This window comes from Bubalus kerabau, chromosome 9, assembly GCF_029407905.1.
Source record: "Bubalus kerabau isolate K-KA32 ecotype Philippines breed swamp buffalo chromosome 9, PCC_UOA_SB_1v2, whole genome shotgun sequence".
Classification (NCBI taxonomy): Eukaryota; Metazoa; Chordata; class Mammalia; order Artiodactyla; family Bovidae; genus Bubalus; species Bubalus kerabau.
The window spans coordinates 63989059-64061147 of NC_073632.1; the positions used below are offsets into that span (position 1 = coordinate 63989059).

Genomic DNA, 72089 nt, shown 5'->3' on the forward strand with positions numbered 1-72089 from the left:
TATACAGCCCAAGTCTGAGGGACAGTGGGTCACTAATTCTTACAGTACCTAACATATTATTATATGTAGTTTGAAATACTAAAAAATACATATTTAATTGAATAAAACAAATTGATGCATGCTTTAGTGGACCGTGTTCCTATCCATCCATCATACTCAACACACTGCAAGTGCATGCTCATACACACACACAAAGTTTTGAATGACGTTAACCATAAATGGGATCGAGAAGCTATGACAGAAATATAGCAATGGTATCTGGGAATGTAGCCAAGCAATTCGGGATAAAAAGGGTCCCAGAGATACTAAATGCTGTTTGGCCTACTTTACAAATGTTCCCAGAGTCATTTATACTGTGGTATTCATATATGGAATATTATAATAGAATCTGCCTATACATTACCAAGTGATAGCAAGAAGTATATGTGCGAAGTATATAAACTTTCTATTTATTATTCACTGAACAGGTATTATGTTCATGCTATTTATGAGACACTGAAGAAACAAAAATTAATAATATGTGTTCCCCTGCCTCAAAATATTTTAATTCCTATGGGATATATAGAAAAGTACACAGACATTTGCAATGCAGACTTAATCCAGTCTTGAAGGATTATTTTTTTCAAATGTATCTACATATAGCCTTATATTTTTGTCTAATGTGCTTCTAATCACTTTTAATTGAGCTTTGAGCTTTCAGGTGTCAATTTAAATGATGAATGTTGCCACAGTAGAGAGTATCTATCAGGGGGGAAATTATCCTGAAAAAATTTTGCTGTTTTGTTATGGACATTTTATGGTAACTCTGAAGTCTCATGTATCACTGATAATATGGTGTCACAGAATAAAACAATAGATTCTTATATCTGGGAGAAAATTCAGAGATTAATTCATTAAATTCACTTGTTCCACAGAAGAGAGAACAAATTCAGAGATTACCTTTGCTGGCCAGCATCACGGAATTTCTTAATTGCAAAGCTGAAAGTAGCGTGTCATTCTTCACACACACACTTGAATATAATTTTTATCTCACAATAATTTCTGAAATACTGAATATTTCTAATGAAATAGATATAAAATGAAGGAATTCACTGAATTGAATGTTATTGTATCATAGTCTATTTATAGAAGTTATTCCGATTTTTATTGAATACACAACATCAATACTGTTCTTTGAGTTTATAGGTTCATCAAACAAGAAACAATGAAGTGGGCTAAAATACATCCAGTTCAGTTCAGTTCAGTTCAGTCGCTCAGTCATGTCCGACTTTTTGTGACCCCATGAATCGTAGCACGCCAGGCCTCCCTGCCCATCACCAACTCCCAGAGTTCACTCAAACTCATGTCCATTGAGTCAGTGATGCCATCCAGCCATCTCATCCTCTGTCGTCCCCTTCTCCTCCTGCCCCCAATCCTTCCCCGCATCAGAGTCTTTTCCAATGAGTCAACTCTTCGCATGAGGTAGCCAAAGTAATGGAGTTTCAGCTTTAGCATCAGTCCTTCCAAAGAACACCCAGGACTGATGTCCTTTAGAATGGACTGGTTGGACCTCCTTGCAGTCCAAGGGACTCTCAAGAGTCTTCTCCAACACCACAGTTCAAAAGCATCAATTCTTCGGCACTCAGCTCTCTTCACAGTCCAACTCTCTATAAAAGATTAATTCTGAACATATTGATATTTTCTCTTGTAAATATTACATTTCTGGTAACATCAGCTTACAATAAGATAAAGAGATATTGATCACTAATGATGACTCAATGACCCTGTAAAAATTAACATGTTACATAGATAATACATTAGATCAATAAATCACCTGAAAGTTGATATGACTACATTTTATCTATTAGCAGCATGTAGTGTTTGTTAGGGGGCAGATATGGTACTATTTTTAAATATTGTATCATTAAACCTACAATAAAATTGAAACCCAATCTGGGTTTAAAAATATTAAAGGAAACTCTGCAAATATAATCAATATGTATCTTAGACAACAATATTACTGTGACTAAAAAGATAAGTAGGAAATAGAAGGATAAATAGAAGGGAAGGTAAAGCGGTTAAAACCTATGGAAAACTTGACCCTCCTTTCTCCACCCACAAAACAAATATGTTGCTCTCTCTGTGTCCTACTGAGTTCACAGACAATGCTGATTCCACACTCTACAGAAAGAATTTTGTATATAATTCCTTTAAAATATTTTTTGGCTATTGACTCACCAGGAATTTTGTCAGATATCAATGACACAGAAATGAAAGGTCACAGATATATTATCCCTATACATGAGCAAGCTTACATTATAGAAGAGGTAGACATAACAGACAAACAAATAAATAATTACATGAGTTGATCTTTGTAAGAGAATTTTGTCTAGATGGTAGTTTGGCACATAGGAGAAACTCCAAAGTCAAGGAATCATTTTCCTTTAAGCTAGTATTTGAGCTGAGGCTGGAAGAATTAAAGTTTGTCAGGAGAACACTTAAGAGATGGTAGTCCAGTTTGTGAGAAGGAATGAATGCCTGAGTTAGCAGAAACTACAAATATTTGAGTTTTCCCAGAGAATCATTTATGATTTAATAAGAATGTTAGGTCCTGAGTAACTCATTACATTTGGCTGCAGCAACCAAATCATGTTTCTGAACTTAAAAGCAATCATTCAGTCCCTAAACCATCATGGCCACCAGCAGAACAATATCCTGTGAAGCCTTGCTTGGGCATCAGCTGGTAACTATAGATAAATCTCCTTTGGGTTTCTTGCCAAATGCTACAAACACCCAAATTATAAAATTACTGATAAAGAAGTAGGGACTCTCTCTTAAAAATTACATTCTTCTATTAAAATTGTTTGCTGAAAAAAAAGACAGAAAAAATAAAAATCGATTTTTGTATTTTTTCTAGGAAAGGAAGACAATAAAATTATCAGATTTTTATTCAACACACCCCTCTTGTCTTTATATCTCTCTCTCTTCCCTCTCTGTTGCATATATATATACATATGCTCATGCACACACACACACACTTTATCACTTTACAGGTTATGTAGATACTTCCCAGGGTACAGAGGTGGTGCTTTGTTTATTCATGAAAATTGAAATGACTATGAGCAAGGCTATGTAGTGGTGAAGGGAGGCACCAAGAAGAAAATATTAGCCCTGTTTATTGGCACTGATTCCAAGACACTTGGCTGGAATTAATACAGATGTGATTTCACCTTATACCCCAGTGAATCTAAGACAGATCCAGGTAGTACACTGGATAATGAATTATGAATGTTAGCTTGTCCTTTTTTTTTTTCTTGTATTACACCATGAAATATTGACATAAAACTTCATAATATAAATTTAAAATTAATTTTGCCAGTGTAAAATAAACAAACTTCCCTGGTTGCTCAGAGATTAAAGAATCCACCTACAATGCAGGAGATTTGAGGTTCTATTGCCTGGTTTGAGAAGAACCCCTGGAGGAGGGTATGGCAACCCATGGACAGCCTAGGAGGCTACAGTCCATGGGGAAACAAAGAGTCGGACACAATTGAGTGACTAAGCACAGCACAACTCAGAAAATAAACATCACTATGATAAGAAGCAACAGTCAGAACTGGACATGGAACAGACTGGTTACAAATCGGGAACGTAGTACATCAAGGCTGTATATTGTCACCCTCCTTATTTAACTTCTATGCAGAGTACATCATGTGAAATGCCAGGCTGGATGAAGCACAAGCTGAAATCAAGATTGCCGGGAGAAATATCAATAACCTCAGATATGCAGATGACACCACCCTTATGTCAGAAAGCGAAGAAGAACTAAAGAGTCTTCTGATGAAAGTGAAAGAGGAGAGTGAAAAAGTTGGCTTAAAGCTCAACATTCAGAAAACTAAGATCATGACATCTGGTCCCACCACTTCATGGCAAATAGGTGGGGAAACAATGGAAACAGTGAGAGATTTTATTTTTGGGGGCTCCAAAATCACTGCAGATGGTGACTGCATCCATGAAACTAAAAGATGGTTGTTCCATGGAAGAAAAGCTATGACCAATCTAGACAGCATATTAAAAAGTAGAGACATTACCTTACCAACAAAGGTCTGTCTAGTCAAAACTGTGGTTTTCCCAGTAGACATGTATGGATGTGATAATTGGACTGTAAAGATGGCTTAAGTGCTGAAGAAATGACTGTTTTGAACTGTGGTGTTAGAGAAGACACTCAACCAGTCCATCCTAAAAGAAATAAGTCCTGAATATTCATTGGAAGGAGTAATGTTGAAGCTGAAACTCCAATACTTTGGCCACCTGATTCAAGAACTGACTCATTGGAAAGGATCCTGATGCAGGGAAAGATTGAAGGCAGGAGGAGAAGGGGACGACAGAGGATGAAATGGTTGGATGGCATCACTGACGTGATGGACATGAATTTGAGTAGGCTCTGGGAGTTGGTGATGGACAGGGAAGCCTGGCACGCTGCGATTCATGGGGTCGCAAAGAGTCAGACATGACTGAGTGACTGAACTGAATTGAAAAGATAAACCTTTACCTATATATATATACATTTTACATGGGCTTCCCTCGTGGCTCAGTGGTAAAGAATCAGCCTGCAATGTAGGAGCCACAGGAGACACAGGCTCGATCCATGGGTTTGAAGATCCCCTGGAGGAGGGCATGGCAACTCACTGCAGTCTTCTTGCCTGGAGAATGCCATGGACAGAAGAGGCTGGTGGACTATAGTTCATAGGGTCACAAAAAGTTGGACAGGACTGAAGCAACTTAGCATGCACAGATACACTTTACATATTCTTTTTCTTTCTTTACCCCCATCCTATTCATTTACTCTGTAAGAAAAGGTGTGGTAAAAGAAAAAAAAATGAATTTATTTTTTTTCACTTATGAAGGCAGATGTATAGAGAAATTACAAAAAATCTTTAGGAATCCTGTCAAAGGGATGAGAACAACAGTTAATCAGCTTAAGTAAGAACGGATTCCAGATTTTGCCTTTATGATTTTTTTCTTATATCTTAATTATCAGGTTGATAGCAAACACAGGTTTTCTAGAAAAAAAAAAACTTTGATAAAATTTACAGTGAGGAGAAAAAAGCATACTATCAGATTTATAAGAAAGTATTTCCATAATGGCATGATAAGATTGTACTTGCCTCTTTTTTCTTTTTCCTTTATACCTAATAAGTTTTGATGGCAAACAAGTGTCTTAGAAAAAAATTTTAGATCCATTTAGTTTGTCAGAAGAGGTTAAGTTACATTTTAATTCTTTGGAGAAATTAAAAAAGCAGTTGAATATCTATATATTTCTTAAGGGACAGAGAATCAACTAAATCATCTTTATGCTGTTTTTACATAGTAAGTCTTCAGCAAGTCTCAAGTACTGTGCACTATGGAAATATTCTTTTATGTTTTTAATTGGAAGATAATTGCTTTACAATATTGTGTTGATTTCTGCTGTACAACAATATAAATAAGCTATTAGTATACATATATATCTCCTCCCTTTTAAGCCTCCCTCCCACACAGATACCCCATCTCACTCTCCTAGGTCATCACAGAGCACAAGGCTGAGCTCCCTGTGCTATATAGCAACTTCCTACTAACTATCTATTTTTTTTTTAATTATATATAAACTCTAATATAAAATTAAAAAACAGTATGGTCACATTATGAACTTGTCTAGTCATAAGTACACAATTACAGAGTTTCCCAAGCCATTGGCAAAGTTTGTGGCTCTATACTTATAATAAATTGTGCAATACACAAGAGGGACCAAAAATATACAGGAACATTCTTTTGAAAGAAAAAGAGTTGATGTTATGGCTTTTACATTTTTTTTCTTTTTTTTTTTTTTTCTTTTTTTTTAAAATTTTATTTTATTTTTAAACTTAACATAACTGTATTAGATTTGCCAAATATCAAAATGAATCCGCCACAGGTATACATGTGTTCCCCATCCTGAACCCTCCTCCCTCCTCCCTCCCCATTCCATCCCTCTGGGTCGTCCCAGTGCACCAGCCCCCAGCATCCAGTATCGTGCATCGAACCTGGACTGGCAACTCATTTCATACATGATATTTTACATGTTTCAATGCCATTCTCCCAAATCTTCCCACCCTCTCCCTCTCCCACAGAGTCCATAAGACTGTTCTATACATCGGTGTCTCTTTTGCTGTCTCGTACACAGGGTTATTGTTACCATCTTTCTAAATTCCATATATATGCGTTAGTATACTGTATTGGTGTTTTTCTTTCTGGCTTACTTCACTCTGGATAATAGGCTCCAGTTTCATCCACCTCATTAGAACTGATTCAAATGTATTCTTTTTAATGGCTGAATAATACTCCATTGTGTATATGTACCACAGCTTGCTTATCCATTCATCTGCTGATGGACATCTAGGTTGCTTCCATGTCCTGGCTATTATAAACAGTGCTGCGATGAACATTGGGGTACTCGTGTCTCTTTCCCTTCTGGTTTTCTCAGTGTGTATGCCCAGCAGTGGGATTGCTGGATCATAAGGCATGTCTATTTCCAGTTTTTTAAGGAATCTCCACACTGTTCTCCATAGTGGCTGTATTAGTTTGCATTCCCACCAACAGTGTAAGAGGGTTCCCTTTTCTCCACACCCTCTCCAGCATTTATTACTTGTAGACTTTTGGATCGCAGCCATTCTGACTGGTGTGAAATGGTATCTCATAGTGGTTTTGATTTGCATTTCTCTGATAATGAGTGATGTTGAGCATCTTTTCATGTGTTTGTTAGCCATCTGTATGTCTTCTTTGGAGAAATGTCTATTTAGTTCTTTGGCCCATTTTTTGATTGGGTCATTTATTTTTCTGGAGTTGAGCTGGAGGAGTTGCTTGTATATTCTCGAGATTAGTTGTTTGTCAGTTGCTTCATTTGCTATTATCTTCTCCCATTCTGAAGGCTGTCTTTTCACCTTGCTAATAGTTTCCTTTGATGTGCAGAAGCTTTTAAGGTTAATTAGGTCCCATTTGTTTATTTTTGCTTTTATTTCCAATATTCTGGGAGGTGGGTCATAGAGGATCCTGCTGTGATGTATGTCAGAGAGTGTTTTGCCTATGTTCTCCTCTAGGAGTTTTATAGTTTCTGGTCTTACATTTAGATCTTTAATCCATTTTGAGTTTATTTTTGTGTATGGTGTTAGAAAGTGTTCTAGTTTCATTCTTTTACAAGTGGTTGACCAGAGTTCCCAGCACCACTTGTTAAAGAGATTGTCTTTAATCCATTGTATATTCTTGCCTCCTTTGTCGAAGATAAGGTGTCCATATGTGCGTGGATTTATCTCTGGGCTTTCTATTTTGTTCCATTGATCTATATTTCTGTCTTTGTGCCAGTACCATACTGTCTTGATAACTGTGGCTTTGTAGTAGAGCCTGAAGTCAGGTAGGTTGATTCCTCCAGTTCCATTCTTCTTTCTCAAGATCGCTTTGGCTATTCGAGGTTTTTTGTTTTTCCATACAAATTGTGAAATTATTTGTTCTAGCTCTGTGAAGAATGCTGTTGGTAGCTTGATAGGGATTGCATTGAATCTATAGATTGCTTTGGGTAGTATACTCATTTTCACTACATTGATTCTTCCAATCCATGAACATGGTATATTTCTCCATCTGTTAGTGTCCTCTTTGATTTCTTTCACCAGTGTTTTATAGTTTTCTATATATAGGTCTTTAGATTCTTTAGGTAGATATATTCCTAAGTATTTTATTCTTTCCATTGCAATGGTGAATGGAATTGTTTCCTTAATTTCTCTTTCTGTTTTCTCATTATTAGTGTATAGGAATGCAAGGGATTTCTGTGTGTTGATTTTATATCCTGCAACTTTACTATAGTCATTGATTAGTTCTAGTAATTTTCTGGTGGAGTCTTTAGGGTTTTCTATGTAGAGGATCATGTCATCTGCAAACAGTGAGAGCTTTACTTCTTCTTTTTAAGATATTTTAAGATCTATCTATTTTAAGATATTTCTGTGTGTAAAATAGATAGCTAGTAGGAAGTTGCTATATAGCACAGGGAGCTTAGCCGGTGTGCTAAGTGCAGGCAGCTGCCACCGGCGCGCTAAGCGCAGGCAGCTGCGACCGGCGCCATAAGCGTGGCCAAGAGGAACCATCCCACGTCCGAGGTCAAGGGCAGAAGCCGGGAGGAACCCATGCCCGAAGGGCAGCGGCCAAGAGGAGTTACCCCACATCGGAGGTCAGGGGCAACAGCCGAGAGTACCAGACTGCGACAGCGCAGTAACGGCCAAGAGGAGCTACCCTGCGTCCGATGTCAGGGGGTGCAGCTGAGAGGAGATACTCAGTGTCCGAGGTCAGGGGTGGCGGCCAGGAGGAGCTACCCCATGCCCCTAAGCCCGATGCCAGGGGTGGCAGCCTGGAGGAGCAACCCACGCCCAAGGCCAGGGGCGGTGGCTGGGACGACCAACCCCACGTTCAAGGAGCAGTGCAGGAAGGCCTAGAGGAGCTATCCCACATTGAAGGTCAGGAAGGGCAGCGGTGAGGAGGTACCCCTCATCCAAGGTAAGGAGCAATGGCTGCACTTTGCTGGAGCAGCCGTGAAGAGATACCCCACGCCCAAGGTAAGAGAAACCAAAGTAAGACGGTAGGTGCTGCAAGAGGGCATCAGAGGGCAAACACACTGAAACCATACTCACAGAAAACTAGTCAATCTAATCACACTAGGACCACAGCCTTGTCTAACGCAATGAAACTAAGCCATGCCCGTGGGGCAACCCAAGATGGGTGGGTCATGGTGGAGAGATCTGACAGAATGTGGTCCACTGGAGAAGGGAATGGCAAACCACTTCAGTATTCTTGCCTTGAGAACCCCATGAACAGTATGAAAAGGCAAAATGATAGGATACTGAAAGAGGCACTCCCCAGGTCAGTAGGGGCCCAATATGCTACAGGAGATCAGTGGAGAAATAACTCCAGAAAGAATGAAGGGATGGAGCCAAAGCAAAAACAAACCCAGCTGTGGACGTGACTGGTGAAAGAAGCAAGGTCCGATGCTGTAAAGAGCAATATTGCACAGGAACCTGGAATGTCCCATCCATGAATCAAGGCAAATTGGAAGTGGTCAAACAAGAGATGGCAAGAGTGAATATCGACATTCTAGGAATCAGTGAACTGAAATGGACTAGAATGGGTGAATTTGACTCAGATGACCATTATATCTACTACTGCGGGCAGGAATCCCTCAGAAGAAATGGAGTAGCCATCATGGTCAACAAAAGAGTCTGAAATGCAGTACTTGGATGCAATCTCAAAAACGACAGAATGATCTCTGTTCATTTCCAAGGAAAACCATTCAATATCACAGTAATCCAAATCTATGCCCCAACCAGTAATGCTGAAGAAGCTGAAGTTGAACGGTTCTATGAAGACCTACAACACCTTTTAGAACTAACACCCAAAAAAGATGTCCTTTTCATTATAGGGGACTGGAATGCAAAAGTAGGAAGTCAAGAAACACCTGGAGTAACTGGCAAATTTGGCCTTGGAATACGGAATGAAGCAGAGCAAACTAATAGAGTTTTGCCAAGAAACTGCACTGGTCATAGCAAACACCCTCTTCCAACAACACAAGAGAAGACTCTATACATGGACATCACCAGATGGTCAACACTGAAACCAGATTGATTATATTCATTGCAGCCAAAGATGGACAAGCTCTATACAGTCAGCAAAAACAAGACCAGGAGCTGACTGTGGCTCAGACCATGAACTCCTTATTGCCAAATTCAGACTTAAATTGAAGAAACTAGGGAAAACCACTAGACCATTCAGGTTTGACCTAAATCAAATCCCTTATGATTATACAGTGGAAGTGAAAAATAGATTTAAGGGCCTAGATTTGATAGATAGAGTGCCTGATGAACTATGGAATGAGGTTCGTGACATTGTACAGGAGACAGGGATCAAGACAATCCCCATGGAAAAGAAATGCAAAAAAGCAAAATGGCTTTCTGGGGAGGCCTTACGAATAGCTGTGAAAAGAAGAGAAGTGAAAAGCAAAGGAGAAAAGGAAAGATATAAGCATCTGAATGCAAAGTTTCAAAGAATAGCAAGAAGAGATAAGAAAGCCTTTTTCAGCTATCAATGCAAAGAAATAGAGGAAAACAAGAGAATGGGAAAGACTAGAGATCTCTTCAAGAAAATCAGAGATACCAAAGGAACATTTCATGCAAAGATGGGCTCAATAAAGGACAGAAATGGTATGGACCTAATAGAAGCAGAAGATATTAAGAAGAGGTGGCAAGAATACACAGAAGAACTGTACAAAAAAGATCTTCACGACCCAGATAATCACGATGGTGTGATCATTGACCTAGAGCCAGACATCCTGGAATGTGAAGTCAAGTGGGCCTTAGAAAGCATCACTATGAACAAAGGTAGTGGAGGTGATGGAATTCCAGTTGAGCTATTCCAAATCCTGAAAGATGATGTTGTGAAAGTGCTGCACTCAGTATGCCAGCAAATTTGGAAAACTCAGCAGTGGCCACAGGACTGGAAAAGGTCAGTTTTCATTCCAATCCCAAAGAAAGGCAATGCCAAAGAAGGCTCAAACTACCGCACAATTGCACTCATCTCACATGCTAGTAAAGTAATGCTCAAAATTCTCCAAGCCAGGCTTCAGCAATATATGAACTGTGAACTTCCTGATGTTCAAGCTGGTTTTAGAAAAGGCAGAGGAACCAGAGATCAAATTGCCAACATCTGCTGGATCATGGAAAAAGCAAGAGAGTTCCAGAAATGCATCTATTTCTGTTTTATTGACTATGCCAAAGCCTTTGACTGTGTGGATCACAATAAACTGTGGAAAATTCTGAAAGAGTTGGGAATACCAGACCACCTGATCTGCCTCTTGAGGAATTTGTATGCAGGTCAGGAAGCAACAGTTTGAATTGGACATGGAACAACAGACTGGTTCCAAATAGGAAAAGGAGTACGTCAAGGCTATATATTGTCACCCTGTTTATTTAACTTATATGCAGAGTACATCATGAGAAACGCTGGACTGGAAGAAACACAAGCTGGAATCAAGATTGCCAGGAGAAATATCAATAACCTCAGATATGCAGATGACACCACCCTTATGGCAGAAAGGGAAGAGGAACTCAAAAGCCTCTTGATGAAAGTGAAAGAGGAGAGTGAAAAAGTTGGCTTAAAGCTCAACATTCAGAAAATGAAGATCATGGCATCCAGTCCCATCACTTCATGGGAAATAGATGAGGAAACAATGGAAACAGTGTAGACTTTATTTTTCTAGGCTCCAACATCACTGCAGATGGTGACTGCAGCCATGAAATTAAAAGACGCTTACTCCTTGGAAGGAAAGTTATGACCAACCTAGATAGCATATTCAAAAGCAGAGACATTGCCAACAAAGGTTCATCTAATCAAGGCTATGGTTTTTCCAGTGGTCATGTATGGATGTGAGAGTTGGACTGTGAGGAAGGCTGAGTGCCGAAGAATTGATGCTTTTGAACTGTGGTGTTGGAGAAGACTCTTGAGAGTCCCTTGGACTGCAAGGAGATCCAACCAGTCCATTCTGAAGGAGATCAGCCCTGGGATTTCTTTGGAAGGAATGATGCTAAAGCTGAAACTCCAATACTTTGGCCACCTCATGTGAAGAGTTGATTCATTGGAAAAGACTCTGATGCTGGGAGGGATTGGGGGCAAGAGGAGGAGGGGACGACAGAGGATGAAATGGCTGGATGGCATCACTGACTCAATAGACGTGAGTCTGAGTGAACTCCGGGAGTTGGTGATGGACAGGGAGGCCTGGCATGCTGCCATTCATGGGGTTGCAAACAGTCGGACATGACTGAGCAACTGATCTGATCTGATCTGTCCCATAAAGAATCATATTTTAAATGAATTTTATCCATATTGACTTCAAAAGTCTAGTGAAATTTAATGTGATAATGTAATGATAAAAATCATGTGAATGCTAACAATTGTTATCATTTTTGGCATTGTGTTAAGCAATTAAATACATTATTATTTTCTCTTTACTATTCTATGAGGACAGTATTATTATTTCCATTTAACAGATGAGGAAATTGTAGTTTGAATCATTCAAATCACTTAGAGTCAGAATTGGGAATTTATATCTATCATAAGACCTCAAATCTATGGAGTGAGAGAAGTTGCTCAGTCGTATCTGACTCTTTGTGACCCCATGGACTGTAGCCTATCAGGCTTCACCATCTATGGGATTTTTCAGGCAAGAGTACTGGAGTGAGTTGCCATTTCCTTCTCCAGGGGATCTTCCTGACCCAGGGATTGAACCCAGGTCTCCCGCATTGTAGGCAGATGCTTTACCCTCAGAGCCACCAGGGAAATTATACTATATTATGCTACACAATTACATTAAAAAGTTATAAAAATAAATTTGCATTACTTATTTCAACAACAGGAAAGCTAGCGCTAGAAGCATTACCTATTGCTAATCTAATGTAAGTGTGAGGGGCATAGTTTACACTAGGTTAAGCATGACATGTTTAATAGACTGCACTAAAAAAACAGGGACCCACTGGAGGGTTCAGTTGAGTGATTGAGATATTTCTGGGAAGAATAAGGAAAGAAAATAAAGATAAGAAATTATTCAAGGTGACAAATTAAAAAGAGACAGTGAAACTGATCAGAAGTCTGAAGAAAGAATACTTGTGGAAGAAGCAAAAACAAGAAAAAATAAAAACAAAACTTCAAAGTGTGTGTTTTTGGTGGTGCAGGATTTGGAAAAGGAGACCCACAGGAATCCTGGGTAAATAAAATTATAATGACGACTCTCATGGACACCATGGGAAAAGTTAAAAAAAAAAAAAAAAAAAAGGACTTCTGGGAGTGGGTATGGATACATTACATACACATACCTTAGGAATAGACAACATGAAAAATAGGGGAACAAAATAAGTGTGAAGAAAGCCTATACTTATTGGAGAAGTATGTGCTACTCTTACCAGATATCCCCAATGGCAATTCCAAAAATGACTGTAATTCAGGATTCTTAGGCTGAAAGTTAACCATGCTCCCATTGCTATGCTCCTACATTTCATTAAAAGGACTCTGATTGTTTCACAGGATGACTTAAAGCTATATGCTTGGTCTTTAACATAGTATTGATATGAGGTGGATGCATGGTATCTAGATAATGTTGTTCAGTGACTAAGTTGTGTCTGACTCTTTTCAGCCCCATGGACTGCAGCACACCAGGTTTTCCTGTCCTTAACTATCTCCAGGAGTTTGTTCACAGATCAGATCAGTCCCTCAGTCGTGTCCGACTCTTTGTGACCCCATGAATCGCAGCACGCCAGGCCTCCCTGTCCATCACCAACTCCCGGAGTTCACTCAGACTCACGTCCATCGAGTCGGTGATGCCATCCAGCCATCTCATCCTCTGTCGTCCCCTTCTCCTCTTGCCCCCAATCCCTCCCAGCAGCAGAGTCTTTTCCAATGAGTCAACTCTTCGCATGAGGTGGCCAAAGTACTGGAGTTTCAGCTTTAGCATCATTCCTTCCAAAGAAATCCCAAGGCTGATCTCCTTGCAGTGCAAGGGACTCGCAAGAGTCTTCTCCAACACCACAGTTCAAAAGCATCAATTCTTCGGCGCTCAGCCTTCTTCACAGTCCAACTCTCACATCCATACATAAGCACAGGAAAAACCATAGCCTTGACTAGACGAACCTTTGTTGGCAAAGTAATGTCTTTGCTTTTGAATATGCTCTCTAGGTTGGTCATAACTTTCCTTCCAAGGAGTAAGCGTCTTTTAATTTCATGGCTGCAGTCACCATCTGCAGTGATTTTGGAGCCCAGAAAAATAAAGTCTGACACTGTTTCCATTGTTTCCCCATCTATTTCCCATGAAGTGTTGGGACCGGGTGCCATGATCTTCGTTTTCTGAATGTTGAGCTTTAAGCCAACTTTTTCACTCTCCTCTTTCACTTTCATCAAGAGGCTTTTGAATTCCTCTTCACTTTCTGCCATAAGGGTGGTGTCATCTGCATATCTGAGGTTATTGATATTTCTCCTGGCAATCCTGATTCCAGCTTGTGTTTCTTCCAGTCCAGCATTTGTCATGATATACTCTGCATATAAGTTAAATAAACAGGGTGACAATATACAGCCTTGACGTACTCCTTTTCCTATTTGGAACCAGTCTGTTGTTTCCTGTCCAGTTCTAACTCCTGCTTCCTGACCTGCATACAGGTTTCTCAAGAGGCAGGTCAGGTGGTCTGGTATTCCTATCTCTTTCATTTTCCACAGTTGATTGTGATCCACACAGTCAAAGGCTTTGGCATAGTCAATAAAGCAGAAATAGATGTTTTCTGGAACTCTCTTGCTTTTTCCATGATAGAGCAGATGTTGGCAATTTGATCTGTGGTTCCTCTGCCTTTTCTAAAACCAGCTTGAACATCAAGAAGTTCACAGTTCACATATTGCTGAAGCCTGGCTTGGAGAATTTTGAGCATTACTTTACTAGCGTGTGAGATGAGTGCAATTGTGCAGTAGTTTGAGCCTTCTTTGGCATTGCCTTTCTTTGGGATTGGAATGAAAACTGACCTTTTCCAGTCCTGTGGCCACTGCTGAGTTTTCCAAATGTGCTGCCATATTGAGTGCAGCAGTTTGTTCACAGTCATGTCCAATTGAGTTGGTGATGTCACCCAACTGTCTCATCCTCTACTACCCTCTTCTCCTTTTGCCTTCAATCATTCCAATTGAAGGGCCTTATCAGGGTCTTATCCAATGAGTTGGCTCTTTGCATTAGTTGGCCAAAGTATCAGAGTATTCAGATTCAGCATCAGACCTTCCAATGAATATTCAGGGTTGATTTCTTTTAAGATTGACTGGTTTGATCTCCTTTCTGTCTAAGGGACTCTCAAGAGGCTTCTCTAGCACCACAAATTGAAGGCATCAGTTCTTTGGTGCTCAGCCTCCTTAATGGCCCAACTCTCACATCCATACATGACTACTGAAAAAACTATAGCTTTGACTTGATGGACTTTTCTCGGCAAGATAATATCTCTGCTTTTTAATATGCTGTCTAGGTTTGTCATAGGTGTCCTTCCAAGAAGCAAGTGTCTTTTAATTTCATGTCTTCAGCTACTGTCTGCAGTGATTTTGAATCCCAAGAAAATATAATCTCTCACTGCTTCCACTTTTTGCCCATCTATTTCCCAGGAAGTAATGGGATTGGATGTCATGATATTTATTTTTTGATTACTGAGCTTTAAGCCAGCTTTTTCACTCTCCTCTTTCACCCTCATCAAGAGACTCTTCAGTTTCTCTTTCTGCCAATAGAGAAGTATCATCTGCATATCTGAGGTTGTTGATATTTCTCTGGGCAATCTTTATTACAGCATGTGATTCATCCAGCCCAGCATTTCACATGATGTACTCTGCATATGGTCTTCCATGGTGATAAAGAATCTGCCTGCAATGTAGGAGACGTGGGTTCAATCCCTGGGTGGGGAATATCCTCTGGAAGAGGGCATGGCAACCCATTCTAGTATTCCTGCCTGGAGAATGCCAGGGACCTAGGAGCCTGGAAGGCTACAGTCCATAGTGTCACAAAGAGCTGGACATGACTGAAGCAACTAGGCAAGCGTGCACACACACACACTGCACATAAGTTAAATACACAGGGTGACAATATACCGCCTTGTACTCCTTTCCCAATTTTTAACCAGTCTAATGTTTCATGTAAAATTCTAACTGTTGCTTCTAGACTGGCATACAGGTTTCTCAGGAGACAGGTAATTCTCATCTCTCTAAGTATCTTCCACAGTTTTTGTGATCCACACAGTCAAAGGCTTTAGTGTAGTAGGTGTTTTTCTGGAATTCTCTTGCTTTCTCTATGATCAAATGAATATTGGCAATTCAATCTCTGGTTCCTCTCTACCTATTATAAATCCAGTTTGGACATCTGAAAGTTCTCAGTTCATGTACTGCTGAAGTCTAACTTGAAGGATTTTGAGCATAACCTTACTAGCATGTAAAATGAGTGCAATTATATGATAATTGTACATTCTTTGGAATTGGAATGAAAACTGACCTTTGCCCCTTCTGTGGCCACTGCTGAGCTTTCCAAATTTGCTGACATATTGAGTGTAGCACTTTAACAATATAATCTTTTAGGATTTTAAATCTCTCAGCTAGAATTCCATCACCTCTGCTAACCTTGTTTGCAGAAATGCTTCGTAAGGCACACTTGACTTCTGACTCTATGATGTCAGGCTCTAGGTGAGTGAACACACCATTTTAGTTATTTGGGTCATTAATAACTTTTGTATAGTTCTGTTTATTCTTGCCACCTCTTTTTAATCTCTTCTGCTTCTGTTAGATCCTTGCCATTTCTGTCCCTCATCATGCCCATCATTCCATGAAATGTTCCCTTCAGTTCAGTTGTCACTCAGTCATGTCTGGCTCTTTGCAGCCCCATGGACTGCAGCACACCAGGCTTCCCTGTCCATCACCAACTCCCAGAGCTTGCTCAAACTCATGTCTATCGAGGACAGTAGGTCATGCTACCCAACCATCTCATCCTCTGTCATCCCCATCTCCTCCTGGCTTCAGTCTTTCCCAGCATCAGGATTTTTGCCAATGAGTCAGTTCTTCACATCAGGTGGCCAAAGTATTGGAGTTTCAGCTTCAGCATCCATCCTTCCAATGAATATTCAGGATTGATTTCCTTTAGGATGGACTGGTTGGATCTCCCTGCAGTCCAAGGGACTCCAAAGAGTCTTCTCCAAAACCACAGTTCAAAAGCATCACTTTTTCGGTGCTCAGCTTTCTTTATAGTCCAACTCTTACATCCATACATGACTACTGGAAGAACCATAGCTTTGTCTATATGGACCTTTGTTGACAAAGTAATGTCTCTGCTTTTTAATATGCTATCTAGGTTGGTCATAGCTTTCTTTCAAGCAGCTAGCATATTTTAAATTCATGGCTTCAGTCACCATCTGCAGTGATTTTGGAGCCCAAAAAATAAAGTCTGTCACTGTTTCCAATGTTTTCCCATCTATGTGCCAGGTTATTGGATCAGATGCCATGATCTTAGTTTTTGAATGTTGAGTTTTAAGCCAACTTTTTCACTTTCCTCTTTCACTTTGATCAAGAGGCTCTTTAGTTCTACTTCACTTTCTGCCATGAAGGTGGTGTTATCTGCATATCTGATATTTTTGACATTTCTCCTGGCAATCTTGACTCCAGCTTGTGCTTATCCAGCCCAGTATTTCACATGATGTACTCTGCATAGAAGTTAAATAAGCAGGGTTCAATATACAGCCTTGACATACTCCTTTTCCAATTTGGAAACAGTCTGTTGTTCCCTTGTTATCTCCAATTTTCTTAAAGAGATCTCTAATCTTTACCATTTTTTTCCCTCTAATTTTTTTTTTTTTCACTCTTCCTGCAAGAAAGCCTTCTCATCTGTGCTTGCTATTCTTTGGAGCTCTGCCTTCAGTTTAATATATCTTTCCTTTTCTCCCTTGCTTTTTGATTCTGTTCTTTTGTCAGCTATGTGTAAAGCCTCCTCAGACAATCACTTGGCCTTCTTTCATTTCTTTTTCTTGAGAATGGTTTTGGTCACCACCTTCTGTACAACGCTATGAATCTCTGTCCAGTTCTTCAGGCAGTCTGTCTACCAGATCTAATCCCTTGAATCTATTTGTCACTCCCACTGTATAAACATGAGGGATTTGATTTTGGTCATACCTGAATGACCTACTGATTCTTCCTGCTTTCTTGAATTTAAGCCTGATTTTACAATAAGGAGCTCATGATCTGAGCTACAGCCAGCTCCAGGTCTTATTTTGCTGATTGTATAGAGCTTCTCGATCTTTGGCTGCAAAGAATATAATTAGTCTGCTTTAATTATTAACATCTGGAGATGTTCATGTGTAGAGACATCTCTTGTGTTGTTTGAAAATGGTATTTGCTATGACCAGTGTGTTCTCTTGATGAAACTCTGTTAGTCTTTGTCCTGATTCATTTTGTACTCCAAGGCCAAACTTGACTGTTACTCCATGTATTTCTTGATTTCCTACTTTTACATTCCAATCCCATAAGATGAAATGGACATCGTTTTTGGTGTTAATTCTACAAGGTCTTGTAGGCCTTCACAGAACTGTTCAACTTCACCTTCTTCAGCATCAGTGGTTGGGACATAGACTTGGATTACTGTGATGTTGAATGGTTTGCCTTGGAAATGAACTGAGATCCTTCTGTCTTTTTTAAGATCGCACCCTAGTACTGCATTTCATCCTCTTTTGTTGAGGTCTGTTCCATTTCTTTTAAGGGATTCTTTACCACAGTAGATAAAATGGTCCTCTGAATTAAATTTGCCCATTCCTGTCCATTTTAGTTCACTGATTCCTAAGATATCGATGTTCACTCTTGCCATCGCCTGTCTGACCATATCCAATTTACCTTGATTCATGGGCCTAACATTCTAGGTAGCTATGCAAATTCTTCTTTACAGCATAGGAGTTGACTTTCACTACCAGACACATCCACAACTGAGCATCATTTCTGCTTTGTCCCAGCCACTTCATTCCTTTTGGAGCTATCAGTAATCACCCTCTGTTCTTCCCTGGTAGTATACTGGGCACCTTCACACCTGTGGAGCTCATCTTCCAGTATCATATCTTTTTGCTTCATCATACTGTTCATAGGGTTCTTACAGCAAGTATGCTGTAGTGGCTTGCCATTCCCTCCTCCAGTTTTGTCAAAACTCTCCACTATGATTTGGCTGTCTTGGGTGGCCCTACACGGCATGGCTCATAACTTAATTGAGATACACAAGCCCCCCACGATAAGGCTGTGATCGATGAAGGGGGAGTTATAGAATGTATTACCCATAATCTGATAATATTTATCCAGATTCTCTAATTGAAATGAGAGACAATTGAAAATAGATTAACATCCCTAGGACCAGGGGTGGGAAGATGAGAGGATAGTGAGTGATTGTGGTTTGGTAAAAAGGTTTCTTTTTTTTTTTTTTTTTTTTTTAAATTTTATTTTATTTTTAAACTTTACATAACTGTATTAGATTTAAATCTTCTAAGAATATAGTGATGATCCACACACACACAAACAAACTTAGTAGAAACCAAAAACCAATGAAAGGTAACTTTAATTGAGTAAACTCTATGACATGTAAATTATATCTCAATAAAACTGCTTTAAAAAATCAATTCTAAATGTTTCAGGTCTAATGGTAATGAATTGAAAACTTAAATCACTCCCCTATTGATGAATGAATCTGCCTTTTGAAAAAGCTTCTAAGCTCATGACTCTAAGGAGAACATAATTAATGTTAATGGAGAAAAATTTTTAAAAATACAACTTTAATTTTTCATAAAGTTCTTTGGTACTTCTTCTATGGTCTCAAATGATCTTGAAATAATTGTCTCAAGAATGACTATAATCTACTTTCATGTAATTTCCTCTTACCATAGCAGAAAAGTGAAGAACAGAAAACTCAACAAGGAAATTTTCCAGTATGATTACAGTTGACCTAGTATTCTGGATTTGGGTTTTCTGATTGGCTTTTCACCCAATTAATTGTTTTATAAATTTGCACAAAGAAATTTTTAAAACCTATTCCCTTCATTCAATATCTACTAGGCTGTCAGCCTGCGTATAAAATAAGAGGTCTATTACTGTCAACCATGGAGTTTTTTAAGTAAAAAAGGAGGCATAGAGAAGCTACATATTTAAGCAACTTTATGATTAAACACAGAATTTTATATCAAAATATAATCTGCAAACATATATAATTTCACCTCCCAGTTTTACCTTGTTGTTGTTAAGTCACTAAGTCATGTCCAACTCTTCAAGACTCCATGGACTGCAGCATGCCAGGCTCCTTGTCCTTCACCATCTGCCAGAGTTTACTCAAAGTCGTCTGTTGAGTCATTGATGCCATCCACCATCTCATCCTCTATTGTCCTCTTATCCTTTTGCCTTCAATCTTTCCCAGCATCAAGGTGTTTTCTAATGAGATGGCTCTTCCCATCAGGTGGCCAAAGCACTGGAACATCAGCTTCAGCATCAGTCCTGCCAATGAATATTCAGGGTTTATTTCCTTTAGGATTGACTGGCTTGATCTCCTTGCTGTCCAAGGGACTCTCAAGAGTCTTCTCCAGCACCGTAGTTTGAAAGCACCAATTCTTCAGCACCCAACCTTCTCTATGGTCCAACTCTCACATTTTTATCAAATATTAATTTGTGATAAGCACACATATTAGGTAATACATTTCTTTTTTTTTCTAGTTTAATTTTATTTTATTTTTAAACTTTACAATATTGTATTAGTTTTGCCAAATATCAAAATGAATCCGCCACAGGTATACCTGTGTTCCCCATCCCGAACCCTCCTCCCTCCTCCCTCTGCACACCCTCACTCTGAGTCGTCCCAGTGCACCAGCCCCAAGCATCCAGTATCGTGCATCGAACCTGGACTGGTGACTCGTTTCATACATGATATTATACATGTTTCAATGCCATTCTCCCAAATCTCCCCACCCTCTCCCTCTCCCACAGAGTCCATAAGACTGTTCTACACATCAGTGTCTCTTTTGCTGTCTCGTACACAGGGTTATTGTTACCATCTTTCTAAATTCCATATATATGCGTTAGTATACTGTATTGGTGTTTTTCTTTCTGGCTTACTTCACTCTGTATAATAGGCTCCAGTTTCATCCACCTCATCAGAACTGATTCAAATGTATTCTTTTTAATGGCTGAGTAATACTCCATTGTGTATATGTACCACAGCTTTCTTATCCATTCATCTGTTGATGGGCATCTAGGTTGCTTCCATGTCCTGGCTATTATAAACAGTGCTGCGATGAACATTGGGGTACACGTGTCTCTTTCCCTTCTGGTTTCCTCAGTGTGTATGCCCAGCAGTGGGATTGCTGGATCATACATTTCTTAATTGTGAACTGTTTTATAAGTTCAAATTTTTGTATAAAGAAAACTTCATTGAATGATTCATTGATCAGGCTAGAGAAAATATAAACCATATTACCAGACTTTCAAAGCTCCTTAAATTAAATAATAATAAATTTTCTTTGCAACTGGACACTGAATATGCCAGATGGAAAAAATAGGTGAAATTACATTTTGTGAAACAATATTCAATTTGTCTATGCCTAGGCAGTAGTGTGCAGCACTAAGACTTTGACAAAAGGCAGCCTGAGCATAAATCCAAGAATTTCTATATCTTAGCTGCACAACCTCAGATAAACTACCCATTTATCTTAGCCTCAGTTGTCTTATACGGATAATAATTTTACCTGAAAGTTCTGTTGTGGTGATTGAATGAAATATGTAAAACATTTACCACATATGGTACATAATGTTTTTTAAAAAAATTTTATATATGAAATGTAATCTGAAATTCAAATTTATCTACCATGTATTTGTGATAGAAATAAATTTCTATTGCTTACCACAAACTGTTTCAGACCTAAAATTGCACTCAGATTTCAGATATTCCATGGAATATATTGTATCCTTTTTAGAGACACAGTATTAAAATAGAGTTTTACATATAACACCAGATTTTAAGAGAAGTAAGCCTTTACATTACTACCTAAACTACTTTCTAAGATTATACTTGCTTGATAAATTTTATAGCAATGAGTGATTTCAAATAGCTAAAAATAGAGCTCAGAGAAGTATAGTCTAATTCTTTAACTAATTTAATCTGGACCAGATCCATGTCTTCTTACACAGAATATGGTGAAAGTTATACACTGCCAGTTCCAGGCCTTAACTTTAAAAGGACTAGCAGTTTCTACTTCTTCTCTTTTGCAACTTACCTGCCATTTTGTGAAGAAGCCCAACCAGTCACATAGAGAGGCCATGTGGCAAATAACTGACATTCCTAACTGACTATTCCACCAAACTATCAGTCAAGGCTGGATCAACTTTTAATCCTTCTGAGTGAGCTATCTTCCAGTTGACCCTCCAATTTCCTCTAGTAAAGGTTTCCTAAAGGTGCCATGGGGAGCAAACAAGAACTGTTGCTTCTAAAGAATTAATCAATTACAAATCATCAACAAATAAATAATTGTTTTTAGACACTACATTTGGGGGAAGTTTATAGTGTGGCAATAAATACCTAAACAGAGAAGGCAATGGTGACCCACTCCAGTACTCTTGCCTGGAAAATCCCATGGGCAGAGAAGCCTGATAGGCTGCAGTCCATGGGGTCGCTAAGAGTTGGACACGACTGAGCGACTTCACTTTCACTCTTCACTCTCATGCATTGGAGAAGGAAATGGCAACCCACTCCAGTGTTCTTGCCTGGAGAATCCCAGGGATGGGGGAGCCTGGTGGGCTGCCGTCTATGGGGTCGCACAGAGTCGGACACGACTGAAGCGACTTAGCAGCAGCAGCAGCAAATACCTAAAACTGCAACCCAAAAAATTAACAATATCTTTAGTTTTTAAAAGATATCATGGAGAACCTCTCTACTTCATTAAGAACCTGCAAATACCTCTAATTGTAGCAATTACAAATTTTTATTATATTCACTTATCTATATTTATTTTTTATAAATTGACCTGAGTCTTTCTCAAAGATTATTTCCCCAAACCTTAAAGAAACTTTCTAATGCCTAGTAATTCAGCAATGAACATTTATTGAAGAATAAATATTGATGAATGAATAAATGTCTAGTTTCAGAGGGTTGTTTTTTCTTTTAAGAGAGAACAAATAACTGTTAACCTTGATTCCTACAACTACAAGATATTTATTTATATTTTGAAATAAATGTTCAGTTCAGTTGCTCAGTTGTGTCTGACTCTTTGTGACCCCATGGACTGCAGCACATCAGGCTTCCCTGTCCATCACCAACTACCTGAGCTTACTCAATCTCATGTCCATTGAGTTGGTGATGCCATCCAACCATTTCATCCTCTGTTGACCCCATCTCCTCCCACCTTCAATCTTTCTCTGCATCAGGGTCTTTTCCAATGAGTCAGTTTCTTTACATCAGGTGGCCAAAGTATCAGAGTTTCAGCTTCAATATCAGTCCTTCTAATGAATACTCAGGACTGATTTCCTTTAGGATGGACTTGTTGTATCTCCTTGCAGTACAAGGGACTCTCAAGAGTCCTCTCCAACACCTCAGTTCAAAAGCATAAATTCTTTGGTGCTCCGCTTTCTTTATATTCCAACTCTCACATTCATACATGACTACTGGAAAAACCATAGCTTTGACTAGATGGACCTTTGTTAGCAAAGTAATGTCTCTGCTTTTTAATATGCTATCTAGATTGGTCATAACTTTTCTTCCAAGATGCAAGCGTCTTTTAATTTCATGGCTTCAATCACCATCTGCAGTGATTTTGGAGCCCACCAAAATAAAGTCTGTCACTATTTACATTGTTTCCTCATCTATTTGCCATGAATTAGTGGGACTGGATGCCATGATCTTAGTTTCCTGAATGCTGAGTTTTAAACCAACATTTTCACACTCTTCTTTCACTTTCATCAAGAGGCTTTTTAGTTCTTTGCTTTCTGCCATAAGGGTGGTGTTATCTGCATATCTGATATTTCTCCCAGGAATCTTAATTCCAGCTTGTGCTTCATCCAGCCCAGCATTTCTCAGGATGTACTCTGCATAGAAATCAAATAAGCTGGGTGACAATATACAGCCTTGATGTACTCCTTTTCCTATTTGGAACCAGTCTGTTGTTCCATGTGCAGTTCTAACTGTTGCTTCTTGACCTGCATACAGATTTCTCAGAGGGCCAGTCAGGTGGTCTGGTATTCCCATCTCTTTAAGAATTTTCCACTGTTTGTTGTGATCTGTACAGTCAAAGGCTTTGGTGTAGTCAATAAAGCAGAAATAGATGTTTTTTCTGGAACTCTCTTGCTTTTTTGATGATCCAGCGGATGTTGGCAACTTGATCTCTGGTTCCTTTGCCTTTTCTAAATCCACTGATGTATAGAACAGTCTTATGGACTCTGTGGGAGAGGGAGAGGGTGGGAAGATTTGGGATAATGGCATTGAAACATGTAAAATATCATGTATGAAACGAGTTTCCAGTCCAGGTTCGATGCACGATACTGGATGCTTGGGGCTGGTGCACTGGGACGACCCAGAGGGAGGGTATGGGGAGGGAGGAGGGAGGAGGGTTCAGGATGGGGAACACATGTATACCTGTGGCAGATTCATTTTGATATTTGGCAAAACTAATACAATTATGTAAAGTTTAAAAATAAAATAAAATTAAAAAAATAAAATTAAAAAATAAATAAATAAATAAATCCAGCTTGAACATCTGTAAATTCACAGTTCATGTACTGTTGAAGCCTAGCTTGGAGAATTTTGAGCATTATTTTGCTAATGTGGAAAGTGAAAGTGAAGTCGCTCAGTCGTGTCCCACTCCTTTTGACCCCATGGACTGTATCCCACCAGGCTGCTCCATTCATGGAATTTTCCAGGCAAGAATACTGGAGTGGGTTGCCATTTCCTTCTCCAGGGGATCTTCCTGACCCAGGGATCAAACCCGTGTCTCCCTCATTGCAGGCAGACACTTTACCATCTGAGCCTCCAGGGAAGCCCTAGTGTGTGAGATGAGTGCAATTGTGCGGTAGTATGTACTACTTTCAAAACAGATCATGTGATGAAAATAAAGAATCAGAACCTTAATTAATTTCGGTGGTACAGATGTTAGAAGAAGTGAACAAAACATAAAGGAACAATAGATCTTTCAGAAGAATAAGCTAGTGCTTTCTTTTCCTAGTGACACTGTACAAAATATTTATTTTAAGCAATGAACACCAAATTCCTTGGGATTTCCATGATACATAAAACAACAACAAAAACTAGCACCTTATAATTAGCAGCAAAGAGTCTGTGTACTGAGTTATTATATTGTACAGTCATTTCATTAGGTGCATACCATCGTGTGGTATAAGGCGGGAATAATTAGACACCAGATGGTGATATCAACTCCAATAGAGAATGCCTATGCATTATGCATGAGAAATGACTTTATTGTTGTTTTTATCCATTTGGTACCATTATGCTGCTCTTGGACCTCAATCAGTGTCTCAAAAAAAGTATCACTTTGGATCTGGAATTTTTCTGTTCAGAACAATTTGTAACATCACTTTGTCATATTCTGATCAGCTATCTCCCTACTCAACTTGCAGAATTTCTAAAAGCATATTATTTTCTGGCAGCACCATAGAACTGAGCTTTTCCATCACCCAGAGCATCTGAGCTTACTGGATATAATTTTATGTTTCTGCAAGCAATATGAAGTTTAAGATTAGTATCTTTGAAAATTGAATCTGATTTTTAATGATTGTAGTGTCACATTTCTGGGCTGAGGTACTTTTAAAATGTCATTAGTAGATATGTGATTAATCATTTTATGTCTTTTGACCACTAAAAATATCTTTTATTTTCATTACATATATAATGAATTTGAAAGTATAAAAGAACTAGAATATATAGTTATTAGATAGTAGATTGCATTAAAGTTATTAATTCTTCAGTGGAGAGCTCAACAAAATGGTTGTTTGTCTTTATTTATTTTGGAAGGTGGCAGCATTTCAGGAGGTTCTAAGATAATGTATTAGAATCCAAGGACATATTGCCTTCTAATCTTTAGCCTTCCAGAGGTTGATTGACTCTATGGCCCTTAGCCCTTGAATATATAAGAAAATTGGTATTCAGTACATAAGATTTTTAATAGAAGTTCTTAATAGATTACATAGCTATAGTGGGCAAGATTTGATCAGAAAAATAATAATTAGAAAAGATATACATGATTTATCGTATAGATTTTACCTTCGATTGTTTGAGAGCTGGTTACACAGTTTACGTTTATCTGTTGATTCATGCTTGGTGGTAGATCTCAGGTCAGCAGGACAGGCAGCTGAACAGTTAATAAGGACATAAAGTAGAGCAGAGTAAAGGAATACTGGAATCCAGTAAAATGACTTGGATTTAGACTGATTTCATCACTGCCTCTAAACCTCCAACTTCAGTGATGCAAGTCACTTGCAGGAGAAACTGATGCCCTTCATCATGGAGCTAGGTTTAGCTCAGAAGTCAGAGGAGCTGAGGGGAAATCTGGCAGAAGCTAGAGATATCACAGACCCAGCTTCTGCTCACACAGACAAAGTTAGCTAGCATATTGGTAACAAATTCTGTAACCTGCAATAGTGCCTGGAATGCTTTTTTGATAAAGTTTTTTTTTTTTTCCAATCTGAAGTAGATTTATTTTTACAGAAATGTTATGAAAATATTACAAGACTTGCTGTTGAGAAATGTGATTTTATGTGCACAGTTTGAACTTACTTAGCCACATTGAGATGGTCCTTTAGCCTTGATCTTCTTTACCAAGAGATAAAGAGCCCAATATCTGAGGTTATTGATATTGTTCCCAGGAATCTTGATTCCAGCTTGTGCTTCTTCCAGCCCAGCATTTCTCATGATGTACTCTGCATATATATTAAATAAGCAGGGTGACATTATACAGCCTTGACGTACACCTGTTCTTATTTGGAACCAGTCTGTTGTTCCATGTCCAGTTCTAACTGTTGCTTCCTGACCTACATATAAGTTTATAAAGAGGCAGATCAGGTGGTCTGGTATTCCCATCTGTTGAAGATTTTTCCACAGTTTGTGGTGATCCACACAGTCAAAGACTTTGGCATAGTCAATAAACCAGAAGTAGATGTCTTTCTGGAACTCTCTTGCCTTTTTGATGATCCAACAGATGTTGGCAATTTGATCGCTGGTTACTCTGCCTTTTCTAAAACCAGCTTGAACATCAAGAATTTCATGGTTCACATATTGCTGAAGCCTGGCTTGGAGAATTTTGAGCATTACTTTACTAGCGTGTGAGATGAGTGCAATTGTGCAGTAGTTTGAGCATTTCTTGGCATTGCCTTTCTTTGGGATTGGAATGAAAACTGACCTTTTCCAGTCCTATGGCCACTGCTGAGTTTTCCAAATTTGCTGGCATATTGAGTGCAGCACTTTCACAACATCATCTTTCAGGATTTGGAATAGCTCAACTGGAATTCCATCACCTCCACTAGCTTTGTTCGTAGTGATGCTTTTTAAGGCCCACTTGACTTCACATTCCAGGATGTCTGGCTCTAGGTGAGTGATCACACTATCGTGATTGTCTGGGTCATGAAGATCTTTTTTATACAGTTCTTCTGTGTATTCTTGCCATCTCTTCTTAATATCTGCTGCTTTTGTTAGGTCCATACCATTTCTGTCCTTTATCGAGCCCGTCTTTTTATGAAATGTTCCCTTGGTATCTCTAATTTTCTTGAAGAGATCTCTAGTCTTTCCCATTCTGTTGTTTTCCTCTATTTCTTTGCATTGATCACTGAGGAAGGCTTTCTTATCACTCCTTGCTATTCTTTGGAACACTGCATTCAAATGGAAATATCTTTCCTTTTCTCCTTTGCTTTACACTTCTCTTCTTGTCACAGCTATATGTAAGGCCTCCTCAGACAGCCATTTTGCTTTTTTGCATTTCATTTCCATGGGGATGGTCTTGATCCCTGTCTCCTGTACAATGTCACGAACCTCAGTCCATAGTTCATCAGGCACTCTATCAGATCTAGTCCCTTAAATCTATTTCAAACTTCCACTGTATAATCATTTGATTTAGGTCACACCTGAATGGTCTAGTGGTTTTCCCTGCTTTATTCAATTTAAGTCTGAATTTGGCAATAAGGAGTTCATGATCTGAGCCACAGTCAGCTCCCAGTCTTGTTTTTGCTGACTGTATAGAGCTTCTCCATCTTTGGCTGCAAAGAATATAATCAATCTGATTGCGGTGTTGACCATCTGGTGATGTCCATGTGTAGAGTCTTCTCTTGTGTTGTTGGAAGAGGGTGTTTGCTATGATCAGTGCCTTCTCTTGGCAAAACTCGCTATTTGCCTTTGCCCTGCTTCATTCTGTATTCCAAGGCCAAATATGCCTGTTACTCCAGATTCAGTCCACAGGGTCGCTGAGGGTCGGACACGACTGAATGACTTGATTTTCACTTTTCACTTTGATGCATTGGAGAGGGAAATGGCAACCCACTCCAGTGTTCTTGCCTGGAGAATCCCAGGGATGGGGGAGCCTGGTGGGCTGCCGTCCATGGGGTCACACAGAGTCGGGAAGTGACTTAGCAGAAGCAAGGTGTTTCTTGACTTCCTACTTTTGCATTCCAGTCCCCTATAATGAAAAGGACATCTTTTTGGGGTGTTAGTTCTAAAAGGTCTTATAGGTCTTCATAGAATCGTTCAACTTCAGCTTTTTCAGCATTACTGGTTGGGACATAGGCTTGGATAACCGTGATACTGAATAGTTTGCCTTGTAAATGAACAGAGATCATTCTGTTGTTTTTGAGATTGCATACAAGTACTGCATTTTGGACTCTTTTGTTGACCATGATGGCTACTCCATTTCTTCTAAGGGATTTCTGCCCGCAGTAGTAGATATAATGGTCATCTGAGTTAAATTCACCCATTCCAGTCCATTTTAGCTCGCTGATTCCTAGAATGTCAACATTCACTCTTGCCATCTCCTGTTTGACCACTTCCAATTTGCCTTGATTCATGGACCTAACATTCCAGGTTCCTATGCAATATTGCTTTTTACAGCTTTGGACCTTGCTTCTATCACCAGTCACATCCACAACCAGCCATTGTTTTTGCCTTGGCAGATGACACCAGCCTTATGGCAGAAAGTGAAGAGGAACTAAAAAGCCTCTTGATGAAAGTAAAAGAGGAGAGTGAAAAAGTTGGGTTAAAGCTCAACATTCAGAAAACGAAAATCATGGTATCTGGTCCCATCATTTCATGGGAAATAGATGGGGAAACAGTGGTAACAGTGTCAGATTTTATTTTGGGGGGCTCCAAAATCACTGCAGATGGTGATTGCAGCCATGAAATTAAAAGACGCTTACTCCTTGGAAAGAAAGATATGACTAACATAGACAACATATTAAAAAGCAAAGACATTACTTTGCCAGCAAAGTTCAGTCTAATGGAGGCTATGGTTTTTCCAGTGGTCATGTATGGATGTGAGAGTTGGACTGTGAAGAAAGCTGAGTGCTGAAGAATTGATGCTTTTGAACTATGGTGTTGGAGAAGACTCTTGAGAGTCCCTTGGACTGCAAGGAGATCCAACCAGTCCATCCTAAAGATCAGTTCTGGGTGTTCATTGGAAGGACTGATGCTTAGGGTGAAACTCCAATGCTTTTGCCACCTCATGTGCAGAGTTGACTCATTGGAAAAGATGGGATTGAGGGGGGCAGGAGGAGAAGGGTACAGAGGATGAGATGGCTGGATGGCATCACCAACTTGATGCACATGAGTTTGGGTGGACTCCAGGAGTTGGTGATGGACAGGGAGCCCTGGCATTCTGCCGCTAATGGGGTCACAAAAAGTCAGACATGACTGAGTGACTGAACTGAACTGAACTGACTGAAGAGCCCAAGATCTGTTTCAAGTTCAATGTGGATTCTGTTGTTCTGCTTAGGAGTATATGCCAGTGGCCTTCAAGCATGTCCTCAGTTTTTAGTATTTGACAATGGAGGGGTCAGAATTCTTCTGGGGCAGTACTAGAGGGGTACATATAGACCAGATGTCTAGTATTTGCTGCCAAATGCACCCACTGGCTTTAAGGGACTGTCACACACTATTGAAATTGATTTTGTTCTGTCTGTCTACCATATGACTAAAAGCCTTGTCCCCTCCAGTGCTTGGCTGTGTGGTGCTTTATTTGGTGACTCAGATACAAAGAAGCTGTGGGCAGAATGGTTTGGACTTCCATTCCTGATATCTGGCCTTGTGATGATATTTGCTTGTTGCTGTTATTCAGTCACTATGTTGTGTCTAATTCTGAAACCCCATGAACTGCAGCATGCCAGGCTTCCCTGTCCTCCACTGGCTCCAGAGTTTGCTTAAATTCATGTCCACTGAATCAATGATGCTATCTAACCATCTAATACTTTTCCACCCTCTTGTCTTTTTGCTATCTTTGCTATCCTCCTTGTAATTAGCGTCCTTTCCTGGCATTCATTGCAATGCCCTGTGTTCTGCTCAACAGTTTCTGTATAACAGGTCCCATGGAGCCCACACCCAGTTTTCAGTTTTCTCTATTGTTGACATCTTATGTTACTATATTAAATTTGTCACAATTAATAAACTAGTATTAATATATTATTTGCTAAAGCTCATTTTAAGATTTTCTTAGTTTTTCACTATTTTTTTTTTCCATTTCAAGGTTTCATTTAGGATACCATGTTACATCTAGTTATCTTGTTTCCTTAAGCTCTTCATGGCTATAACAGTTTCTCAGACTAACTTTATTTTAGATGACCTTGACGGTATTGGAAATTATAGGTCAGATATTTTGTAAAATGCCCCTCAACTGGAATTCATCTGATATTTTTCTCAAAATTAGACTGAAATAAGCACATCTTAAAAATCAGCCCTAATTATACCTTCAAAACTTTACTTCCACTAACATTTTGAAGATTACTATTTTTTATATTTGGGAATGATACAATGTGAAAAATTAACATTAATATACTTTGCTCTCTTTCTGAAATATTATTTTATTGTTTTTTCTCATGCCATTAGGAAACTTTTGGGTGCTGCATTAAATTCCTACAAGTATGTGTCATATAAGTGTGTGTGCGCATGTGTGTGCTTAATTGCTCATTTGTATCTGACTCTGTGACCCCATGGACTGCCAGGCTCCTCTGTCCGTGGGGATTCTTCAGAAGAATACTGGAGTGGGTTGCCATGCCTTCCTCCAGGGGATCTTCCCAACTCAGGGACCAAATCCATGTCTCCTGCATTGCAAGTGGATTCTTTACTCTCTGAACCACCAGGGAAGCCCATCATATGCTTAAGGTGTAGTTTCATCTTCTGTAACAAAAGAAGCCAAAACATCATTGGTTTAAATAAGACAGGGGTTTATTTATCTTTCATATAAAAGTCTCAAAGATAAGTGGTCTTCAAATTTCCTGCAGCACTAAAATGATCAGAGATTCAATATTCATATAATTTGTTCCTCTCCTATCCATATGTCCATCTCATGGATGAAGACGGTTGTTTCATCTCATCTGTCAAGTCCACATTATAGTAAGAGAGAGGAGTAGTAGAGAACTACCTTCCACTGTAAATCCACAGATTTTGCACTTTTATTTTGTGCTTATATCCAATTGGCATGAATTCAGTCATGTTAATACCCTAGTGGAAAGGAAGGCTTAGAGTTATTTTTTCTAGATGGCTATATATTAACATTTGAAGGTTACTTTAACAAAATAAGTAGGAGAGAATGAATCATAAGGCAATAATTATAGTATCAACATCTATTCTATTCTTGAATAATATTCATCTACTCTTGGCCATTTTGGAAAATTTTTAGCTGCTTTAATAATGCTGTGTTTATAACACCTAAAATATTTGTAGCCACATTTATAATTTCCTAATTATAAAAGCATAAAGGAAATAAATTATTTTAGAAATCATAATAAATATTGCTAAACTACCTTCCTGCAATTTTGGGTCAATTTGACATCACATCAGCACCATATAAGAACACCTAAATATTATTTTAATTCTCAAGTTACTTTGGTTAATCTAACTGGTTAAACATATCTAGCTATTGACTTAATTTGCATTATTTTAATTATGCAAGAGTTGAAAATTACCTTTTTATTTATAATCATTTGATTTGGTTATTGTTCTTTGGGATTTTTATATTGTAAAAGCTCTTATGTAACTATGAATATATATACAATAATATAGTCATGTATTAGTTTAACTTTCTGGAAGGCAAATTAGAAATACTTACTAGGAACGCTTCAGTACTCAAATAGTATTACCCTTTATTTTTTCCAAATTTAGTGCTTTATTCCATGAAAACCATCAGAAGTATGTATGAAACTTTATGAACAGTACTGTTAATAAAAGTAAGCTTTTGAAAATCTTTGTGGTAACAGTAGAAAATGGATGAATTATGAAATATATATTTTATATATTTGTTGACTATGAAGCTAGTCCAAATGTGTTAAAAAACTAGTGAATATACTTGAAACATACTCATGATGCAATGTCAAAAGGAAATATGCATTAGAAGTCACCAAGTTTAAGATATCTTATACAGAATTGCATAAACTTTAATACAAAGCTCCTTTTCTCCTAAAATATTTTAAGGACCAGTGTTATGAAACACACATTGGTAAATAATAATCTTCTTCATCAAGGTCTTTTAATAAAATTTGTCATTATAGCTGTGGTAATCAAAGAAAGACTCAAAAGAGTTTGAGGAACTGGTACACTCAAGAAAATGTTGAACTCTTACTAGCTTCTATAGTTTTAAGTAAAACTTCAAGGCTGTATTTCATAATCATGGATGTGTCACCATGTTTTCCCTTCATTTAGTCCTACTCAACATATAAATATATAAAATATATATTGATTTCCTGTAGTAGAGATATTTAAGTCTTCTCCTATCTAGTTTAGAATACCTTCCATTTTCTGGTTCAAAGAAAGAAGCATAAAAGGGCACAGTTTCTTTTCTGGAATAACATTAGTAACTTTATTCTTCTGGAAGTAATATTGTGCCTACAGATGCTTATTTACCAGATACATTTAGAAGATTGGAAATACTGAATAAACATCCAGTTTTTAAAATAAAATCCAAAAGGCTTCATTTCTATATTATAAAAAATTGATGTTTTAAAATTATTGCTTCACTTTTCAAATAATGGCATTGAATATATGCCATTATTCAATATTGATAATATTGAATAGTTAATATAATTTCAATTGTATTTTTTATTTATGTCTGTGGCCTATCTTTGAAAGAGCTAGTGTCATGTCTAACAAATTTAGAAAAATTTTATTGGAAATCTGCGCTTAATAGCAAAAAGATGTGAATTTATAGTGCCTAAGCACTCTTTTTCATGGAGAAAGTTATTGCCAGAAAATACACAAAGCAGAGAAATTCTTTGTGACCTAATATTTCACATTTGATATATGGTATTGTTTTCTAACTTTCACAACCAATTTACTTAGGTTAAAATGCTCTTCAAAATTTAAATATGTATGTATGTGTGTGGACCTGTATGTATGTATTAATGCAGATATACAGATGTAGGGAAAAGAGAATTCTCTTGGTTCTAATAGGCAACCATGTACTCCTGTGTAAACATTACATTTCTCTACAGAATGGATAATCTATATTCAGAAGAATAAATTTTTATTAAAAATAAATATTAAAAAGACATAAATAAGCATCTCTAATATCTCTGCAGATGACACCACCCTTATGGCAGAAAGTGAAGAGGAACTAAAAAGCCTCTTGATGAAAGTGAAAGAGGAGAGTGAAAAAGTTGGCTTAACGCTCAACATTCAGAAAACGAAGATCATGGCATCTGGTCCCATCACTTCATGGGAAATAGATGGGGAAACGGTGGAAACAGTGTCAGACTTTATTTTTTGGGGCCAACAAAATCACTGCAGATGGTGATTGCAGCCATGAAATTAAAAGACACTTGCTCCTTGGAAAGAAAGTTATGGCTAACCTAGACAACATGTTAAAAAGCAGAGACATTACTTTGCCAGCAAAGTTCAGTCTAATGAAGGCTGTGGTTTTTCCAGTGGTCATGTATGGATGTGAGAGTTGGACTGTGAAAAAAGCTGAGCACCGAAGATTGATGCTTTCAAACTGTGAAGTTGGAGAAAACTCCTGAGAGTCCCTTGGACTGCAAGGAGATCCAACCAGTCCATCCTAAAGGAGATCAATCCCAGATGTTCATTGGAAGGATTGATGCTAAAGCTGAAACTCCAGTACTTTTGCCACCTCATGAGAAGAGTTGACTCATTGGACAAGACTCTGATGATGGGAGGGATTGGGGGCAGGAGGAAAAGGGGATGAAAGAGGATGAGATGGCTGGATGGCATCACAGACTAGATGGACATGGGTTTGGGTGAACTCCAGGAGTTGGTGATGGACAGGGAGGCCTGGCATGATGCAATTCATGGGGTCACAAAGAGTCAGACATGACTGAGTGACTGAACTGAACTGAACTGAACTCAATATCTCTGTCAGTTTTCATTCCAATCCCAAAGAAAGGCAATGCCAAAGAAATCTCAAACTACTGCACAATTGCACTCATCTCACATGCTAGTAAAGTAATGCTCAAAATTCTCCAAGCCAGGCTTCAGCATTACGTGAACCATGAACTTCCAGATGTTCAAGCTGGTTTTAGAAAAGGCAGAGGAATGAGAGATCAAATTGCCAACATCTGCTGGATCATGGAAAAAGCAAGAGAGTTCCAGAAAAACATCTATTTCTTCTTTATTGACTATGCCAAAGCCTTTGACTCTTTGGATCACAATAAACTGTGGAAAATTCTGAAAGATATGGGAAATACCAGACCACCTGACCTGCCTCTTGAGAAACCTATATGCAGATCAGGAAGCAACAGTTAGAACTGGGTAAAAAAAAAAAAAAAAAAAAAAAATTAAATTAAATTTAAAAAAAAGTCAACAAACAATAAATGCTAGAGAGGATGTGGAAAAAAAAAAAAAAAAGAACTGGACATGGAACAACAGACTGGTTCCAAATAGGAAAAGGAGTACGTCAAGACTGCATATTGTCACCCTGCTTATTTAACTTATATGCAGGGTACATCATGAGAAACATTGGGCTGGAAGAAGCACAAACTGGAATCAAGTTTGCCGGGAGAAATATCAATAACCTCAGATATGCAGATGACATCACCCTTGTGGCAGAAAGTGAAGAAGAACTAAAGAGCCTCTTGATGAAAGTGAAAGAGGAGAGTGAAAAAGTTGGCTTAAAGCTCAACATTCGGAAAACTAAGATCATGGCATCCAGTCCCATTACTTCATGGCAGATAGATGGGAAAACAGTGGAAACAGTGGCTGACTTATTTTTCTGGGCTCCAAAATCACTGCAGATGGAGATTTCAGCCAGGAAATTAAAAGATGCTTACTCCTTGGAACGAAAGTTATGACCAACCTAGACAGCATATTCAAAAGCAAAGACATTACTTTGCCAACAAAGGTCCATCTAGTCAAGGTTATGGTTTTTCCAGTCATCATGTATAGATGTGAGAGTTGGACTATAAATAAAGCTGAGCACCGAAGAATTGATGCTTTTGAATGGTGGTGTTGGAGAAGACTCTTGAGAGTCCCTTGGACTGCAAGGAGGTCCAACCAGTCCATCCTAAAGGAGATCAGTCCTGGGTGTCATTGGAAGGACTGATGCTGAGGCTGAAACTCTAATACTTTGGCCACCTGATGTGAAAAGCTGATTCATTGGAAAAGACCTTGATGCTGGGAAAGATTGAGGGCAGGAGGAGAAGGGGACGACAGAGGATGAGATGGTTGGATGGCATCATCGACTCGATGGACATGGGTTTGCATGGACTCCGGGATTTAGTGACGGACAGGGAGGCCTGGCGTGCTGCGGTTCATGGGATTGCAAAGAGTTGGACACGACTAAGTTACTGAACTGAACTGAATATCTCTGAATATTGGATAGTTCATTCAGTTCAGTTCAGTTCAGTCACTCAGTCGTATCTGACTCTTTGCAACCTCATGAACTGCAGCACACCAGGCCTCCCTGTCCATTACCAACTCCCGGAGTTTACCCAAACTCATGTCCATCGAGTCAGTGATGCCATCCAGCCATCTCATCCTCTGTCGTCCCCTTCACCTCCTGCCCCCAATCCCTCCCAGCATCAGAGTCTTTTCCAGCATAGTTCATTATAACTACTTTAATGAAATAATGCTTGCCTGAAACTGATGATATTATTAATAAATATAATTATATATTTAAAATGACAGTATTCCATTTTATACTCTGATCTAGTCAAGCTGAAAATTGCAAATGATCTATGATTTCCTTTAATGAAAAGAAGATAACTGCTTTTTTTAGTTAGCACAAGATGTTAATTTTAGATAAATTAATCAAATTATTTTTTTCAAAATATTCCATTTTTCAAATTAATGAGTTTTTACAATAGCAATATTCAGGAAAGGAAAATTTTCCCCAGAGAATAAAACCACCAATGTGTATATATTTGTAGAATAGCATTTATTGTCCATTTTTATACATCTGTGAGCTTATATTTGCACCATGGAATAATTTTCAGTGTAATTATTAAATGTTCACTTAAAAGGGAGATAGAGTATAGATAAAAGCATGACCCACAGAATACCCTCTATAGTATCTTTGACTATTTTTTTCTTAACAGCTTTTTGACCCATCTTTAGCAGAAGAACATATTTATTTTCCTTTTGTTATTTTACCTTTGTCATCTTTATGCTATATATTGTCTCACTATAATTCATTGTCCCCAAAACATACAAACACACACACACAAGACCCTTTTGTGTTTTTTCTATGCAAATTCAATAGTCAATTGGAAATATTTATCAATTTCAAATAAATACCACCTATTTTTCTATTACATGAATTGCTTAAAAGTTATTTTTTTCAAAGTACTTCTGTATAATCAAAGATAAAACAACTGAGTTTCCTTGACTATTATTTTTATGTCAAATTAGGTTTCTATTATTATAAATGGCTTTAATACATCTGAACACCCACTTAGAATACTAGCTTTGTGTGTTCTAAATGTGCTCTATTCATTTATTTTCCTTTTTAAATAAAATATGATGATGAGACCTAACACATCTGAGAGTAACATAAATTTTCAATTGGCTTATTTACTCTCCTTGTTGTTGTTCAGTTGCTCAGTTGTGTCTGACTCTGCAGTCACCATCTTCAGTGATTTTGGAGCCCCCCCAAAATAAAGTCTGTCACTGTTTCCATTTTCCCCATCTATTTGCCATGAAGTGATGGGATCGGATGCCATGATCTTCATTATTTTGAATGTTGAGTTTTAAGCCAACTTTTTCACTCTCCTCTTTTGCCTTCATCAAGAGGCTCTTTAGCTCCTCTTCAATTTCTGCCATGAGTGGTTTCATCTGCATATCTGAGGTTAATGATATTTCTCACAGCAGTCTTGATTCCAGCTTGTGCTTCATCCAGCCCAGAATTTCACATGATGCACTCTGCATATAAGTTAAATAAGCAGGTGGAAATATGCAGTATTGACATACTCCTTTCCCAATTTTGAACCTTTCTGTTGTTCCATGTCTGATTCTGTTGCTTCTTGACCTGCATACAGGTTTCTCAGGGGCAAGTAAAATAGTCTGGTATTTCCATCTCTTTTACAGTTTTCCACAGTTTATTGTGATCCACACAGTCAAAGGTTTGAGCATAGTGAGTGAAACAGAAGTAGATGTTTTTCTGGAATTCTCTTGCTTTTTCTATGATCCAGCTGATGTTGACAATTTGATCTCTGGTTCCTCTACCTTTTCGAAATCCAGCTTGTACATCTGGAAGTTCTCGATTCACACACTATTGAAGCCTAACTTGAAGAATTTTGAGCATTGCACTTGTAGATTACTGTTTAAAGGAGAACAACACTAAGATCACATTTTTTCTGTAATGCACTTCTAAACTCTAAATCCTCTTAGTTCTCATAGACCCTTATCTCTGTGCAAGATAATTTACACTGAGAATGTTGGCAGTAATCCATAGTAGTAAAGGGAGTCTCTGCCATGGTTTATGCAGTACCTTTGACCTTGAAGAAATCTCAAGGATATTCCTAAAACTGGACTCTTGAAACTGAGAACATTAAATACATTAGAGAATGGGAAAAAACCCCGGACATAGTGAATTCTTAAGGTTTTTCATATGTTTTATAAACTAAACGAACTTGGTTGAGGAGAATATATAAGGAGAAAATAATACTAGTTTGATTTTAAGTAGTTAAAGCTTTTACTTTTCATTTACATATATCAAATATTTTGATGTATTCATTTTGTTTATTACAGAAAGTTGAGTGAGACCCTGTTTACACTTTAGTTATAGAACTCCCTGAGAAATCTGCCCACCTTCCAGTTTTAAGTGTCCTGATGCCTGTCAACTGTAGGCAGGAAGCAGGCATCTCCAGAATTTTACCAAGTACAGGGTAATCATACACACTTTGGTCAATGTAGTGTTAACTCATATGATGTGTGAAGATCTCTAGCAAGAGAATATTTACTAACTTCTACTGAGCCCCATTATTCTTTAAATTCCTATCATTTAAGTTATTAAAATTTAAATGATGTGTAAATAATTGGACTGATGATCAGACAAAATCAAGGCTTGCTGAACAAACATATATGCTGGTGTTTGGAAATAGAGGTGGATTAAAACAGAAAGAGCACATAGCAAAATAGATAATATTCATTCCAGTCAGATGATAGGAAAAAGATTTGATGGATAATGTATTTCAAGTCAAAGAGTTGTATAAAGCAATCTAAATCAGAGATACAGGGTATGAGTGGATGAAGCCCTGAATAAACTGAATTTCTTTTGTTGAAATTCATCCAGTAATCTTCAGCTTTAAAGAGCCATGGGACTATAGAAACATGAATTTTTATCTCACTATAGAGTCAGGCTTTTTTTTTTTTTTATTCTATCATGGTTGAACATCCCATTTTATGGTGAGTTTTTTGTACTTTATCTGGAACTTTTATTAAACAGTTAAGAGTTTTTGCCTCTGAGAAAAAAGTATTGCCCACCCACATTACTATTTTTTAAATAATTGCAAGTTTAAGAATTACTATGTATATGTGAAAAAAACAAAAACCTAAGCAAGGTGATTATCCCATAAAAATGGTAATACTCCTTATATGCCAGATTATAAAAATCTTTAGGTTGATTCATTTTTTACTAGTAGTAGAAACAAAGATATTATTTTAAAAGAAAAGCATGGAGTATTTACCTATTTGATTTAAGAGAAATTATAATTCATGAAAGTTTTTTAGATATGGTAAAAAGTCTTTTGTGATATGGTATTATCATTTTGAAACAATGCTGTTATTGCTTTGAGGGCTATTGTTTTTTCACTTGTATTTGCTTTGCCCACATATTTTCCAAAACAATGATAAGTTTGAAATCTCATCACAACCGTGTGTGGTTTAAAGTGTAATGTGTGAAGCACGTGTAGTGATAAATAATAATGTAGATTTTAGTAGGTTTAACATTAGTTAGAGCTTTCTGTTTACATTGCCTAAGTTTTCAGAGTATTCAAAGGAAAAATAGTAATAGCGCTACCAGATGTCCTTATTACTCAGAAGTTATATTCTATGTTTATTTTGCTGGTAGTGTAAAAGTCGCTCAGTCATGTCCGACTCCTTGTGACCCCATGGATTATACAGTCCATGGAATTCTCCAGGCCAGAATACTGGAGTGGGTAGCCTTTCCCTTCTCCAGAGGATCTTCCCAACCCAAGGATTGAACCTAGATCTCCCACATGACAGGCAGATTCTTTACCAGCTGAGCTACAAGGGTGAGCTTAAAAAAAAAGTTGTTTTTGTTTTTTTTTTAACTTTAAAAGCTTTTTTATAAGCTTTAAAAAAGGGTGTGTTTAAAAAAAGAAGGGGATTAGGCTATTAGTGTAGTTTAGCCACTGATCTAGAGAAAGGCATTCTAATTTTGTAGTGAGTCTCAGAGGCTTTACTAAACTGAGAATACTTAATGTAGTACTGATATAATTATAATAGAATATTCTCAGAAATTCACCAGATTCAATTGTTTCTTTCTATATAAGAAAAAGAACAATTTAACATATATTTAAATGATGATACACAGATAATTATACAAATAAAACAAAAGGCTTTTTAAAATCATGGCATATGAAAGCAGATAAAACCAAATCACATCTCAAAAGAACCTATTTGCTCCTTGGGGCGGGGGGTGGAAATAGGGTATTTCAAGAAAATCTTTACCATCATGGGAAATGAAGCAGAAATCAAAGGAAAAAAATCCACTTTCTATGTATTTTTCCCAGCTGATTTTTCTTTTCATTCTACCTATTTAATAACATCATACAAAATGTAGTTTTTTTCTATCAGTTATTACTTAGTAGTCATAACTGTCATAAGTCAATTTTACTTTGTTGAGCTTTCTTCAAACCTGTAGCTTTGAGGCATTGATAACTGATGTTGCCGCTGTGGTTGAAACATATTAAGAGGCCCCTCACCTAGAGAATAAAATCCATATTACTTGATAGCCTGCCCAAAAATTCCCTTCTGCTAGTGTCTCTGAACTTCTGTTCCACTGTGCCTAGTGGATCTTAGGGAGAGCCTAGTAACTCCATAATTTTACAATTGGGAAGCATAGCATCCAGAGAATGACTTGAATAATGAATCACTTTTAATTACTGGAAAAGCATGAAGTAGACCGTAAGTATTTTGGAGGCAAGTCTAGCTCTTTATCAGTACAAAACCCTGACTCAAGAAAAAATGGTGAAAAAAATTTTTCTTTTATTCCTGGGCTTAAGATAAAGCAAAAGGAAGAAATCACACAAATAAAATCTTAATTATTTATCAGAAAATCTCTTCAGATTGAACTATCATTCTGAGTATTTCCTTTTAGAAGGTGATCATTTCTAAGAACTGTTTGTTTGTTTGTTTTTTTAATTTTATTTTATTTTTTATTTTTTTTTTTTAATTTTATTTTATTTTTAAACTTTACATAACTGTATTAGTTAACACATGTATACCTGTGGCGGATTCATTTTGATATTTGGCAAAACTAATTTTATTTTATTTTTAAACTTTACATAATTGTATTAGTTTTGCCAAATATCAAAATGAATCCAGTAGAAACCCAGCTTACATAATTAAAGCTCATGTATAGAACTGTTCCTGTCTATAAATCATGTTACTGTGGCAATCATTATTTTAGTTTACACCAATATTATTTTGATATTTTTCTGACTTACTATAACTATTGGAATTACCATTAAAACATCTCTTCTACTTCTAGGGTGGCTCACTCCTCTTTTCTAAAAATGATCTCTTTATCTGAAAATATCAATGCATTCCATAGAGTTGCTAAGAATTTGCAATGTGTTGGGAGTGTGAATACCTCCCTTGAGATGTTTTTTATATGGAATTTATTTTTGTACATTGATAGCCTTTTACTGAGAGCTGGTTAGGTTACTTTTTTTTTTTTTTTTTGGTTTTAACTGCATGGCAAAATACACTTTTGCAAAGCCTTAAAAATAGCAAGATGAAATACAAATACAAGTTTACCATGCTAGACAGAGAAACAGACTATGTAGATGAATACCATTTAGCATTAAGTGACTTTCTAGTGATCATGTATGGATGTGAGAGTTGGACTATAAAGAAAGCTGAGCACAGAAGAATTGATGCTTTTGAACTGTGGTGTTGGAGAAGACGCTTGAGAGTCCCTTGGACTGCAAGGAGATCCAAACAGTCCATCCTAAAGGAGATCAGTCCTGAGTGTTCGTTGGAAGGACTGATGTTGAAGCTGAAACTCTAATACTTTGGCCACCTGATGCGAAGAGCTGACTCATTTGAAAAGACCCTGATGCTGGGAAAGATTGAGGGCAGGAGGAGATGGGATGACAGAGGATGAGATGGTTGGATGGCATCACCGACTCAATGGACATGGGTTTGGGTGGACTCCAGGAGTTGGTGATGGACAGGGAAGCCTGGCCTGCTGAGGTTCTTGAGGTCGCAAAGAGTGGGACCCAACTGAGCTACTGAACTGAACTGAATGACACTAAGCTTCAGTGTACTGTTCACAGAGAGCTGGATGACAATTCAGACTTTTATGCTGCTGCTGCTGCTAAGTCGCTTCAGTCCTGTCCGACTCTGTGCAACCACATAAATGGCAGCCCACCAGGCTCCTCTGTCCCTGGGATTCTCCAGGCAAGAATACTGGAGTGGGTTGCCATTTCCTTCTCTAATGCATGAAACTCCAATATTTTGGCCACCTCATGCGAAGAGTTGACTCATTGGAAAAGACCCTGATGCTGGGAGGGATTGGAGGCAGGAGGAGAAGGGGACGACAGAGGATGAGATGGCTGGATGGCATCACCAACTCGATGGACATGAGTTTGAGTGAACTCTGGGAGTTGGTGATGGACAGGGAAGCCTGGCATGCTGTGGTTCTTGGGGTCGCAAAGAGTCGGACATGACTGAGTGACCGAACTGAACTGAACTGAATGCATGAAAGTGGAAAGTGAAAAGTGAAATTGAAGGTGCTCAGTGGTGTCCGACTCTTCGAAATTCCATGGACTGCAGCCCACAAGGCTCCTCCATCCATGGGATTTTCCAGGCAAGAGTACTGGAATGGATTGCCATTGCCTTCTCCTCAGACTGTTATACAGATGCTTAACTCAATGATATGCATTGTAATACTTAAGACGCCATCTGACTTCCACCGATCAGTATGCCACATCAATAAAGACATGATGCAGGGGATTGCAAGTCACAATTGGTTTCTTTTTCCTATTCTTCACTTTCTGACAATCTTAACTTCGACTCATTCATTATGGCAAATGCATTTCTAGTAATTTGGACCTTGACATTTCACATGAGTAGGGAAATGCTTAACTTTTTAGGGTTAGTTTGAACAGCTTAAATTCTTTGGATGTTTTAATAATTTTTAAAAAGTAGGAAATAGTTTTATTTTGTAGCTCAAATTGTCTTTGAGTGTCCACCAAAGAATCACTAGGAGTAACCTTTGCCTACATTGAAGTAGACGCAGCCTACATTGATTGCAGCCTTCAAACCTATCTCCACATGGGTCTTGGAAACACTGTACAGCAGTACATATTTCCAAACAAAGTGGAAAGAACATCTGCTGAAGGGTGTATGTAATTTTCCAGTCAATTTGTTCTGTCAAAAAGATAAAGCATTTCATTCCTTTGAAGAAAACAGTAGCACTTGGCGGAGTGGGGGGTGGAGCTTAAAATTGTACAAACTGATGACAGTGTCTCTATATTTAAAATAATTTTTCTGTCACACAGGGGAATGCTAATTCTGCTTTAGTCTTTACTAAATTTCTCCTAATTCTACTATGAGTATTTCTGATACAGAAGTACATTTTTTCAAGAACCTATATGAGTTGCTGATACTTCAAAATTGCTTGGTAAGGCAAATTAAAGATATTAACTGAGTTTATGCAAAATTGTTACTGTAGACAGTGTCCATTTTATTAATGAGACAACAAAAAAAATTACACTTTTGAGTTAACTTAAAAGTATTTATGTTCTTATAAATGTTTTCCAAAAAGAAAACAATTATTGGGAATTGCTAAAACAATTATTAGGGAAATTATTAATGAATTAAAAATACATGATTTTATTTTTATATCTTTAAGCCTTCACAGATAACATAAAAATATTTTATAATTATCATAAATAATAGTAAGGAGGAGAAGTTGTGTTCACTGCCATGCTGTTTATCTGTTCTTCTTAACAAGCTTGTTACTCTTCCAGGGTAGAGGAGCGGGAAAGATGATAATGGATGGTTACTACTGGAATACATTTTTCCTCTTATTAACATAAAGACTTTATATAGAAGATTAAGAGAAGATAAGTATACACCCATGGACAACATTTACTAGAATCATTCCCCCTGTGGAAATTAACATCTTATTAAGAGACATCTAAAGAAGCATGGCATGTTTTACATTATATTGACCAGAATAGACTTAGAACTTATGAGTTATAGCTTTGCATTTTCTTAAAGTTTCATATTTATTTTAATAATGTATAAGATACAGTTTTCCAGTTATCTTGAAAATTACTCTCTTTTTTACTTTTTTAAAAATTTGTTTTTAATTGGATGATAATTGCGTTACAGTATTGTGTTGACTTCTGCCATACTACAATGTGAATCAGCCATAACTATACATACGTCCCCTCCTATTGAATCTCCCTCCCACCCAGTCGGATGTTAATGCTACTTGAGAAGTAATGGAATTTGAAGTGGCAATAAATATTAGAAAAATTAGAAATGTTTAATATTGTGACATTAGAATGTCACAAAACTATTTTGGAAACATTTCCAGTTTTCAAGCATATCTGCAATACTTATATAAAACTCAGGGCTTTTAGTTATGCATTAACTAATTTCCTGCTTCAAAAATATGTTTTATCTTTGTCAAGAATGATAGAACAAGTACTTACTGAAATTGACTAGAGTTGGGAAGAACTCAAAATTTTTACTGTGCAAGTCTTGCTCTATAATGACAGATACTATGTGCATTGAGATATGCCCTTCTTATGAAAATTAAAAATTCTAGGAAAGGGAGCATATTTATCAGCCTGTGGAGTGTTAATCAGATGAGATGAGTGGCAGGAAGGTGTGCCCTCTTGGGTGACTGATGCAAGCTGGGGTGGAACCCCTAATGCCCTTGCTAGTCATCTGGAAAAAATCACCAGTCAAAAACTGGCCTTTGCTGTGACACATGAACAATATCACACATCAAAGGCAAGGCACTGTAAGTATTTTCGGTAAACTAGGAAAGTGAAGTTACAGGGAGAACAAAGCTATTTAATCCCTCCATCAAAATATTCAGGACATAGTATTATTCATCACTTTCATGCTCCTGTTCCTCTAATTTGTCAAATCCATTCTCTTAATGCAGTGTTTCACAAACTTTAGTTAGTCATATATCAGCTTCATGATTCATGTCACATTTAAGCATTCCATATAGTTGTAAGTCATATTTTTGCTTAAATAAATAATAAAATAAAATTTACATCATTATTATAGATGACATTTCAGTATCATTTTGCACTAAAGCAAAGCAAATAATTTACATTTTCCTAATATCTTTATACATCATGAATTTAAGAATAGACTTGTTCAATATTTAGATTGTGAAGTAAACTCACAGGCCATACTTTGGAAGTCTTTACTCTTAGGCTCCAGTAAGGCAGAAGGACATTTTGTTTTTCCTGATCAATATTAAAACATGTTTCCTCAAACCCATTAACCTTATAATCTTAGGTGAGTTAAATTTACACTTATGTACAGGTACAATAATCCTATATGATAATGACAAGCATCAAAAGGAAGAGTTGCCTAACTATATTTAAACTAGGTGTTCCCTACACAACACACACATACACATAAACCCACGCTAATGTACATACACATATATACACATACATGTTCCGTGTGTGTGTGTGTTTAGTCGCTAAGTCGTGTTCAACTCTCGTCAACCCCACCAGGCTCCTCTCTCCATGAAATTTCTCAGGCAAGAAAACGAGTGGATTCCCATTTCCTTCTCCGGGGATCTTCTAAATCCAAGATTCAAATCTGAGTCTCTTTCACTGGCAGGAAGATTCTTTACTGCTGAGCCACCAGAGGGCTTCCCCAACATACATACATTCCTAAACAGAAATGGCACAAATGTGAACCGGACATCGGAGCCTACTCTCCAGTCGCTCTCATTCCTCACCACTTGCCAAGACTCATTTGTGGCACCACATCTTTTCTTACTTTGAATCTCTCCACCTAAATCTTCCCATCTACAGGTAGAACTGTTCCTAGCTAAATTCAAGGCTCATTTTCAGATCTTTATTCAATTTATTTCTTCCTTTATTACCATAGAAAACTCCTTGCTAAAATATAAGGCAGTCTTGTTCCAGTGTTCCTTTTAGAATATGCAGTTTCAGTAGAGTTCATTGTATGATACCCAAGGCTGTATTTCCATCATATTCCTTAAGCAAGATCAGAATTCAGGAGAATGGGGAGGAAAAAGAGAAAGGGAGGAAACTGGAAAAAGCAATTAAATACCAGCCATAGAGGAGTAACATGAATGACTCTGCCTTAATATTAATAACATTTCTAATAATATTTAGCATTACAAAGTAGTTTATTTCATTAAGAGTAAAGAAAGAATTAGAAATAAGTAAGCATCCTAATTGGAGAAGGAAATGTCAACACATTTCAGTATTCTTGCTTGGGAAATCCCATGGAGAGAGGAGATGGTGGGCTACAGTCCATGGGGTCACAAAAGAGTTGGACATGCTTAGAGACTAAACAACAACAAAGCATACTAATAATCATTGCATACATGTATTGAATTGTGTGCTACTTATTGCCATAACAATTTTAAGCACTAATTTCCATAAGAACACCATGAATTTGGTTCTATAGTTATATCCATTTTGGGCTTCCCAGGTGGTTCAATGGGTAAAGAATCTACCTGCAGTGTAGGAGACAAAAGAAACACAAGTTTGATCCCTGGATCTGGAAGATCCCCTGGAGAAGGGCATGGCAACCCACTCCAGTATTCTTGCCTGGAGATTCCCATGGACAGAGAAGCCTGGCAGGCTATAGTCCATAGGGTTGCAGAGTAGGACATGATTAGAGCAACTGAGCACACATGGATGCATCAGTAGTAAATTATCAAATTTAGAGGAAGAATCTGTCCTCAGAGCCTGAGGTTTTGTTTTATACATTCCATAATTCATTAGCCAGAAATAAACATAAATATTTTCATCTTTTATATAAAATAAAAGTATATCTACATTAAGATCTTATAGAATTCAGACCATACAAGAATACTGTATGTTATATAAATTATTTTGCATATTATTTTTAACTTAAACATTTTATTATAAACATTTTTATAATGAATTGAATGTTTATTTTATGAAACAAATAGCATTCTGTAAGGATTTGTAGCAGAATTCCCCAGATTCTCTCAGATTATGGGGCTCTCAGTGTCTCAATATTTCCTTTACAGTACTTCTAACAAAAAATAGTTTTATTTGTTAAAAAGTGGGATAAACAGCTTAATAAGTGTTGATAGAGCAATAGCCTAATACCATTTGAAAAAAAAATGCACATGAAATAGAGGAAAACAGTTAATTGCGAAATAACTATCAGTTCAGTTGAGTTCAGTTCAGTTGCTCAGTCGCGTCTGACTCTTTGCGACCCCATGAACTGCAGCACCCCAGGCCTCCCTGTCCATCACCAACTCCCGGAGTTCACTCAAACTCATGTGCGTAGAGTCAGTGATGCCATCCAGCCATCTCATCCTCTGTCATCTCCTTCTCTTCCTGCCCCCAACCCCAACCAGCATCAGGGTCTTTTCCAATGAATCAACACTTTGCATGAGGTGGCCAAAATATTGGAGTTTCAGCTTCAACATCAGTCCTTCCAATGAACACCCAGGACTGATCTCCTTTAGAATGGACTGGTTGGATCTCCTTGCAGTCCAGGGGACTCTCAAGAGTCTTCTCCAACACCACAGTTCAAAAGCATCAATTCTTCGGTGCTCAGCTTTCTTCACAATCCAACTCTAGTATCCATATATGACCACTGGAAAAACCATAGCCTTGACTAGAGGGACGTTTGTTAGCAAAGTAATATCTCTGCTTTTTAATATGCTATCTAGGTTGGTCATAATATCTTTAATTTCATGGCTATAATCACCTGCAGTGATTTTGGAGCCCCAAAAAATAAAGTCTGACACTATTTCTACAGTTTCCCTATCTATTTCCCATGAAGTGATGGGATCGGATGCCATGATCTTCATTTTCTGAATGTTGAGCTTTAAGCCAACCTTTTCACACTCCTCTTCCACTTTCATCAAGAGACTTTTTAGTTCCTCTTTACTTTCTGCCATAAGGATGGTGTCATCTGCATAACTGAGGTTATTGATATTTCTCCTGGCAATCTTGATTCCAGCTTGTGCTTCTTCCAGCCCAGCATTTCTCAAGATGTAATCTACATATAAGTTAAATAAGTAGGGTGACTATATACAGCCTTGACATATTTCTTTTCCTACTTGGAACCAGTCTGTTGTTCCATGTCCAGTTCTAACTGTTGCTTCCTGACCTGCATGCAGGTTTCTCAAGAGGCAGGTCAGGTGGTCTGGTATTCCCATCTCTTTCATTTTCCACAGTTTATTGTGATCCACACAGTCAAAGGCTTTGGCATAGTCAATAAAACAGAAATAGATGTTTTTCTGGAACTCTCTTGCTTTTTCGATGATCCAACAGATATTGGCAATTTGATCTCTGGTTCCTCTGCCCTTTCTAAAACCAGCTTGAACATTTGTAAGTTCACAGTTTACATATTGCTGAAGCATGGCTTGGAGAATTTTGAGTATTACTTTACTAGCATGTGAGATGATTGTGTGGTAGTTTGAGCATTCTTTGGCATTTGCCTTTCGTTGGGATTAGAATGAAAACTGACCTTTTCCAATCCTATGGCCAATGCTCAGTTTTCCAAATTTGCTGGCATATTGAGTGCAACACTTTCACAGCATCATCTTTCAGGAATTTAAAGAGCTTAACTGGAATTCCATCACCTCCACTAGCTTTGTTCATAGTGATGCTTTCTAGGGCCCACTTGACTTCACATTACAGGATGTCTGGCTCTAGGTGAGTGATCACAGCATTGTGATTATCTGGGTCATGAAGATCTTTTTTGTACAGTTCTTCTATGCATTCTTGCCACCTGTTCTTAATATCTTCTGCTTCTGTTAGGTCCATACTATTTCTGTCCTTTATCAAGCCCATCTTTGCATGAAATGTTCCCTTGGTATCTCTAATATTCTTGAAGAGATCGCTAGTCTTGTTTTTTTTTTTTTTTTAATTTAAATTTATTTATTTTAATTAGAAGCTAATTACTTTCTAGTCTTTCCCATTCTGTTGTTTTCCTCTATTTCTCTGCACTGATCACTGAGGAAGGCTTTCTTATCTCTCCTTGCTATTCTTTGGAACTCTGCTTCAAATGGGAATATCTTTCCTTTTCTCCTTTGCTTTTCACTTCTCTTCTTTTCATAGCTATTTTTAAGGCCTCCTCAGAAAGCCATTTTTGCTTTTTTGCATTCCTTTTCCATGACAATGGTCTTGATCCCTGTCTCCCGTACCATGTCAGGAACCTCCATTCATAGTTCATCAGGCACTCTGTCTATCAGATTTAGTCCCTTAAATCTATTTCTCACTTCCACTGTATTCTATGTAACCTCAGCTCAGGGGGCTCAACTGAAACTGGTGGGTCAACTTGAAGATGACTTACTCTTTGGGCTAGAAACTTGATTCTAGCTTTAGCTTAGAGATTAGGAGGTTTGCTTAAAAGGAGACTGCAGTGGTCTGCCCTAAGAACCTTCACATGTGACTGCATGATGACTATATTACAAAAGACAGAAAACAAAAGTTTCTTAAAGAATACCCAGAACTGGCACATCATTATTTCCATAATATTCTGTTGGTCACAGAAGATACACGTGAAGTCTAGAGTCAGTGAGATGATGAATTACAGTGCACTTCTCAGAAGGGAGTGACAACTTTTTGGCCATCTTTAATCCACTATAGTTGGTAAGTAATGTATCAGGCAAACAATCCAGGCAATACCTTAGAGAGGAAAGTAAAAGCTTACTTGATTTAATATGGAGAGGATTGTGCATAAAAGTCTATTTTAATAGTAAGATTCTGAAAATAGTATAGAGTATTTGAGAGTCAGTGTTTAATTCTAGGTTTTCTGTGTTTGTACTCATCAGTGTAAATTTTTAATCCATTATCTGTTTTTGAAGAATTTTAGATTACCCCTTGTACTACTAAGGGTTCTCCAGAGAAATAGAGCCAGTAGGCATATATATATAATTATAGAAAATAAATGAAGAGAGTATTTATAAAGAATTAGCTCAAGCAATCATGGAGGCTGAGAAGTACCAAGATCTGCAGTCAGCAAGTTTGAGACCCAGGAGAACTAATGGTGTAGTACCTGTCTGAGTCTGTGTCCAAAGGCAGAGAAGGGCTCACTACTAGCCCAGTTCAAAGACAGGCAGAGAGAGTGAATTGTCCTTACTCAGACTTTTGTTCTGTGCAGACCTTCAACTAACTATATGAGGCCCACCCTCAATAGGGAGAACAATATGATTTACTCATGTCCACTGACTTAAATTTATTAAATACCCTCATGGACACACCCTAAATAATGTTTAGCGAAATATCTGGGCACCCCATGGTCTAATCAAGTTGACATAAAATTAACCATCATACCCATTTTTTTTTTCATAATTGAAAATTACAATGAATATTCTAATATAGGAATATTTATTCTTAGTCTTATTATTCCCTAGGAGCAATTCCAGGAGAGAAATTGTTCTGTCCTAGAATCTAAAAACTTAAATGTTTTCTACATGTTGTCATGTTATCTCTAGCAATGTGAGTGCCAGTTCCTTCACATAATCACCAATATCTGGATTTTTCCCTTTTACTATTTAATCTTCATTCCCCCTGTCGAATGATCTATGGGTATTAATACTTGGGATAAATAACTTGAGATATTTAAAGAAAAAATATGATTTCTGGAAAACACTTAAGCCAATATTTTACCGTGGAAAAATATACACCTTTGTTTATTGTTATAATAAGAACCATAAATACTACCAATTTCCAGTGGTTGAGTTTTCCCCTTGTGGTCTAGTTGGCCTGTTTCTCTTTACTGCCCAAGTTTTGCTGTTGTTCTGTCAGTCTCTGACAAAGTTCCTTGTTCCACAGTTTTTACCTGTGTTAGTGGTTATTTTGTATCATTGGTTTTGTTAATACATTTGTAATGGATTTAAGAGTTAACTTTAAAGAAAACTTTTAACATCTTAATTTAATAAAGCTCTTCTTCCTTCATTTATGCTTTGTGAAGGTCTGTCTTATTTTGTTTTGTCTCATTTTGTTTTTGCAAATAGCATCTCTTCTTATTGAACGACTCTTAATGGAATCTTTGCTCTGAATTGTAGTCAACATTATCTCCTATATGTCAGTGACAGGCAGGGGTGCATTGTCTGCTCCCTTTGTTGGGGAAAGCAATTTCTCATCTCATTTCCAAGAAAGTTGACACTATATTGGGAAGTGACTTGATACTTCCGGTACCACATCGTTAAACAGCTTCCTGGCAGCAAAAGTTCAGGGATAATTGCATCTATCTAGTTCAAACTAAATTTTATCCAGACTTCATTTATTCTAAATGGCATGATTAAACTTGATATATACAAATTCACAAACATATTAGTCAAATCCATGTAGGTACTTTAGGTTTTATCTTAATTTTCAAGTACTAATATCTAACTTCAATCTCTTTGACTTAAAATTGACTCTATGACCTGAAATTTTTAAAAAGACAGTTAACCTGAGTTAACACTGACCATTGAAACCATGCCTTTGGTCTTTTTTATTTTACTAAGATATAAAATATTATGTAATTATGGCTGTATTTCACATAGTTTTGATACAGAAAAGCAATTATACATTCTCTTTGCAAATTCCCAGAGATTAGATTATAAAATAAGAATGATGGTATGACTCCCTGTTCACATCTCCACCCACATTTTGAGCTTCTTTTAATGATTACCTAACATAATTCCCACCAGACTCATTTTTTATGTTTTTATTTTCTTTCCTTCTAAATTTAAATGAAGCTATTATAATTGACTTTACATACCTGGGAAAGACACTTGTCTTCAAGATATCACTTTTCCCCTCTATTTTTAGTCAGCAATTTTTCTACCTGAAACCTTTTTAAAAATAAGCAAATAAATAAACTTGTCAAATTATATATACATCAAAGAGACCTAAATGAGGTATTATTTTCAAATATGTATCCCAAAGTTTTTTTCAACTAATTCTCCACTTATTCTAAGATTCAGTTAATTGAAGGAATACAAGCTTGTATTTAAATTCCAGGTGCTACAGAGCTCGAACAAATAATTTCCCAATTTGTATGGAAATACAAAAAACCTCGAATAGCCAAAGCGATCTTGAGAAAGAAGAATGGAACTGGAGGAATCAACCTACCTGACTTCAGGCTCTACTACAAAGCCACAGTTATCAAGACAGTATGGTACTGGCACAAAGACAGAAATATAGATCAATGGAACAAAATAGAAAGCCCAGAGATAAATCCACGCACATATGGACACCTTATCTTTGACAAAGGAGGCAAGAATATACAATGGATTAAAGACAATCTCTTTAACAAGTGCTGCTGGGAAATCTGGTCAACCACTTGTAAAAGAATGAAACTAGAACACTTTCTAACACCATACACAAAAATAAACTCAAAATGGATTAAAGATCTCAACGTAAGACCAGAAACTATAAAACTCCTAGAGGAGAACATAGGCAAAACACTCTCTGACATACATCATAGCAGGATCCTCTATGACCCATCTCCCAGAATATTGGATATAAAAGCAAAAATAAACAAATGGGACCTAATTAAACTTAAAAGCTTCTGCACATCAAAGGAAACTATTAGCAAGGTGAAAAGACAGCCTTCAGAATGGGAGAAGATAATAGCAAATGAAGCAACTGACAAACAACTAATCTCAAAAATATACAAGCAACTCCTACAGCTCAACTCCAGAAAAATAAATGACCCAATCAAAAAATGGGCCAAAGAACTAAATAGACATTTCTCCAAAGAAGATATACAGATGGCTAACAAACACATGAAAAGATGCTCAACATCACTCATTATCAGAGAAATGCAAATCAAAACCACTATGAGGTACCATTTCACGCCAGTCAGAATGGCTGCGATCCAAAAGTCTACAAGTAATAAATGCTGGAGAGGGTGTGGAGAAAAAGGAACCCTCTTCCACTGTTGGTGGGAATGCAAACTAGTACAGCCACTATGGAGAACAGTGTGGAAATTCCTTAAAAAACTGAAAATAGAACTGCCTTATGATCCAGCAATCCCACTGCTGGGCATACACACTGAGGAAACCAGAAGGGAAAGAGACACGTGTACCCCAATGTTCATCGCAGCACTGTTTATGATAGCCAGGACATGGAAGCAACCTAGATGTCCATCAGCAGATGAATGGATAAGAAAGCAGTGGTACATATACACAATGGAGTATTACTCAGCCATTAAAAAGAATACATTCAAATCAGTTCTAATCAGGTGGATGAAACTGGAGCCTATTATACAGAGTGAAGTAAGCCAGAAAGAAAAACACCAATACAGTACACTAACACATATATATGGAATTTAGAAAGATGGTAATGATAACCCTGTGTAGGAGACAGCAAAAGAGACACTGATGTATAGAACAGTCTTATGGACTCTGTGGGAGAGGGAGAGGGTGGGAAGATTTGGGAGAATGGCATTGAAACGTGTGTAATATCATGTATGAAACAAGTTGCCAGTCCAGGTTCAATGCACGATACTGGATGCTTGGGGCTGGTGCACTGGGAAGACCCAGAGGGATGGTGTGGGGAGGGAGGAGGGAGGAGGGTTCAGGATGGGGAGCATATGTATACCTGTGGCGGATTCATTTTGATGTTTGGCAAAACTAATACAGTGTTTCAGGTTTAAAAATAAAATAAAATAAAATAAATAAAGGCAAAAAAAAAAAAAAAAAAAGATTACCACTAAAGCTAAAAAAAAAAAAAAAATAAATTCCAGGTGCTATAGATGTCATCTCTCTGGTTCTTTCTAATATAAACACATTGTGTGAAAAGCCATTACCTCTTACTGTGTTTTTATTTGGGTGGACAATTACTTTAACAACTTATACAATAAAAAGGAACATATAACACTTACTTTAAATGAATTTGGTTGATTTTTATATGTAAGTAATTTCAGTTCTGGAATTAAAAAATATTACTCCTAACAATGCCTGTATATATTTGATCATTATAAAAAGGAGATCTTTACACTCAATTTCTCCTTCTTCATTTGCCTTAGTAACCACATCAAGTTAATATTAACTACTGTTTCCAAAATGTCACTTGTTACTTTGTAATAAAATATCTTATTCATTCACTACCAATGCAACATGAATCTATCTCCCAGGAAATTGACCAAGTTCCAGTTGTTTTTTCTGGGATTAAAATATGCTATATTAAAAAACTTACTTCATGAAAAATCAAAAAATGCCTGTATAAAAATTAATTAGTATTAAGAAATTTAACTGTGAGAGAAAATATGTTAATATACAAATAACTACTGCAATTATTTAAAACTAATAGAGACATTTTTTGTATTTCTGTTATGGAAAGTGAGTAACAAACAAATAAATATAATAAATAAAATGTAAAATAAACCCTATTTAAATGAAGTAAAACAGCAATTTTTAAATTTATCAACAAAATGTAGGTACCTTATTACTCTTTTGTACTATGGACTTACCTCTAGTGATTTGTTTATTTTTCATGCTGTTATCTATAAATAGTAATATGAAGTGATTTGTCAAAAATTAAGTTCTAAAAAGACATAGATATACCAAGCATATGTGTTAAAATGCTTTACAAAAATATTAGAGAACAGACTCTGACTTCAAATCCCTTTTCACCCCTAAACAGCTCTGTGCTCATTATCATTCATGTAACATAGCTGAAAGTCAGTTTCTTTATTAGTAAAATGGATATAATTATAATCTAAAAGGGTTAATAGAAGAATGAAATAAAGAGTGCATACAAAATGCTTAGCAATATGTTTGACTCATGTTTGGTAGTCAATTCAGGGTAATATTAATAATAGTAATTTTTAGTAATAATGGATAAAAAATCATAGAGAAAAATAAGATGAAATGGCAGATAGTTAACAGAGCCTGAGGTCTGCTCCTGTTCAAATACATATAAAGATATACAAAAAGTAAGAGTCTCAATTAAATAAGAATAAAGTCTAAGAGATAATCATATTACTAGAACCAAGGATTGACTTTATTATACCCAATAAATAGAGAAAAAGTGAACCAATAAAGTTATGGCTAAAATAAAGTTTATAAAACAGTGTGACAAAAAGAAAAAAATGAAAGCTATGTCAATGTAAAGAATATGTAGATTATATATCTAATTCTTTCCATGAAAGAGAGGAGTAAAGCTATTCAACAACCAAGTTCAGAAGCAAAAGCTATTAATATACTTGGTATTATTGCTCGTATAATTTTCCTAAGAAGTGATGAGGGAAATAATCTTACAGATGTGCTTGGCAGTGATATTTTTTATGATTCAGTTCAGTTCAGCCACTCAGTCATGTCTGACTCTGACCCCAGGGACTGCAGCATGCCAGGCTTCCCTGTCCATCACCAACTCCTAGAGCTTGCTCAAACTCATGCCCATAAAGTTGGTGATGCCAACCAACCATCTCAACCTCTGTCATCTCCATCTCCTCCTGACTTCAATCTTTCCCAGCATCAGAAGCTTTTCCAAAGAGTCAGTTCTTCGCATCAGGTGGCCAAAATATTGGAGATTCAGCAGCAGCATCAGTCCTTCCAATGAATATTCAGGACTAATTTCCTTTAGGATTGACTGGTTTGATCTCCTTGCAGTCCAAGGGACTCCCAAAAATCTTCTCCAACATCACAGCTGAAAAGCACCAATTCTTTGGCTCTTAGCTTTCTTTATTGTCCAATTCTCACATCCATACATGACTACTGGAAAAACTGTACCTTTGACTAGACAGACCTTTGTTGGCAAAGTAATGTCTCTGTTTTTTTATTATGCTATCTAGGTTGGTCATAGTTTTTCTTCCAAGGAACAAGCGTCTTTTAATTGCATGGCTGCAGTCACCATATAAAGTGATTTTGGAGCCCCCAAAAATAAAGTCTGTTTCCATTGTTTCCCCATTTATTTGCCATGAAGTGATGGGACCAGATGCCATGATCTTAGTTTTTTAATGTTGAATTTTAAGTCAACTTTTATCACTCTCCTCTTTCACTTTCATCAAGGAGCTCTTTAGCTCTTCTTTGCTTTCTGCCATAAGGGTGGTGTCATCTGCTTATCTGAGGTCATTTATATTTCTCCCAGCAATCTTGAATCCAGCTTGTACTTCATCCAGCCTGGCATTTCACATTTTTATGATTAACTTTGCCTTAATCCTGTGCTTGTTCTTTTCCCAGTAGTTGAGCAACACTGAAAAAGTATTTAATTTGGTAAGCCCACTGATAGTTAGGATTTTGAGGATAACATCAATCCAAGTAAATCTTGTTCCCAAAATCTTTATCATAAATAGGGATACTTTGGCCAGAAGTAACTAAAAATTATTAGCACATGAAAATAAAATTTCAGTACAACAATTATATAACTGTCTTGAGTGGCACAGTGGTAAAGAATCTGACTGCCAGTGCAGGAGACACAGGAGATCAGGTTCTATGCCTGGGTCAGGAAAATCCCTAGGAGTAGGAAATGGCAACTACTCCAGTATTCTTGCCAGAAAAATTCCATGGATGGTGGAGACTGGTGGGCTACAGCCCACTGGATTGCAGAGTCAGACATGACTGAGCATGCATTCACACACCACTGTGCTTAGCAACGTAGAGATTATTGGTGACCTTGGAGTTAATAAATTTGAGGAAGTGAAGACACAATGAACAGTAGGGAAATAAAGACAGGTTTTATGCAAGGTAAAGAAACCAGGTAATAGCTATAAGAAGAGGGATGAGAGGTTTTTCTAGTGAAAAAAGATTAAACTAGTTTAAAAGTTAATGACAAAAATCTGTTTGAGAGTAAGCAGTAGAAGGGTAAATTACAAATGAGAGATTGATCCTCAATACGGGAAGAAAGAGTTCCTTCATTTTAGTAGGAAAGAAGAACAGGATGGATTAGATGTGGGTAAGTTTGCATGTTGGTAGATCTGATGGCTACTGTTGTTATTGAGAAGTATAAGGCAAGATGAAAGGAAATGTAGGGAGTTGTTCAGATGTTTGAGGGAATTCGAGTTGATTTGACGTGTTTATGGTTGATGGTAAATATATGAATTATGCAGAGAATCATAGCAGTTCCTAGTGATGAGCTGAGAGTGATCATTGAGACTTTGTATGATTACAGTGTATGCATCCTTTTTGTGTGACTTTGTTCAATAGATTTGACTTCCCTTGATACAAGCCAAAATGAATACTGAAAGAAAACTGAGAATTGCGTTCATCTAGGGTTAAATTTGTTGAGGCAACAAAGAGAGGGTCAGTAAAATCTGTGTGTTGCAACAATCTTGAAGTAATTAAATTAGGATATTAAGGTGGAGGAGAAAGGATGTAAGAAAGAAAAGAAGCTAATTTATTGAGAGTACACATAAAAAAATAGTGGAGATCCTCATATAGTAGGATGACAGTTGTATTAAAAATATCTGAAAAGTCAATTAGAAGGAGATAAGATCAGCATCAAAACTGTATTACAAAATTTAGAAGTAACAATTCCATGTCATGATATTTTTAAGTAGAAACAAAATGTAGGAAATGAAAGCGTACTCTAGTCCTCACTTTTTATTGCTGTAATCTATATGTTTCTTTCATGAAGTTGAAAATTAAATGAATTAATGAAGAATCTATGTTAATAGAGAATATAATCAACAGCTAGGGGTACAAGGGAAGTTTATATATCTTTTTTGTCAAACAGAGGGAGAAAGAAAGGTGGCAATATCCTAGCCTAATTGGGGATAAGACCAAAAATGAAATAATGAAATAAGTAGGCATAAAATCAAATTGAAAATAAAATGATTGCACTGATTATTTTACTGAAGACTATTTTAGTTATGATAATACAGAGACAAATTGGATAAAATAAACTCAAAGAAACTGCAAAAGGAAAGTTGAAATGTTCATGAAGCATATTCAAAGATAGTTTAATTTTTATGTATATTCAGATTAAATCAATGAAATGCTATTTTTATGATCCATAAGTTGGTAAGATAATGAAATATAATATCCAGTGTTGGAAAATGAGGGCTTTAAATGAGCCCTTTCATATATTTGAAGTGGGAATAAATGAATACTGTTCAAGAGAACAATTTGCAATATGTATAAGAACTTAGATACGATCAGACCTTAACCAAAGTACTAAATATCTAAAAATATAGTAAAGATTTCAGTCAGATTTTATTTATAAAATCCGAACTCAAATGCCACATGTTGTAGAAGGTTATAGAAACAAGGAAAACATTAGTAATAAATTATCACAAATTGAATAGAAAAAAGATGATAGCTATCATCACTGTCTTATAAGCTTCTAAGTACTTCATTTTTCCTTCTGTATTTCAGTATTCTTTAATTTTTTATATTTGATATAGTATTTTCATAAAGAGAAAGAATTGGAAGTGTCCTGAAATCATGAAGTGAAGTGAAAGTCGCTCAGTCATGTCCAACTCTTTGCGACCCCATAGACTATACAGCCCATGGAATTCTCTAGGCCAGAATACTGGAGTGGGTAGCCTTTCCCTTCTCCATGGGATCCTCCCAATTCAGGAATCAAACTGGGGTCTCCTGCATTGCAGGTGGATTCTTTACCAACTGAGCTATCAGAGAAGCCCTCTAGTTAATATTTATTTTAACATATAGAGTAAAAGGACATTTGTTATAACATGTATATTAAGATACAGGGGGGAAAGCATAGTTTAAATACCATGGAGCAAAAAAATCCTGCCATATGCCGTTTAAAACATACACCAAACAGTAGAAGATACATGTTACTCTGAAATGTACACAGATTATAACCCATTATAGAACAAATGTTAGATCACAAAACAAGTCTCAATAAACTTAAAAAGACCAAGATTATTCCAGAGATCTTCTGTAAGTACAATAGAATGAAACCAGTAATTGATAATAGCAAGAAAACAGGAAAATTCACAAATAATAGGAAACTAACATATCTGACCTGCCTCTTGAGAAACCTATATGCAGGTCAGGAAGCAACAGTTAGAACTGGACATGGAACAACAGGCTGGTTCCAAATAGGAAAAGGAGTACGTCAAGGCTGTATATTGTCACCCTGCTTATTTAACTTCTATGCAGAGTGCATCATGAGAAACACTGGACTGGAAGAACCACAAGCTGGAATCAAGATTGCAGGGAGAAATATCAATAACCTTAGATATGCAGATGACACCACCCTTATGGCAGAAAGTGAAGATGAACTAAAGAGCCTCTTGATGAAAGTGAAAGAGGAGAGTAAAAAAGTTGGCTTAAAGCTCAACATTCAGAAAACTAAGATCATGGTATCTGGTCCCATCACTTCATGGGAAATAGATGGGGAAACAGTGGAAACAGTGTCAGACTTTATTTTTTTGGACTCCAAAATCATGGCAGATGGTGATTGAAGCCATGAAATTAAAAGATGCTTGCTCCTTGGAAGGAAAGATATGACCCACCTAGATAGCATATTCAAAAGCAGAGACATTACTTTGCCAACAAAGGTTTGTCTAGTCAAGACTATGGTTTTCCTAGTGGTTGTATATGGATATGAGAGTTGGACTGTGAAGAAAGCTGAGCACTGAAGAACTGATGCTTTTGAACTGTGGTGTTGGAGAAGACTCTTGAGAGTCCCTTGGACTGCAAGGAGATCCAACCAGTCCATTCTAAAGGAGATCAGTCCTGGGTGTTCATTGGAAGGACAGATGCTAAAGCTGAAACTCCAGTACTTTGGCCACCTCATGCAATGAGTTGACTCATTGGAAAAGACTCTGATGCTGGGAGGGATTGGGGGCAGGAGGAGAAGGGGACGACAGAGGATGAGATGGTTGCATGGCATCACCGACTCGATGGACATAAGTTTGAGTGAACTCCGGGAGTTGGTGATGGACAGGGAGGCCTGGCGTGCTGCGATTCATAGGGTCACAAAGAGTCGGACACAACTGAGCGACTGAACTGAACTGAACACACTCTTAAACCACTGGATTGCAGAGGAAATCAGAAGAATATTTTTTAAATATCTCAAAAAATGAAAATGAAAGCACAACTTACTATACTTATGGAATTCAGCATTAAGAACCAGATTTATAGTAATAAATGTTTATGTTAACAATAAAGATCTCCAATAAACAATCTGACTTTACATTTCAAGGACATATACAAAGAAGAAGAAATTAAACCAAAGTTAATACAAGGCAAGAAACAATATAGGTAGAGCAGAAATACAGAATAGAAAAACAATTTTAAAAAACTAGAAAAGCTAAGTATTTTAGTTTTTTTTTTTTAGGAAATAAAATCAACAAAATACTAAGGGAAAAAAGGAAACTCAAATAAAATCAGAAATGGGAAAGGAGATATTAAGCACATTTCTCAGAAATAAAAATGATTATAAGGAGCAATTACAAACAATAATATGCAAATAAATTGGGTAATTTAGAAGTTGATAAATTGCTAGAAAAATACAACATACCAAGACTGAGTCAAAAAGAATTAGAAAATCTCAATTGAACAATAATAAATAAAGAGATTAATGTAGTCATCAGAATCTCCCAAGGACGAAAAGCCCAGGACCAGATGACTTCAAGGCTGAGTTCTACCAAACATTCAGAAAGGAATTAATACTGATTGTTCTTGAATTATTTCAAAAAATGGAAATAGAGAGTTTAATACCAAACTCATGAGACCAGCATCCCCCTGATACATAAGACATACAAAAATACTACAAGAAAACTAAGGCCAAATCCCTCTTGAATATAGATGCAAAAAAACTCAATAAAATACTTATAGAATTGAATAACACATTAAGAAACTACATTCCAAAGTGAGTTTAACATATACAAATCAATCAGTGTGATATACTACATTACCAGAAAGAAAGATAAAACCTACATGATCATCTCAATAGATGAAGAAAAGGCATTTAACAAAACTTACCATACATTCATGATAAACTCTCTCAACAAAATAGATAGAAACACCTACAAAAGAAAATGTTCTAAAAAAAAAGGTGATTTATGAAAAACCCACAGCTAATATCATAATTAATAGGGAAAACAGAAAGTTTTCCTCTAAGATATGGTACAAGGCAAGAATCCCATTACTACCACTTTTATTCAACACAGTACTAGAATGATTAGAAAGAGCAATCAGGCAAGAAAAAGAAATAAAAAGACTCCAAATCAGAAAGGAAGTAAAATTATACCTGTTTATAGATGGCATGTGAAGAGTTGACTCATTGGAAAAGACTCTGATGCTGGGAGGGATTGGGGGCAGGAGGAGAAGAGGACGACAGAGGATGAGATGGCTGGATGGCATCACTGACTCGATGGACGTGAGTCTGAGTGAACTCCGGGAGTTGGTGAGGGACAGGGAGGCCTGGTGTGCTGCGATTCATGGGGTCGCAAAGAGTCGGACACGAATGAGCGACTGATCTGATTTGATCTGATCTGATAGATGGCATGATCCTGTGTGTAGACAATCCTAAAGACACCACTAAAACTGTTAGAAGATTCAATGCAATCCCTATCAAGCTACCAACAGCATTCTTCACAGAGCTCGAACAAATAATTTCCCAATTTGTATGGAAATACAAAAAACCTCGAATAGCCAAAGCGATCTTGAGAAAGAAGAATGGAACTGGAGGAATCAACCTGCCTGACTTCAGGCTCTACTACAAAGCCACAGTTATCAAGACAGTATGGTACTGGCACAAAGACAGAAATATAGATCAATGGAACAAAATAGAAAGCCCAGAGATAAATCCACGCACATATGGACACCTTATCTTTGACAAAGGAGGCAAGAATATACAATGGATTAAAGACAATCTCTTTAACAAGTGCTGCTGGGAAATCTGGTCAACCACTTGTAAAAGAATGAAACTAGAACACTTTCTAACACCATACACAAAAATAAACTCAAAATGGATTAAAGATCTCAACGTAAGACCAGAAACTATAAAACTCCTAGAGGAGAACATAGGCAAAACACTCTCCGACATACATCACAGCAGGATCCTCTATGACCCACCTCCCAGAATATTGGAAATAAAAGCAAAAATAAACAAATGGGACCTAATTAACCTTAAAAGCTTCTGCACATCAAAGGAAACTATTAGCAAGGTGAAAAGACAGCCTTCAGAATGGGAGAAGATAATAGCAAATGAAGCAACTGACAAACAACTAATCTCAAAAATATACAAGCAACTCCTACAGCTCAACTCCAGAAAAATAAATGACCCAATCAAAAAATGGGCCAAAGAACTAAATAGACATTTCTCCAAAGAAGACATACAGATGGCTAACAAACACATGAAAAGATGCTCAACATCACTCATTATCAGAGAAATGCAAATCAAAACCACTATGAGGTACCATTTCACACCAGTCAGAATGGCTGCGATCCAAAAGTCTACAAGTAATAAATGCTGGAGAGGGTGTGGAGAAAAGGGAACCCTCTTACACTGTTGGTGGGAATGCAAACTAGTACAGCCACTATGGAGAACAGTGTGGAGATTCCTTAAAAAACTGGAAATGGAACTGCCTTATGATCCAGCAATCCCACTGCTGGGCATACACACTGAGGAAACCAGAAGGGAAAGAGACACGTGTACCCCAATGTTCATCGCAGCACTGTTTATAATAGCCAGGACATGGAAGCAACCTAGATGTCCATCAGCAGATGAATGGATAAGCAAGCTGTGGTACATATACACAATGGAGTATTATTCAGCCATTAAAAAGAATACATTTGAATCGGTTCTAATGAGGTGGATGAAACTGGAGCCTATTATACAGAGTGAAGTAAGCCAGAAAGAAAAACACCAATACAGTATACTAACACATATATATGGAATTTAGAAAGATGGTAACAATAACCCTGTGTACGAGACAGCAAAAGAGACACTGATGTATAGAACAGTCTTATGGACTCTGTGAGAGAGGGAGAGGGTGGGAAGATTTGGGAGAATGGCATTGAAACATGTAAAATATCATGTATGAAACGAGTTTCCAGTCCAGGTTCGATGCACGATACTGGATGCTTGGGGCTGGTGCACTGGGACGATCCAGAGGGATGGAATGGGGAGGGAGGAGGGAGGGGGGTTTCGGGATGGGGAACACATGTATACCTGTGGCGGATTCATTTTGATATTTGGCAAAACTAATACAGTTATGTAAAGTCTAAAAATAAAATAAAATTTTAAAAAAATGTATAATTAAAAAAAAAAAAGACACCACTAAAACTGTTAGAACTAATGAATGAATTCAGTAAAGTTGCAGGATGCAAAGTCTTTATCAGCTGTATTTCTTAATGTCAACAACAATTCATCTAAAAAGGTAATCAAGAAAACAATTCTATTTATGATAGCATCAATAAAAGAAAAACATACTTAAGGATGAACTTAACCAAGGAAATGAAAGACTAAGAAGATGAAAGACTACTTGGTTTCACTTTGATTTCCCAAAATATGTGTAGTAATTTGTACTCCCATAATAAGTGTACAAGAAAACCCATTATCACCAACATATGGTATGATCAGACTTCAAAAATGTTATCATTTGTATGACTATAGAATATTTTTTAATGTGTATGCCAGTGAGTTTGAGCGTATTTCATACGTGTATAAAATGACCTGATTTTCTATTTTTAATTGCCCATTTATGTCCTTTTCTCACTTTGGAATTGTGTCATTTGTAATATCTTTATTAATTTGAAGTTTTATTCCTTTAAAACACCACTCATATCTCCAACATTGGAGCTTTTGCAACATTTCTTCTGTATGCCTCAACAGTGGATATGTGAAAAGCTAACTTCAAATTTAAGTCTTCACTCAGTTAGAAGGATTTCAAAAAGGCTTATTACCCTGACCATTAGACCTAAAATTGCAATTCATCTTCCAGTCTCCATACTACCAATTCTCATTAATAGTTTGTTTCCTCCCCCTACATGACACTTATTTATTATCTCTAATCTCTCTTAACTGAAATGTAAACTCTCAAAAGATTGTTATCTCTTTTTCTGTTGTTCATCAGTATATCTCAAGAGCTTACAACTGTGCTTGACATAAAACAGGTACTACTTAAGTTTTAAAATAATAAATGAAGTAAAGACTTACTTGTGTGTCAAAGTGCTATTCTTTTGCTATTACTTGCATTGTAAACACATGTGTTGTAAACTCTCCTAGGCGCTCTTTAGCATGATTTATAATTTTGTGTATGGTACATTCTGTTGTATGAAGTTTTTTATTTTAATGTAGTTAAATGAAACTTAGTTCTAATAGTTTGTGTTTTCATATCCTGTTTCAAAAATCTGTCACTGCTTTGTTTTAAAGTCTAATTTTTTATATCCACACTTAACAGTTAAGATTTTTCATTATTTTAATTATTATTTTTAATTATTTCATTTGTATGTAATACATTGTAATATGTGAAGGTGGCTCTGTTTTCTCATATAGTTAAATCTTGTTGAAGGACAGTTGTTGAAGAATCTATCTTTTCTCCTCTGATATTTTTCCATCTCCATCATTCCCTTTTCCATATATATGAGTGTTTGTTTCTCAGCTCTTTATTTTTTCCAATTTGTCTGTATTTTTATGCTTTTGTACTCATGCATTCTACAAATATCGACATATATGTTTTCCTCTTCCCTTATGTATGTATTGGCTTCCATTAAATCTTGCGTATTTTCACTTGTTATTTTGTTGATATAGAGTATATTTGTATATAAATTTATCTGTATATACATGTGTAATACTTTACTACTTGTAATACTTTAATATTATAGATTATCAACCTAATATTCTTAACAAACAACTAAGTTCATATTTAGAGGTAGTGCTCTAATAATCTGAGAGATCTTTAATCTGAGGATATTCTGCATATATTTACTCTTTTAGATGTAAAATCAAAGAAGTTACAGTATGGCAAAATGAATGATAGTTTTGTTTACAGTACATAGCAAGTGAATACTCTGCATTTTTTATTTGAAAATCTCCTAAAAGATTTGAACAATTTGAATTAACCAGTGATTAGAAGCATAATTATTCCTGCTATAAAGAAATACTAAAATTAAGGAAAATCAAATATCTTAGGAGAGGAGACGGAGAAGGCAATGGCACCCCACTCCAGGACTCTTGCCTGGAAAATCCCATGGATGGAGAAGCCTGGTAGGCTGCAGTCCATGGGGTCGCAAAGAGTCAGACACGACTGAGTGCCTTCACTTTCACTTTTCACTTTCATGCATTGGAGAAGGAAATGGCAACCCTCTCCAGTGTTCTTGCCTGGAGAATCCCAGGGACGGGGGAGCCTGGTTGGCTGCTGTCTATGGGGTCACACAGAGTTGGACACGACTGAAGCGACTTAGCAGTAGCAGTAGCAGTAGGAGAGGAGATATGATCAAATGGGAATATTACATTTGTGGGATGGTAATTCTTCTGAAATCATTATTTGAGAAATGTTTTCATACCCATTACTAAATGGATTGTTGATTATAATATGACTTACATGGTTTTCAGAGTTGACCAATTAATGATTCATCCACAATATTCAGACAAGGACTACTGTTTTCAGGCTTATTCTTTTCTAATTTAGAGAGAAATAAGGATCAAAGTTTCTGCTCAGTATTTATTTATAAACATAAAGTGTATAAATTTATATCCGACCCACAGGCCAGTCATTTAGTAACAATTTAAAGCACCTATTTGATGCAGGAAGTGTGGCAGATTGTGGGTACACAGTGGTAAACAAAAGAGCAGACACTTGCCTCTGACAGTTTAGAGAGAAATGTAGAAAATGAAAGGGGATTGTATCACTAAGATGGAGTGTAAGATCATGAATAAGAACCAAACTTCGAGCTCCAGACATGCTGTACTCTAATCTCAACTCTATAACTAATTAACTGTGTGACTTCAGACAGTTCATTTAATCTGTGTCTCCATTTTCAGCCAGTAATCAAGAGAAAGTAATCATACTAACCAACTGAGTTGTGATTTGAAGAACTTAACTCATGCAAATTATAGAATAGCACATAGCCTATCTCATATGTAGTATGAGATAACTTTTAACACTATTTTTCTCATCATTATCATTTATATTGTAGTGACCTGGATATGATCTTATTTGGAAATGTCTCTGCCAGTACAGTTGAGTTAAAATGAGATCATAGTGGATTAGGGTGAGTAGGTCCTAAAGCCAATGGCTAACGGACTTATAAATATTGGAAACAGAGAGGCACAGGGGAGGAGGGCATCTGGCAATGGAGACAAAGTTTAAAGTGGGATTGATGGCAGGCACCAAGAGTTAGGAGAAAGGCTTGGAAAATTCTCCCCCCAGAGCCTGGAGAAGGAGCATAGTCCTGCAGATTTGAGACTTTGAGCATCTACAATGTGAAAATGTAAAAGATTTGTTTTAAGCCACCCAATGTGTGGGGATTTGTTACAGCTAATACAGGAAACTATTAATAATACAAGTAGCAATTGTTATTATTCAATTTAAAGACAAGGAAACCAAAGCCCTGTGGTATTAATAACTTCCTCCAAGTTACACAATTACAATAGAAGGTGATGAAGCTGGACTCTAGTATTATGCTGTTTGATTTAAGAGCATATATTTTAACCACTTTACATTTTTCAGATACTGATACATAATCTTAATACCTGTTTTGTAGTCACATTTATTGAAAGACACTAAATGTCAAGTACCACTCTAAGCATTAGAAATATAAAAGCAAACAAAACTGAAAAAAACAATCAACAGTTTGGTCAAGTAAAGGAAGTCAAAATTATTTATGAAAAAATATGTATCATTTCAACTATTAATGTTGTTTAAATGAAATAGGTAAGAGATACAGGGGATTCTGACTGAGAAATGATAGGGAAACTTGGAATTTTAAATTAGGTAATTAGAAAAGATGTCTCTCTTCACATGACATTGGAATAAATTATTTAAAAAGGGACAGTGAGCATGTTCGTGTCTAGAGTACAGAGTCCTAGATCAAGAGAAAAACCAGTATAAGTGTCCTAAGGTACATGTATGACTGAGTATTTGAAAAATTGTAAGGAAGCCATTGTGAATGGAGTGGGATACAATGAATAGTAGGCTGGGGACTCCACTCAGTACTCCGAAATGACCTATACGGGGAAAAAAATCTAGGCTTACCTGATGGCTCAGTGGTAGAAAACACATCTGCCAATGCAGGAGACATGAGTTCAATCCCTGGTCCAGGAAAATCTCACATGCTGCAGAGCAACTAAGCCCACATAGCATAACTACTGAGCCTGTGCTAAAAGCCTGGGAGCCACAACTACTGAGGCCTACATACCCTAGGACCCATGCTGTACAACAAGAGAAGCCACTGCAGTGAGAAACTCTCACACTGCAGCTAGAGAGTAGCCCCTGCTCACCGCAACTAGATCAAAGCCCAGACAGCAGCAAAAACATAGCACAGCCAAAAATAGTAAGTAAATACATGAGTGGATTTTATATATATATATATATATATGTATAACTGATTCACTTTGCTGCACAACTAACACAACACTGTAAATCAACTATACTCCAATAATTAAAAAAAGAAAAGAACAGGAAAAAATAATGAACAGTAAGAGTTGTGGTTAGAGAGGAGTTAAAGGAACTTTTACTTTAACTCCTCTATGTGGTACATTTTTTATATATGACATAAATACATGAGATAAGCATAAGTTCATGAAAATTAAGATTAATAGAAAGTAAAAAAGATCCACAGACTGTGTTGATCTGAAAGAAAAGTTTATTCTTTTACGAGCAATTCTTATATGTCAAGGAAAATGGCAACTCGACATATGTATGAATAATCTTTGTATAAAAATTTCTAGTTAGAGTTTGGATTTATACTCTATGCATACAAAACTTTATCTAGAATTATAGCAAGGAGAAAAAGTTGCTTCTTATAATATGTATTACTTGTGTTTTCAAAATCACTTGGTTCATAAATTCATTTCATAAGATCACTATATATGGTGACAGTCATAAGGCTGAAGAAGTGAATAAATTATCACATCATCTCTTCCTTTTAATTATTCAACCTTGTTTCTTACTCTAATTCTCTTATTTAGGATTGGGCGGCCTATTAATTTAGTTACTGATCCTGATGGTCTACCTTTGCCTTCACTTTTAGTCAGTATCTTGATACTAGTAGGTGTATCAACTTCTTATAATAGTCTATATCTTTTAAGTAGCATCATGATATTTAGTGTTCTTTGACATTCAGTTTATCTTTTGAATGTTGAACCTATATATCTTCATGGGGAATCTGTATATCACTTGTGGGGAAGGTCAGAAGTAGGGTCTATGATTATAAAGTATAGGAAAGTCAATGCTTTGGTTTAAGATCAGAGTTACAGTCTTGGCATTCTTCACCTAGTCAAGTACTACATAGACACATTTCTAACTAACACTGAACTATTAATACCTACTGGAGAAGGAAATGGCAACCACTCCAGTGTTATTGCCTGGAGAATCCCATGGATGGAGAAGCCTGGTAGGTTGCAGTCCGTGGGGTCGCACAGAGTCGGACACAACCGAAGCGACTTAGCAGCATTAATACCTACTGCATTGAAGTATTAAGGTGTATTCCATAGGTTATGAATTGTATACAGTTTTCTATATTTTATCAGCGACCTAGAAGAATAAATGAGTGGGTTGGCTAGCCCTTTCAAGGAGAAGATTATAATTCAAATTGACCTTGACAAGTTGGAAGAGTAGTTGGAAATAATGAAAATCCTGAGGTCAGGTATAAAGCAGGAACTATTGTAAGGAGAAACATGATATGTACAAGACAGGGAATGACTAATTAGGCATTATTGTAGCAGAAAAGAACCTAGAGATCACAGGGGACATGAATTGAACATAATTCAGCTCAACAGAATTATTCTGGAGGCTTGAACACATAATACTGAAATATGCTATAAGAAAGCTATTCTGATGAAAAATTCTGAAGATAAAACTTCATCTACATTTTACATTCATTAGTTTAAAACTCAGGGTATCAAATTTTGGACAACTGAAATCTGGGGAATTTATATATGGCCCAAAATATAAAAGTAAGATTATGTGATTAGAAATTTGGAATTTTAAAGAAGTAATAGCATTCTTTGAAATGTTTGATTATAAAGGAGATGTGAGGAGTGAGTTCATAACTGCCTTGAAGTATACAAGTGGGGATTTTAAGAATTGTTAACCAGCTATTCTTAAGCTTCTTTGCAGTCAAAATACTTAATAAAATATAAGCAGGGATGATATAAATTGATGGGGGAAAATTAATCTAAAGAGAGAATGTAACCTGATTTGGACTAGAAAAAATATTTTTAATATTTTTCTTCCTGAGAATCAAAGTATGGATTCAAGCTTTTAGGTAATCAAGTCTGAATAACAAATGTTCCCACCACATTTACTTCCTCATCCCAACCCTAGTCACACATGTTTCAGGTTTCACCTATACAGGTAAATATTTTGTTTGAGTTTTTAATAGTGACAGTTGATATAAGCAAGCAGTGTATTAAACTATTACTGTTAATTTATAAAAAAATAACATTCATGAAAAAGATAGGTTGAAATATGTTCCAAAACCAATCTTTATTTTTATGTATGAATTATCTAGTTAATACTTTTCATGTTCACTCTTCCACTACTCAGTTTTGACATCATGGTAAGGCCTAGTTTATATGGAAACATAAAATTACTTCACTGATAAGATTTAAGTAACACCTAAAATGTGCCTAAAAATATCCACTGTATAGCATTCTGCTAGTTTGCCCTTATGTTAAAAACTTTCATGATTTTTCAGGCACTTTTTGAAAATATTTCATATTTCAAGTGAGCCAAGAATATTATACTACCTAAGAGGTCTAACATTTTTAGTTAGTTTTGACTTTGACATACATTATTTTCTTCCTGATTAAATGTATGCTTTCCATTGTTCCCACTAGCTCCAAAAGTCAGTGTCTGAAGGAGTGGGTTGGTGAAAAGATAGTATCTGGTGGGTGGAGGAGGAAAGAGTAAGGTCTGTCTAAAGCAGTGGTCCCTAGCCTTTTTGACACCAGGGGTGAGTTTCACGAAGACAATTTTTCCATAGACCAGGCGTGAGGGATGGTTTCAGGATGGTTCAAGCACATTATATTTATCATGCACTTTATTTTCTACTGCTGCTGCTGCTGCTAAGTCACTTCAGTCGTGTCCAACTCTGTGTGACCCCATAGACGGCAGCCCACCCGACTCCCCCATCCCTGGGATTTGCCAAGCAAGAACACTGGAGTGGGTTGCCATTGCCTTCTGCAATGCATGAAAGTGAAAAGTGAAATGCATGAAAGTAGAAAATTATTTCTACTACTATTACATAAACTGCACCTCAGACCTTCAGGCATTGTATCCTGGAGTTTGGGGATCCATGATCTAGAGAGTATTGGATCCTGCCCATGTTATCAGCACACAGACCTGGAAGCATACTCACATGGGCACCAACAGCAAGACCATAGGGATGTGACTTCCCCAGTAGAGCTATAAAGCATCTTAAAAGGTGAATTGGAAGAATCTTAAGCTATCATTGATTTCAATATTTTGCTAAGCACCAGCCATGCCTGCAAGTTTGTAATAATTAGGTTACCAATGCAATATTTTATTTTCCTAAAAAATGCTGATAGAACATCAGTTTTATCTAATACTAACATATTGAATGATTTAGACAGCTTGTGTTTGTGAGTCTCTCTATGAATTCTAAAGGAAGAAGTGAGTAGAAAGGATTGTGAAAATATGTTCCTGAATATCCTACTTTGTTCTGAAACTTTGTTAGTGGAAGCATATAAATTATTGATGCTTCTATAATAAATTGTAGCTATACCTGTGTTGAGAACTGAAAGCATCAAGCTCTTCTTTTTCACTCAAAAGCAATTATATTTCCTTGCCTTACAACTATTGTTAAAAGTAATCAAATAAAAAATTAAAATCAGAGAAGTTTTGCCTAAGGTATAAAAAAACATAGTATATAGTATATATTATAATCCTCAGGAATATCAGTCTCATGACAACTGAATAATTCCAAAACACCGTATACTCAGTTTCTCCTCAGAGATTATTAGTCTTCCTAGCACTAAATTTATGGATCATCTATTCAGTAATTCTTAAAAAACTTAATAAATCAAAAAGCATGAGTGACAAAGAAATTAAATATTCAGACCAGAGGAATTCAACATATATATATGTATATTTATTTCCAACTTTAAGCCCATTAACTTTGCTGCCTTCAAGGAGCTTAATGTATATAGGGGTGGCAAGTCTATGAAGCAAAAATTATACTGGAGAACAGTAGTAGATGTTTGTGATATACAAAAGGAGTGGTGTGAAATCAAACCAAATAATCATGGAAAACCTCACAGAGGCAATACTTACGCAACAGCTAAGCTGCACAAACTATGCCATTCATTCCAGTCATGCCTTTGCTTCATGACCCTTGTGCTTTGTCATCACCCAAATAACTGCACTTTTTCCATTAAAATGGATTTCAATTGAGACTGAGAGACATTTAAGCTAATATTCTTATAAGCCATTGATATGTGAGTCTGTACCTCAGTGGAAATGTTTGTGCTAGTGATATGTGAGAGTCATGTATATCCTTATTACCCTCCTCTGGATAAGAAATGGTGAAGTGTGAAGTGAGACAATCCAACCCCACATCTTCCTCTCTAGTCTTATTTCCATGGGATGACCTCTTTAGGTTTCTATTTTTTGTTCTGGTAATTACCTCCATAATTCTAAACATTTTGGTATTTTCTCTTTTCTTGATTCATCTGCTCAAGATAGTATCTATTGATTCTCTAATCTGAAAGATGAGATTTTTTTTACTCACATTAACCCCTGTGATATAAATCACCTATTTCTAAGTTTAAAACAGTATCTAAAGTCATTGTATACTATTTTTTAAAAGGGAACTCACTTTCAAATTCACACGAATTATTTTATTATTCCTCATTGCTTACTGAACTATGTAGAAATACATAATTTTGAAATTCCAGTTCTTCTAATACTCATCCATTGATTTAGCTCTACATTCAACGCCTCTCCTACTAAGGGTTGTTTCGTTGCTGAACAAATGTTTCCACTGCTTTACCTTTGTTCATAACATTTCCCTTTCCATTGGCCTCTCTCTGTTGGGTTCTGAAACATTCTTCTGGGTCTAGCTCTCATGCTATTTCATTTTGCAAACCAATCATCTCCCAAAAGAAGCCACCTCTTACTTGGACCATAGCTTGCCAGGCTTTTCTGTCCATGGGATTCTCCAGGCAAGAATACTGGAGTGGTTTGCCATGCCCTCCTCCAGGGGATCTTCCCAACCCAGGGATCGAACCCACATTTCTTACATCTCCTGCAGTGGCAGGTGGCTTCTTTACCACTAGCGCCACCTGGGAATTTCAACATTCAAAGAAGTTGTCTGTCAATATTTATTTGACTACATGAT

The 72089-nt window shown here is 36.9% G+C and overlaps 1 long non-coding RNA gene across 2 annotated transcripts; it reads right to left on the reverse strand.

Annotated features, from left to right (window-relative positions):
• Window positions 1-19802: 19802 nt before the first annotated feature.
• On the reverse strand, window positions 19803-52104 carry LOC129660032 (uncharacterized). 2 transcript variants are annotated; one of them, XR_008718318.1, is made up of 3 exons: window positions 51769-52104; window positions 51416-51488; window positions 19803-20085 (listed from the first exon to the last, which is right to left on the reverse strand). It is a non-coding gene; the product is annotated as an uncharacterized LOC129660032 (long non-coding RNA). The 2 variants fall into 2 exon arrangements; XR_008718319.1 differs by lacking the exon at window positions 19803-20085 and adding an exon at window positions 45146-45351.
• Window positions 52105-72089: the final 19985 nt, after the last annotated feature.